The sequence below is a fragment of the Cyprinodon tularosa genome, unplaced genomic scaffold (assembly GCF_016077235.1).
Source record: "Cyprinodon tularosa strain WSP-4 unplaced genomic scaffold, ASM1607723v1 ctg703, whole genome shotgun sequence".
Classification (NCBI taxonomy): Eukaryota; Metazoa; Chordata; class Actinopteri; order Cyprinodontiformes; family Cyprinodontidae; genus Cyprinodon; species Cyprinodon tularosa.
In genome coordinates, this window is record NW_024039456.1 from 407,069 (window position 1) to 460,646 (window position 53,578).

General features: G+C 37.9%; 3 protein-coding genes and 7 non-coding genes across 10 annotated transcripts; 1 reads left to right on the forward strand and 9 right to left on the reverse strand.

Moving 5' to 3' along the window:
- The first annotated feature begins 1,095 nt into the window (after positions 1–1,095).
- LOC119772241 lies at positions 1,096–12,125 on the forward strand. The gene is made up of 3 exons (XM_038268594.1): positions 1,096–1,161; positions 4,201–5,621; positions 11,932–12,125. The coding sequence occupies exons 2-3, from the start codon at positions 4,209–4,211 to the stop codon at positions 12,076–12,078; spliced, it is 1,560 nt and encodes a 519-aa protein (XP_038124522.1). The 5' UTR covers positions 1,096–1,161; positions 4,201–4,208; the 3' UTR covers positions 12,079–12,125.
- Positions 12,126–12,441: 316 nt separating this feature from the next.
- On the reverse strand, positions 12,442–12,977 carry LOC119772227 (phosphatidylinositol N-acetylglucosaminyltransferase subunit Y-like). The gene has a single exon (XM_038268566.1). It carries the CDS (start codon positions 12,944–12,946, stop codon positions 12,734–12,736), a length of 213 nt encoding a protein of 70 aa, XP_038124494.1. The 5' UTR covers positions 12,947–12,977; the 3' UTR covers positions 12,442–12,733.
- Positions 12,978–13,006: 29 nt separating this feature from the next.
- On the reverse strand, positions 13,007–14,664 carry LOC119772226 (protein preY, mitochondrial-like). Its single transcript, XM_038268565.1, has 2 exons — positions 14,394–14,664; positions 13,007–13,177 (listed from the first exon to the last, which is right to left on the reverse strand). The coding sequence occupies exons 1-2, from the start codon at positions 14,594–14,596 to the stop codon at positions 13,036–13,038; spliced, it is 345 nt and encodes a 114-aa protein (XP_038124493.1). The 5' UTR covers positions 14,597–14,664; the 3' UTR covers positions 13,007–13,035.
- A 13,278-nt stretch (positions 14,665–27,942) lies between these two features.
- Positions 27,943–28,016, reverse strand: trnat-cgu. Its single transcript has one exon. It is a non-coding gene; the product is annotated as a tRNA-Thr (tRNA).
- A 1,151-nt stretch (positions 28,017–29,167) lies between these two features.
- trnat-cgu lies at positions 29,168–29,241 on the reverse strand. Its single transcript has one exon. It is a non-coding gene; the product is annotated as a tRNA-Thr (tRNA).
- A 120-nt stretch (positions 29,242–29,361) lies between these two features.
- Positions 29,362–29,435, reverse strand: trnat-agu. The gene has a single exon. It is a non-coding gene; the product is annotated as a tRNA-Thr (tRNA).
- A 1,803-nt stretch (positions 29,436–31,238) lies between these two features.
- On the reverse strand, positions 31,239–31,312 carry trnat-cgu. The gene has a single exon. It is a non-coding gene; the product is annotated as a tRNA-Thr (tRNA).
- Positions 31,313–31,432: 120 nt separating this feature from the next.
- trnat-agu lies at positions 31,433–31,506 on the reverse strand. The gene has a single exon. It is a non-coding gene; the product is annotated as a tRNA-Thr (tRNA).
- A 1,803-nt stretch (positions 31,507–33,309) lies between these two features.
- Positions 33,310–33,383, reverse strand: trnat-cgu. Its single transcript has one exon. It is a non-coding gene; the product is annotated as a tRNA-Thr (tRNA).
- Positions 33,384–33,503: 120 nt separating this feature from the next.
- trnat-agu lies at positions 33,504–33,577 on the reverse strand. The gene has a single exon. It is a non-coding gene; the product is annotated as a tRNA-Thr (tRNA).
- Positions 33,578–53,578: the final 20,001 nt, after the last annotated feature.

A 53,578-nucleotide genomic window follows, 5' to 3' on the forward strand; every position in this document is an offset into this window, starting at 1 on the left:
CGTATAGTTCTTGTGTTTAATTCCCAATGCACGTAATTGTGGTTTTGCTGCTAATACATATTTAATGAGACCTAAAAATAGTGCTTTTAACATTTTTGCCAGTCCATCCATGTAGGACTTGATGCATTAAAGTTTGCCAAGTAGAAGCAGGGTTAACTACAGAAGAGGATCACGGCCACTGAAAAAATACAAAAAAGTATTGTTGTTGAATTTTATTTCAGTATAATATGAGAAAAAAACTCAGAATTCTGACTTTTTTTTCTCACAATTCTTACTTTAATCTCAGAATTTTGACTCAATTCTGACAGCTAACAAACATGTTCGCATCAAGCTGTAGCCATGTCTGTTTTAGAGACTAAACTAGGTCTCTTGTTTTAATCACCTTCTACTCGTCCATTCATGAAATAGCATCATGGGCACGTAAAGAGTTGCCTTATCCAGTCATTTTCTGGTTTTTTGGGACGGATAAGTAGTGACAGTGTGCGTTACAACATTGAAGAGGCTTTAGAGCTGATTTTCTCAGATGTCTATCAAGACAACTCTGCTTCAGAAGAGGAAGTGGAGGATGTATCCGAAGACGAAGATGGGGAGTAATGCAACCCAGAGCATGTTGAATCATCTTCAGAAGAAGAAATACCCTAAAGCTGAAAGAGAAACTTCCCTTTCAAAAAAATGGCAAAACATGGTCGTTAACAGCATATGACCAACAATGCAGGCATGAAGAACATCATAAAGATGATCCCAGGACCCTCAATGTATGCCGTTTCTCATGCCCATGATATTGTCTCCACATTCCACCTGTTTATCACACCAGCAATAGAAACAATAATCCTGGGGATGACAAACCTGGAGGGTTTTCGTAAATATGGAGACAGCTGGAAAAAGATGGATGAGATTGCCCTGCAGGCCTACTTAGGGCTGCTAATCTTAGCAGGTGTATACAAGTCCCAAGTTGAGGCTGCATTTAGTCTATGGGATAAAGAGAGCGGAAGGTCAATTTTCCGCTACTATTTGATGACCGTAAGTCAAGACCAGCAAGATGTGTGACAGACAAACTTGCAGCCATAAGAGAGGTATGCAACAAGCGGGAGGAGCGGCTGCCCTACCTTTGCAATCCAGGACGTGACGTAACATTGGATGAGCAACTGGTTCCATTTAGAGGTAATCTGTTTTCATATTTGAAATAAAAGGGATTTTCACATTTGATTTCTTTGACTGTTTTCTGTAACAATGTTGCTAATCACTGATGCTTATGTGTTTTGTATTTTGTATTCCCTAATCGATTCTGTGAAACAATTCAATTCCTTATCGATTCTCTTATTGATTCCGTTGAATGAAAAAGCATTACTGTACAATTTTGGTAAATAAACTCATCTCCCCTGATTTAAATAAATGAGTGTCACCTTTCTCTTGTTCCCTGAACTGTGGAGCAACTCAGTAGCATGTTTTGTTACATCCATTGGAACAGCTAGAATCATGTAAGAATTTCAGCTTCCAGTAGTTCTAATGCTAGCTATGAAGCGCTGAATTAACAAGACTCACTCCCTTAATAATCCCAAAGAGAGGTAGAAAATAGGTTTATTTCCAGGAATGGCATATGATTTACTAGGAACCACATTAAGCACAGCCAGTGATATAAAACTAGCTACTAACCACCAGAGTTGCCTTCCATGCTGGTTGTAACTTTAGCTTCTGTCCGGAAGCATCAAAAACACGGCATTCGTTAAAATGTATGCCATGTCGTGTGTGTTTCTGCATGTTGGATGTATTTTCTCAAGCGGATGTAATTGCCACTTTGCAATGATTGCAAAGTGCCTTGTTGCCTTCTTTCTCTTCCTTAAAAGGAAGCCAAACTTTTGATTGATTTACCCGATGGACCGCCATTTTTTTAGCTCTGCTTTTCTAGACTTACGCCTGGTCACGTCGTACTTGCTTACTGAATGTAATGTGCGTAACTTGTGTAAAAAATGTGTTGTAAGTCGTGCTGCCCAGTTCTAGGCTCTGGTGCTGCCTGGATTTGTTATAAGAATCGTTAAGCGAGCTGCAAAATGATGCCATGGAATCATCATCCTAGAACGGAGGTCTTCTACAGAGGGTCCGTGACCCCTAGGGGGACCACGGAGGTACTACAAGGGGGTCTCAAAAGCTTTGGTTGATTAAACTTTTTTTTATATTCCCTGCTGCAATTTTTTCCACTAATTAAAATGTCTTTAAATCCACATTAACATGAATTTAACACACTGTAGTAAACGGATAAATGCTGCAGAAGAATGAATTCCCGCTGGCCGTTGGTCCTCTTCCACATCATCATTGATGCTTTGTCCTACAATGCCTTTGTGATTTGGAGAGAGATCAACCTGACCTGGATGTCTGGTAATCAGAACAAGAGGAGGGTGTTCCTAGAGCAGCTTGAAAAGGTCCCTGTATCTCCACTCATTGAAAGAAAGAAACATGTCCTCCGCAAAAAAGCCTCAGCAGCAGTTCTGAAAGCTATTCAGAGTGCAGGAGCTTCTGATCAACCTGAGTATCCATCTAACACAGCCACTTCCCTAGCTGGGGCAAGACGTCAGTTCTGCCCTCAAAAGAAGGACTGTAAAACACATTGTGTGTGCTGCAGGTGTAAGAAGTATATCTGCAAAGGCTGTTCACTTGCATACTGCTCTTCATGTGCTAATTAGTTAATTGGGTTATGTCTTAAATTGTTCATTATAAAAGAAAAAAAAGAAAGAAACCGAGTATTTCGGATTAGTAAAATGCACTAAGAACTCCTTTTTGCTATTTTTTTTCCCTAAGCTATAGAAATTCAAGTGAAGAGGGAAAGTATTCACTCATTTTGTGGCGAATGACAATATAAAAGATATAATTTGGTGTTAAAAGTTAAATTAAGCTGCTTAAATTTGGGGGATTAGTGAAGACGGGTCATTTTGAGCCAAAAGACACAGGGTGTCTACAGGAAATGAGGACAACAGGAGGGTTTTTAAGTAGCACACTCCAATATGGCTGCAAGGATTGAGAAAATATAAAAGATTGATTGGAGGATGCAACTAACAGCTGTCCATGATCAGAGCAATCAGTTTCTCAATGTCAGATTTGTCAAGTCTTGTAGATCTTTTTTTTCTCCAGATGGTCTAAAATAATATGTAAAATGGTTGCATGTATGTTGAGATTACTACCATTCAGAAAATGTTTTATTGTAATACTAAATTGCTACGCTCAATATCGACATCCAGGAAAATGTTTTACGCTCATTTTCTATACCACTGGGTTCCAAATGGCATAATTAAAGGCATGAAAAAAATAATTAACCTTGAAAAACTTACCTTTTTCAAACTCACCATGAAAAAATACTTGCTCAACAAAAGAAAAACCTAACCCAGTAATCTAAAATTCACATTTGCAAAAACAAATATGCAAACAAAACTCTTCTTTGATATGGAAACAAATCAATTTGGTGATATATCGTGATATTCAGAAGCCTGATATAATATAGATCAGCGGTCACCAACCTTTTTACAGTTAATTCAGGGGCACTGAGTCACAGGAAGGGCTACCAATACTGACCTATGAATTGCGAGGGTCAATGTTCACCTAAACTTCATACATCATAAACATATCTTTATCGTATCTTTAAATTTCTAATTTTCTTTTAGACATTTTCATTTTAAAATCTCTATAAATGCTTAAATGCCATATATGATTAAATGATTAAATGTTCTATAACCCAATTAAAAAAAGAAGAGCAACAGAATACAGTGAATTTCAAACGTAGCTCACTGCTGAGTTGTTCTATTTTCAGAAGACTCTAAGGGCACCCCTTGTGGTCCTTGAGGGCCCCTTGGTGCCCGCGGGCACCATGTTGGTGACCCCTGATATAGATCTTTCAGTTCCTAGGATTCAATTTTTTTAAAAACCAAAACAATTTTACATAAACCAAAGGGAAAATGGGCTATTTCTGCACCGCTACTCTGCCGGATAGCCCTTTTGCTGTGCAGCACAGCGCCATATTTGTAATTGAGGCGGTCACAGAGGAAGATGTAGACTTACTCAAGCTCCAAACAACATAGATACCTAATTAATTAAACGATCAATATCTTCTAATGAAGATTTACAGAACTTGCTTTTTTTATCTATACATTTAATTATGATATGAAGGAGAAGAATAGATCTATGACATAATAATGTGTCTTTGTTTTTGTTTAGGGCATGCCATGAGTGACCTTACGGATGCAGACTTCATCACTCAACTATGGATGTCACCTCCAAAAGGAAAACAACAGAAGAAGAAGAAAAAAAATGTCAAACATAAGAAGAGCAGACCCACGAAGACACATGAAAAGGTCCAGAAGGAAAATAAAAAGTCCAAATTTAAAGAAGCAATGATGGGAAAGACGGAAAATAAGAAAGAGAAGAGGAAGGAAAAGGACAGAGAAAAGAAAGGGAAGAAAAAAAAGAAAGACAATTTGGCTTTGAATCTTGATAATTCCAAATTTGTTGAGGGCAGCCAGAAGCTTGCAGTGGGCAACCAGTGCCTAAACGAGAAGCAAAGCTCTTCCACTGAAAAACCAGTGAAAAAGCTAAAGAATAAAAAGAGTAAAAAGATGGTGGCGTTTGGTTCGTTACCTTCCTACATACCTATCAAACGTCCCATTTTTGCATCTCCGGCACTGAAACGAACCGAAGCTGTGAGAGAGGAAGACAGCGGCTCCCTGGAGACGGGAAAAAGCCAGATTCCACCACAGGAAAATGACTCTCAGTATAACAGTGACGACATAAACAGCCAGGACCTGTTCATCACCCAGAAGAGGTTCAGAGCATCGCCTTCTGGAACTTCCAGCAGTGAAGCCAGCGACGCCAGAGTTATTTCTGAATCCCCTCATGTGTTCTCGCAGCGAGACAAGAAGCAGCCCCCCGCTGCGGGAGAGATAAAAAGACGCAACGAGACATCAGATAAAGGACGAGACAGGGGAATAAAAACAGAGAAGATGGGAGAAATTTGTGAGTTTCTAAAACCCTCAGGAGAAATATCCTTCCTGACAAACCAAGCAGAAACAAAAGTGTCTCAACATGAAAGGCCCCAACTGGGTGATCCTTTCTTGGATGACCCTTTGGTTATAAACCCCACCCCGGATGCTGTTTTATTCCAAGATGGCTCCTCATACCGTCCATACGCTCGGGAGCCAACCATGACCCCTGGTTTCGCAAGCACTTCCACTCAGACGGAAAACTTCTTCACCACAGAAATCTCCTCCTACCTTGGCTTCTGCCGGAAAAACAGAGCAGCTTTGCAATCCCCGGACTGGAAGCCTTTGGATCTGAGCTTGCCACATAGAGCGAGGAACAGCCTCTGTTTGTCAGGAGAAACACTCGATCCCGACATAAAGCTAGAAGAAGAAAAAGGCCACAAGCAGGAGTCATCATTCCAAAAGGGAGAAATAAGCTGTAACAGAAAGGAAAGCACGTCTGCCTCTCCAAAAACCAGACATGCAGAGAGGAAGATGGAAAGTCTGTGTCCTGGTGAAGAAACTCCAAGTCCTCAGTCAGAGGTGGAATCCAGGTCGGCCAACACCACCTCCAGCGAGGACGACCAGCACTGCCGCGCTGGGAAGCGAGACGCGAACCAGGTGACCCCACTTCAACCCATACTCAGGCATTAACAGCCAGAATGCTTTAAAAAATGTCTTTAGTTCAGGAACTCAAATAACTATAGATTAATTTTACACAGACAGATGTTTATAAAGCTTTAACATATCTGCTTATAAGTGAATAAAAAGCACTAATAATAAGCATATTACATCAAGGCGATTAAATAAATACAGAAATGTCGACATGATGAAAAGTTTATTTAATACCAGCTTAATTATTACGTTCAAACTGTATTTTTAATCTGACCTTTTAACCTCTCAACATCCACTGGCTGATATTGGTGCGTTTTTACGGCACATTTAGGCTCGGATTGGGAACGATTTTCGGCCATGGCATTTTTCCATCTACACCGCCCCATCATGCACCGCAACATAATTTTACAAAATATTCTAACATAAATTTGCCAAAAATAATAGGAACATTGTAGTTAAGTTTAAAGAAAGCACTTTAGTTTTATTATAATTTAGTTTGTTGCAAGCATTTTACAGGTTGAAGAAATAGAAAATTACACCATATGCCAACCGTCACAAGGATGTGCATGACAAGGAAGGGCTGTATATACTGCATGCATCATTTAGGTAGTTAACATTATATTACTTCTTGAGCTCCTTGAGTTATTAACTGACACAGGTAGGAGCTTCGGCCGGAGAGTAAGGCCCCGTCCACACGAAGTCAAACCCTGGCCTAAACGCACAAATTTTTCACCAAACCAGCCTCTCATCCATACGAAGCCGGCGTTTCGGGGGTCTGTAAACGATCTTTTTTTTATTCAGCCTTCAGAGTGGGAAGATTTTGAAACGCCGTTTTCGCGTTTCCATCTTTACGCTCTAACCGCATTTTTTTTTCTTACACGCATGCGTCATAGCGTCGCCTCTAAACACGCATGTGCGACACAGTATCACAACAACAATGGCGCCGTACTGTGTTGAATGGTTGCTGCTCATGCTACTCACCCTGCTGTCGGGCTTACAACAGAATCTTCTTCTTCTGGAATATCTCCAGGAAGAACAGAGCAATATCGACCACATAGTTCAGCACCTGAATTTGACTGAACCAGGAAAATAGACCCGCAGGGCAACCATGTATAAATATTAGTGCGCACGCCCAACATTTCGTCGCCTATTTTTGCTTTGGCACCACAGCGCCACTTACAGGCCTTGCATACATTTTGCAGCGTTTTCATGCATTCGTGTGGTCGATCACATTTATTTTACGTCTCCGTCTTTACGACAAATGTTCTGGAAAATATTAGCGTTTCGTGTTCGTTTTGACTTCGTGTGGACGGGGCCTAAGACTATGTTCACACAGCAGCCTGAAGTGACCCAAATCAGATTTTTTTGGACCATACACGACCTGGATCTGATCTTTTCATGGCTGTCTGAACAACACAGATCCGATTTTTCCACTGCGACCCAGGCCTCTTGGCTATGTGGTCCTGAATTCGATACGAATCTGATCTTTTCAAATGCGACCTGTGTCTGAACGGCCAGGTTGCATTCATCCGACCTGAACGCCATTAATAACCGACAAAGGTCACTATTCTGGGTCTTGCTATGAAGAAGCGGCAAGAAAAACAACAACCATGGCGGGCGATGATGTGGAGAGCGGTATTTATGTTTAACTATATTCAAAAGATTGTGTTTTTATGGTTGGGAAAGATCGCTAGATGCGCTCCGGCACTACCATCCATGTTTACTTCCGTAAACACAGAGCACGCTGGCCTGTGACGTCCTTGCATCCTCTACTGCGCATGCGGGACACTTGCATTGTATGACTGCAGTTCACACAGGAGATCACATACAAGTTGCATATATTTGGAAATGTGAACGGCAACGCAAAAAAAAAACGGATTTCACAAAAAAATCAGAATTGAGCATCGAGGCCTGCAGTGTGAACGTAGCCTAAGTGTTGGGGCCAGTATGATTTAAGGAGGGCCGGCCCACGCATGCTGAAATTAGGACCGGCCCACCAGGCAAATGTTCGGTATCACAGATTACTGGTCCGAGCCTGGTCACATTTTTTTCCGCAACAAATATCTCACTCATTTCAAAATGAAACCCAGCATATTAAACCTCTTTAGAATAAGGCAATCCTATGGAAAATAATCATAAATCCAATGTAAGGCAAGCATACACTGTGAATACCAATAACGAATAATTTGTCATCAACTTAGAATTCATAATTTTCAGATCCTACTTTGTTTTTTAGTGACCAATCAACCATTGAATGACATATTTTGTTATCCAATATGATAAGCTTTGCTATGACATTCCAGAAGTATAGGAGCAGGCTGAAAATATAGGGTTTATTTACCTGAATAAAGAGTGAGAGGAGAGGAGAACCTAGCGATTATGCACGTGGACTTTCACAAGTGGATTTTCATGTTTCAAAACTGGAAAAATAAAAATAAAAGTTCTTATATGAAAGTTTGTGTAACTCTTAACTAGGGCTGCAACAACGAATCGATAAAATCGATAAAAATCGACTTTTAAAAGCGTTGGCAACGAATTTCATCATCGATTAGTTGTGTCGCGCGATTAATGCGTCATCCGCCGCCGCCGTCATCACTGCCTCTTGACTGAAACGGGGAAGAAAAAAAAATTACGGCAGAGCGAGCCAGCGCTGCAGGTGCAGTGTTGCCAACTCAGCGACTTTGTCGCTATATTTAGCGACTTTTCAAAACCCTCCAGCGACTATTTAAAAAAAAAGCGACAAGCGACAAATCTGGCAACTTTTTACGGTGTTACTGGCGGCTTTTGGAGACTCTTACGTGAAAGCATGTATGGTTCCTACTCTGCCGTGGGGCGCCTCCCCCATCCCAACCCCGTTCTCCCGCAGGAGTCCCTCTCAGCGCTGCAGTCAGAGCCGCAGGATGTTTCAGCGTCCAGACTGCAAATGAAGCGCGCATGCGCCGGGATTTACGGCGCAAATTGATCACAATTATTATAATAGCCTTTATAAATAAATTAACTTGCAAATTATGAGGGCAAGGCTTTTAAAGTTTAAATCTTCTGGCAAAGATAAAGTAAAGAAGATCCTGTAATTTATGGAAGTAAAGCAGAATAAAATCCAGCAAGATCAGTAATATGTCCATTAATTATCTGCCACATTCCCATGTAAATATCTGTCTTTGGAGGATGTGTTTTTTAGCACCCCTAGTTCTCTCATTTTTATTCCAAATACAATTTATAATTAGAATCACAGGGCTATTTTTATCTCTATGGTTCAGTATTTTCTCAAGTAGCAACTTTAACTGCCATACTTTCCTGTCTTAAAAGGCAGAACTCTTCTAGTCTAAAAAACCTCATTTGTTGAAATGGGGGGGCCTATTGTTTGAACCCCTTAGGGGCTTTTAAAAACAAAAATGTCTTTTTTTGCACTTTATGAAACAAAGTAGCCTATATTTTGTGGATGTACAGCTACATTTCTCATGTAAGTTTGCGTAGTTTTAACACAAACATTTATTTTTCATATTGCACCAGGACAGTTAATGAGCAACCTGTACTTGTGTGCTTGTTTGTTCTGTCTAAAATGTTTATTTTGGAATAAAGAGGTTAATATAAAAAATATTTTTTGTCCGATTCATCGATTAATCGAAAAAATAATCGGCCGATTCATCGATTTTTAAAATAATCGTTAGTTGCACCCCTACTCTTAACATAGGTATGTTTTTTTTTTTAATCATCAAATTACTCATAAAATTCAAATAATCCACTTTGCAACATTTCTTCCAATTTCGGCACAATTGTGCTGAATGGACCTTTTACATACAAAAAAGGGGCATAGTTTCAGAATGCTCATGACTCTGAAATTTTACACAGTTGTAGCCGACAACATGAAGAACAAGTGTAGTAAGTGGGAGTGGTCAACCATGAATTATACAAAAGATATAACATAATAAAAATAGCATTTCTTTATTCGAGGGGATAAAAAAGTATTTTTTTGGACGTGTTGAAGTCACACAGCTCTGGCTGTTTAAAACCTTCAGAGTCTGTACACATATTTCATTATTTTACTGGCCAATGACAGTTATGTTTTGTAATACATTTGTGCACAAGCTATAAAAAGGTGGGAATTACGGGGTTAATCTAGATGCATTTTCTGAACAAATTGATTTATATTCATTTGGAAAATAATAACCAATAATTTTCAGTCTATAGAAACACTGATCTGACTTAATACACTGCACACATGCATGATGACAGTCCAGGTAGTAAATGACAATGCTATATCATTTTGCCGGTATTTTAATTATTTTTAGAATAATTTTAATAATATAGTTTCAGTGATCTGGTATGAATGGTACAAATGATTCCTGCATACATTTGAGGTCATTTAATGATTTGTTTATATTCGTCTCATTCATAAATCTCTGAGTAAGCCTCAAAAATTCTCATGACTTTGCCTCAAAGTAAAGAAGAAATTCAATTCAATTCAGTTTATTTATATAGCGCCAAATTCACAACACATGTCATCTCAAGGCACTTTACAGTTCAACCAGATCATACAGTCAAATTGATACAAAGTTTTCTATCTAAGGAAAACCAGTTGATTGCATTGACTCATTGACTCAAATACAATCCCTCACACTAAGCATGCTTGTAGCGACAGTGGAGAGGAAAAACTCCCTTTTAACAGGAAGAAACCTCCAGCAGAACCAGGCTCAGCGTGAGCGGCCATCTGCTGAGGCCGACTGGGGTTCAAGGAGACGGAAGCAGAGACACAAAAAGCAGCTGTAAAAGGCGGCCCCGTCCAGGAAACACACAGCCAGGCAGACGAGCTCCGAGTCAGCTGGCTCTTTTAACAGCTAATTTTCCCAGAGCAATAATCTCTCTTTTTTTGCTTCTTTCCAAATAATGAAAATCATTTTTTTTGGCTGTGTGTGGTCTTAGACTTTGTTCAGCCATTAGAACCGTGATACGGTGCTGTCACCCAGCAACAGTCTGGTCCTTTTTGTCCTTAGCTCTGGGATCCATTTCATGAAGCAGGTTTAGTGAAAATTCAAAGTTTTCTAAGTTTTCATTTGAGGAAGAGAGTTTCCTCAACCTCTGTTTATTCTCCTCAGAGCTAACCTGTTCAGGAGCAGGTTTTCTTCAGTAAACTCAGTCTCCTGTCCCCACTCTCCTTAGAGCCAATCACGCTGTTTTATTTCCTGGTTTAGTCAGATTTCTGTCATATTTTTGTGCATAAAAAATAAAAATCATTCCCTAGGTCCATCAGACACATTAGGTTTTAAATACAAACATTGCATGTCTGTTTGACAAGGATCTTATTAGAGACTGACCAGCATTTTTACATTTTTTTCAATATTTATAGGGAGAAGATTCTACAACTCAGTTGACAGGATATGAAATTTATTTGTCTTTGGTTTGTTTGATATGAGCAATATGCGGATCATTTTATTATTTATTTATTTTTACAGTACAAGCAGAACTACTGAAATTAGATGAATTATTTCCGTGGGGAATAGGAATTACTTTAGGGTTAGGATTAGGAATCACTGGGTGATAACAACCTACTGAGCCTACTGGCACAATAGGCTATCATTTGTAGTTTATATTAAGGCGTTAGTTTTTGCCTTTTAGAGGAGTTCTCAAATAAGAGTTGCGGTTTCTTTGTGGTAAAAGGTTCAACCTTGGACCTCTAGTCCATAGTGAACATGTTTTCCTTTTGATTTGCTTTTAAATAAGAAATCATCTCAGTAGCTGTTCTTATTTTTGGGGGCATTTTTTATGCTTAAGTTCTTTACAGATGGCACAGAATCTGTAGCAGAGGTTCTACCCATCAATCTCCATGGTTTCTAAGGTTCTTTCAAATTACACAGAAATTTACTGATATTAGTGAGGAAGTACTTAAATACTTTTAAAATGCATGTACTTTTGAATACCGAAGTATATTTAAAAGCGAGCACTTTAATACTTTAACTTGAGTAGATGTTTAACCAGGTAACTTTGACTTCTAGTTAAGTAAGATTTGACCGTAAGTATCAATACTTTCACTCAAGTATTACTGTTGAGTACTTCGTCCACCACTGCCAGTAGTACCTTTAGCTTTTCACTGGAAAATTGAAGTTGCTTTTTTACCACATTTAAATATGAACAGTTTATAGACTTTTACATTTAAGAGAGGAATAATTAAAGGTTTCTGTCGTTATCCAGACTAGAGAAAACAGAACAATCACAAAATAACTGCTTTTCTTCGTTAGATCTCATAATATTGATTTTATCACAGAAACAAAGCCGTTATGGTTGTATCACTGCTGAGTTTTTTTTTACCTCCTGATTTTAGGTGGGGGCAGTCCAGCTGAGGCTGAACAAACCCTTCTTCTTTAAGGCAAAAGGAGAGGGACAGTCTCCGCGTCCGGAGTCGCCGCTGATGAAACTCGCTCTGGGCCAAGAGGATAAAGCCAAGAAGTGTCGTTCAGGGAGAAGATGAATGTATTCCAACTTCAGTGTCTCATTTTTGAGTTTTGACACATAAGAAAGTAACTCAGTGCTTTTGTGGGATGCGCTGAGGAGCTACAGTTTTCTAAAGATGTTGATTGTTGAGCGTCTGCTATAGATTTGCTGTTCCAAACCTAAACTTTGTTGATTATTTCTTGTTACATTTCTTGGAATATGTTCTCTAAAGTACTCATTTTGAGGAAAATATTTCACCAAAATCCATTTTTATATATGACAAAACTATAAAATTGACATCAAACTGTTCATATATTTGTTATGTAACCAAGTGCATTTTACCAATTAAATTATTCTAAAGACCAGACTCTCTTTATTTTACAAAAGAAGAAGAAAGCAGTAAACTCATGTGCTGAAGTTTATTTCATCTTAATAAGCAGATAGATTTTTGGGGGAGATGTTTACATTGGATCCCATTTTACACCAATATATTTGACATATAAACTGGGATTGGTACCTATTGGTAAATATTTCTACCTCCAGTTAAAAGCAAACCAGCTCCATCTAACAATTCAGCATCTTTGTATGAAAAGATTTCAAAAAAACTTAAGCATCGAGAATCTAAGAAAGTGACAGAAATTTATCTGAAAATGTTGCATTTTTTCTGAATATGAATTTTCAGGATGAGCAGCTTAGTTGTGCCTGAAGAGCTTGATCCCCATCCAGCTCCAGAGGTGGAACAAGACGTAGACGGGGATGGTTACTGGCAGCAGCAGGCTGTAGAAACACAGACTGTTGCTGCTGGTGCAGCCCTGAGGGAAGTTCTCATCTACAGCAGCAGAGTAAAACAAACCGAACAGAGACACGATGGGAACCAGTCCCACCATCATGGACAGGGAGAACATTCTGGCTATTCAACAAATATCCTACTGCTGGATTCGCATCAGTCAGTGCATGAATGGATTTCACTTTGAATTTAAGACGTTCAAGAGTTCTACTCTGCAGGTTTGCTTGGAGATGGTTCTTCTTTCTGTAGCAGTCTGGCCTCCTGCGGGATCATGTTAGGAATGCCATCAACGATGGGATAAGCGATGCCGAGCTCCTCGTTGATCAGTTCATTGGTGTCAGCATCGTACCTGAAAATAGATAAACACCTTATCTTGCTGAGTTTACACCAGTGCGAATTTTACATTTCATCTTTTCTGCAAAAAACATGCAAACACTTTGGATTTCATTTCACAGCTTAATGACCAAAAAGCAATATAATCTCTTTCATGCCAAGTCAAAACGATTGTATATTGTGACAAATAATTATGGTCATGATTGAATTTTAAAAGGTTTGGAGTGTTGGACCCATGGATCCCTTAAAGATTTAAATGTCTCTTTTTTTTTTAGCAAACAAAAAAACTTTAAAAAAAATTCCTTAATGTGTGTCCTTAATGATAATTGATTAAGTCCTGTTTTAGACCTAAGGATTTAAATTTTGTTAAAGATTCATGGGAGAAGATAAAGAATAAAAGTTTTAATTTGACATTTATATGTGTATACAAGCTAAAACAAAGACAATCTATATATCTATATATAGATATCTATATATCTCTCTCTCTCTCTCTCTCTATATATATATATATATATATATATATATATATATATATATATATATAGATCTAAAGCCATATTTATCGGGCCAAATTAATTATTATATGATTTTTTTTATACATATTTCTTTTAGAACCTCATAATTCACTTTACAGTTCACCAGATCATCCAGTCAAACTGATTCAAAGTTTTCCGTCTAAGCAAAACTAGTTGATTGCATCGACTCATTGACTCTTCAGCAATCCCTCTCACTAAGCATGCTTGTAGCGACAGTGGAGAGGAAAAACTCCCTTTTAACAGGAAGAAACCTCTCAGTGTGAGCGGCTGTCTGCCGACTGCGGTTCATGGAGACAGAAGCAGAGATAGAAAAAGAAGCACGGATACATAAGGCAACTGTAAAAGGATGAAGAGAGCACATCCAGTCAGTCACAGTCAGAGAAACAGGACTACACTGAAAAACAGGCCGATCTCCAACATCTATAAACAAAGGTGTTGATGGGAGCAGCACAGCTGTTATTTCTCTCGACAATAAGCTTATAGATGTTGTTTAATATCTGTTTAGAGTAGAATATCAAAGTGTATGGTAGCAACCTGAGGTCAAGATAAACAACAAATGTACTATTTATTTTGAGATGTCACAAAAAAGGTTACACAAATAAAAAAGGAGTGTTTATCAAGTAAATTAAGAGGATTAGAAAATAAACGTCTGGATTCAAAATCCACTTAAGCCTTTAATCCCAGCCGTCCGTTTACCTCAGAGGCTTCTTGGACAGCGGGCAGACCAGTACTTCAAGCAGGGTGGAGTTGAACGGCGTCTGCACCTCGTCCTTCACCTCCGCAAAGTTCCTCACCGACCCACGGCAGGCTGTCAGCGTCAGTTTGAAAGGAGCGGGATTTACATGATGGTGAACACGAACCGATTCTGTCACCAACCTGCTCAGGACATTCCTCAACATGACCAAACGACAGCGATAAACGAGCTCCTCTCCTACAGGAAGTGCTGAGTTCGGTCCGACTGGGATATAAGTCCGGTCAGTAGACTGGAGTCTAAAAGATTCCGTGGCAGACCGTCTTAATAATTATATAAATAAATTGAGATTTGTTTAAATTGCTGTTCTACTCTAATTTTATCTGGGTTGTATTTTTAGAATTTAATTAAACTAAACTACCATTAATTTCGACCCTCTTGTATTTCATTTCAGTCGCTGTTACCACGTTTCACCACACGATGGCGATATTTTCCTTCATTTTAGCTGAACCCCTGTTTGACTGAAGGAGGATATGGGTGGTTCTGTAAAAAACATTTTTTTTTAACACAAATGACACATTTAACGAAGTTTACACTGCATATTCTAAATATATTTAATAACTTATAAGATATCTGTCGCTCAAACCTTCATTTAATTATTTTTTTCCTGACTTAATACCAGTAATAACCTTGGTTACATCTGTTGTAAGGAAGAAACTATTGTAGAAGTAAAGTTTGTGGACTTTTACAACAGCTGACATTTGTATTCTAGTTTTATTAAAGCCCCCTAGACCTTGTGAAATGACTTCCCAGAAAGTTAAATCAATATAATAATAAATATTGTCAGTGACTCTGCTGCCGACAGAGGCAGAATACGTTTTCCAATCCGTATGGTTGTAGATATTGCTCTGAGACCTTCCTGGAAAGGCTCCAAGTTGTTTTAAAAACTGCCTCCAGCTGTAATATATCCTGCCACCAGGTACATAACCAACCTACTAATACATTGTTTTTTCTTCTTCTTCTTCTTCCAGTCACCACAGGATGGTCTTGAGTCAAACAGCTCTACACCTTAATTCTCTCTTCTCTCTTTTTTTATTTTTTGCAGGGACCTGTTAATTCATGAGACATATCCATCAACTCTGACAGATCTGTGGAATGCTGGGCACACCACAAGCTTTCAATGTGGCTCTTGGTTTAAATGGTTTAGAGCTCCTTTGACTTTTTAATGAAATGAAACATTACAACCCCCCACAGCAAAAATTCTCAAAGCAATCTTACCTTAACTTTAAAAAAACCTAAGTATATTATTTCTGATTTACGATTTAGCTTTTGTTGCCAAGGTTTTTAGAGTTTCTAATAGTAGTTTTTTATGTTTGGATTAGGAATTTTAGTGTAAAACACCTGGAAAAATCCATCTATTAAAGTTTCTAAAGATATGCTGCAGATTTCAGAGGCAGGCTGATAGAATGTTGAAAGATTTCAAACAGCTTTACTCATCCAGGGGTTTAAACCTTTGCTCATTTTTCTCACAATCTCTTAAACTTGGCCAGATAACATAGAATGGGGCTGTGAACATTTCATCTCAGATATTCTTTACTTTTCTGTCAAGATACTAAAAGGTAAAATTTTGGTCTCATCTGACCAGAGCAACTTCTGGAACAGGTTTGGCCTATCCTCCGCTTGACTTCTGGGGTTACTTATATTTTTCATTTTAATTCAATTCGATTCAGTTTATTTATATAGCGACAATTCACAACACGTCATCTCAAGGCACTTTACAGTTCACCGGATCATACAGTCAAATTGATTCAAAGTTTTCTATCTAAGGAAAACAAGTTGACTGCATCAACTCATTGACTCTTCAGCAATCCCTCACACTAAGCATGTTTGTAGCGACAGTGGAGAGGAAAAACTCCCCTTTAACTGGAAGAAACCTCCAGCAGAACCAGGCTCAGTGTGAGCGGCCATCTGCCGAGGCCGACTGGCGTTCAAGGAGACAGAAGCAGAGACACAAAAAGCAACTATAAAAGGCGGCCCCGTCCAGGAAACACACAGCGAGGCAGACAAGCTCCGAGCCAGCTCCCATGTCAGAGGATGAAGAGAGCACATCCAGTTAGTCACAGTCAGCTACCATGAGAAAAAGCAGAGAGAGCAGAACGTTAGAGATTGAACTAACAGATTCTGCAGAGTGGGAGAATAGAGATAGAATGAAGCAGAATGATGAAAAAGGGGTCCCTATGTCCTCCAGCAGTCTAAGCCTATAGCAGCAGAACTATTGAGATAGCTCAGGATAACCTGAGCCACCCTAACTAGAAGCTTTATCAAAAAGGAAAGTTTTAAGCCTAGCCTTGAAAGTAGACAGGGTGTCTGCCTCACGGACTAAAACTGGTAGTTGGTTCCACAGGAGAGGAGCCTGAGAACTAAAAGATCTGCCTCCCATTCTACTTTTAGAAATTCTAGGACCTACTAGTAAACCTGCAGATTTTACAGTAGGTTGTTAATCTGCATTTAGTGGTGGATGACTAATTGAAGCTAATGATCTATGCAGCTCTTCCAAAGGTAGAATGGGAGTCTTAGGTTCTCATCTGATTGCTGCTCTCCATACCTGGCCTTTTAGATTAGGGGAGACAGCCGTGTCCTGGTAGATTTGCATGTGCTATACGTTTATGGAAAAATATAAACAAAATCTATAGGAAATAATCTCAAATTTGGGGATATAGTTGTATGACTGTTTGACTCTGTGGTTATCATATCCCCAAATTTATCATTGAAATTAAGCTTAAGTGTAAATTCAATCTGGAAGACTCTTACCGGCTTTGAACCACCTGCCACATCCCTCGTTTTGCTCCAGCCAATCTGCCCGGGGTTCCCACCTTCTCCGAAGCCAATCATCTTGCAAAGTCCCCTTTATTTAGCTGCAGGCCCAGCCTCTCTCACCCGAATGCAAGCTAACTTTCACCCACCTCCACCCCATCTCCTCCCTCATTCTCAGTCCCAGCTCATCCTCTTCCATCACCAGTGTTCAGGTCCTGGGGGCAGAATACTTTCTTGGTCACTAATCCAAGCGTATCCTGAGCACCAAAGAACTTCATTTGTTTACGTCTTCATCTGCTTCTGTCTCCTTGAACCCCAGTGGGCCTCAGCAGATGGCCGCTCACACTGAGCCTGGTTCTGCTGGAGGTTCCTTCCTGTTAAAAGGGAGTTTTTCCTCTCCACTGTCACTACATGCATGCTCAGTGTGAGGGATTTCAGAGAGTCAACGAGTCCTTGCAATCAGTTGTTTTTCCTTAGATAGAAATATAAATGTGTTATATGTATAGATACATTTAAGTTTCTTAACTCTTTGAGTTTATTTAGATTGAATTATCTGCAGTTCTGCTTCTCATCTGGAATAAACTCAGAGAATAGAACTGCAAAAAGTGCTGAAACCCTTTAAACCACACTTATTTGTTTAGTGTGGCCTTTGACTGTGCTATCTAAACATAATTACCGTAGTTGTTTGCAGTCCAATTGTCATTTTCTTATCAACCATTTCACACTATTTTTAATATAAATCTTATCATTTTAAGCATTCATATTTATTTTCTTTAATTATTTTAATGATTTAATACTTAATTACACTTATGCCAATGCAATGTACATTTTCTTTTTTGTTTTCTGATTCTATTTGTTTCGTTTTCATATGCAGCACTTTGAAAAGCGTTCCTACTCAAATGTCAAGCAAACTTCCTTTGATTTGTCTGAACAGCTGCTTTGATGCTGAGATAAAATGAATCACATTACTCCATTAAATTTGTTTTACTGTTTCTTTAATTCTTTTATCTCAGGGTATGAGAAAGGGGACTGCATGTATAGCACACTCATATAAATATTAAAGACCATATTTTATTTTAAGTTGAGTTAAAAAATCTGTAATAATTTCAGATCAACCATCACATTGATGGATGGGAAAAATTCAGGTCCTTGCCTGGTGATATTTGCTGCACTCCCATTTCCCATCAGTCTACTTTTGAATAAATGCTGTTAATTCCCCTCAAAAAGAGTACTGTGGAAAATAAATCTTTTTTTTCTTTGTAAACCTTTTTTAACAAACATGATAATAACAATAAAAACAATCAATCATGTTTTAGTTTCTTAGTCTATTATTTCATGTTGATGACAGGATCATTCTGAACTCTGTATTGCACATAGAGACATTATTGAATGATGTTGGTGTTGGGCTGTGCACTGGTTTCGGGGTTTTATACAGTTGTGCTGTATATAGGAATTATATAATATATAATCAAAGGAAATATAAGAAATCTGATCAGCAATAAGCCTTTGGACATGTCAACTTTAGAGACAGGTCCATATAAATATCATTTTTCGCAGCGGGATGCGGTTGGTAGTGTGTGTACGTGGGATTTGTACTGTGGGGTGAATGACTGCATGCCTGACACTTGCATCATGCATCATGACATGCATCACTGCAATCCTGACTGATCCCATGACATGAATGCCATGCATTCTGATATGATGCATCATGCATGCTACATGCATGACCCTATGCATGAATGAATACTGAATCGACTAAGTGATCATGACATGAATGCTGCATCCTGCACCACTGATATGCCTGAGATATCCTGACATGCATGCCAGCATCATGCCACTATGCACTGCATGCCAAAGCCATGACCATGCAACTGTCATGCCACCTGCACATGATGCATATGCATGAATACATCCACATGATGCCTGACATCATCATGCCATACCATCATGCCATGCCTGCACAGCACTGCCATGCCATGCATGCATGCCTGACATACCTCCATCCATCCATGCTCGAACTGAATCCTGACATGCTGAAACGCAAAGACATCATGCCTGAATGCCATCCATATGAATGACATGCATGCATGCATAATGATCCTGAATGACATGCTCATGCATAGAATGCACATGCATCAATGATCACCATGCATCCAATCCACTCCTCATGCATGCATCCATCCATCCATCCAACATGCATCATGCAATCACTGCACATCCTATGCTCCATGCATCATCTGAATGCATCCATGACTATCATCACACCATCCTCCATCCATGACATGCATATCATCCATGCCATCCATACATCAATCCATCCATCCTACCTCATACTGCATCCTGCATCCATCCATCCATCCATCCATCCATGCACATGCATCCATCCATCATGACATCCATTCCATGCCATATCACCATGCATCCTCCATCCATCATACATCCATCCATGCAATGCCATCCATCCCCATGCCTCATCCATCCATCCATCCATCCATCCATCCATCCATCCATCCATCCATCCATCCATCCATCCATCCATCCATCATCCATCCATCCATCCATCCATCCATCCATCCATCCATCCATCCATCCATCCATCCATCATCCATCCATCCATCAATCCATCATCCATCCATCCATCCACCATCCATCCATCCATCCATCCATCCATCCATCCATCCATCCATCCATCCATCCATCCATCATCCATCCATCCATCCATCCATCCATCCATCCATCCATCCGTCCGTCCGTCCGTCATCCATCCATCCATCCATCATCCATCAATCAATCAATCAATCCATCCATCCATCCATCCATCCATCCATCCATCCATCCATCCATCCATCCATCCATCCATCCATCCACCATCCATCCATCCATCCATCCATCCGTCCGTCCATCCATCATCCATCCATCCATCAATCCATCCATCCATCCATCCATCCATCCATCCATTCATCCATCCATCCATCCATCCATCCATCCATCCATCCATACATCCATACATCCATTAATCCATCTATCCGATCTTCCATCCATCCATCCATCCATCCATCCATCAATCCTTCCGTCTGTCCGTCAATCCATCCATCCATCCATCCATCCATCCATCCATCCATCCATTAATCAGTCCATCTGTTCGTCCATTAATCCGTCCGTCTGTCCTACCCTCTGTCTGTCCATCCATCCATCCATCCATCCATCCATCCATCCATCCATCCATCCATCCATCCATCCGTCCGTCAGTCCGTCCGTCCGTCCGTCCGTCCGTCAATCCATACATCCATCAATCAATCAATCAATCAATCTATCCATCCATCCATCCATCCATCCATCCATCCATCCATCCATCCATCCATCCATCCATCCATCCATCAATCAATCCGTCCGTCCGTCCGTCAATCCATACATCCATCCATCCATCCATCCATCCATCCATCCATCCATCCATGTATTAATCAGTCCATCTGTTCGTCCATTAATCCGTCCGTCTGTCCTACCCTCTGTCTGTCCATCCATCCATCCATCCATACATCCATACATCCATTAATCCATCTATCCGATCTTCCATCCATCCATCCATCCATCCATCAATCCTTCCGTCTGTCCGTCAATCCATCCATCCATCCATCCATCCATCCATCCATTAATCAGTCCATCTGTTCGTCCATTAATCCGTCCGTCTGTCCTACCCTCTGTCTGTCCATCCATCCATCCATCCATCCATCCATCCATCCATCCATCCATCCATCCATCCATCCATCCATCCATCCATCCATCCATCCATCCATCCATCCATCCATCCATCCATCCATTTTCTGTCACGCCTTATCCCTACTGGGGTCACTGGTGCCTATCTCCAGCTATCAATGGGAGAGAGGTGGGGTACACCTTGGACAGGTCGCAAGTACATATATTTTGATGGCAAAAATTAATGACAATGTAATAACAAAAAACACCAACTTACCCAAATATATTCAGAAAAATAACAAAAGTGTTTCTAGAAGAAATTTACGAAAAGGGTGAAAGAAACTAATTTTCTTTTTGGTACAACGTAACCTTAGAGGCATTAAAGCTGGTACTGGCACTTACATTTTCTTAGTTTATAAACCTAAATATAATTGTTAACTAGGCTTATTAACATTTTAAATTTTCAATTAGCTTTTTACCTTTTTTTTCTTGACTTTAATAGTAGTGACTTTTTTTTCCAACTTAATTTACAGTAGGTAATATATCATTCAAGGGCTCATCTAATTGGTCAAATGCCAAAATACGATGTACAGCTATGTAGCAGGATCTTTGCTGAATTGCCTGATATAAATCTTGTGCTTCTAGACCTCACTGAGTGACGGGGGGGATTCCATTTGTAAAGGTTATGCAAATGATAAAAAACGGTAACTTGCATTATAAAAGATTAACCTAACAGTCATGTTTTTGGACTGTGGGAGGAAGCCGGAGTACCTGGAGAGAACCCACGCAAGCACAGGGAAAACATGCAAACTCCATGCAGAAAGAACACAGACCGGGAATCAAACTCTGAACCTTTTTGCTGCAAGGCAGCTGTGCTACCCAGGGCAGTGCCTGCAGTGCAGCCCATAGAGTGCTAATAAAACATAAATGTGTGAGGCTAAAGGGGCTCTATGTGAAGCAAATGTGTTGAAATCACTCCTATAATCTCTCTGCTGCCAAGAAAGCAAACTTTCTCAAAACCTTTTAAAGTGATCTTAGTCAATAACCCTGTGGTCTAAAGCTTGTCCACAAAGGATGAACAGCAGCTGAAATATGTAAAAAAAAAACAAAAAACAAAGAGCTGAGAGATGCACCATCCTGGAGTTGGCCTTGAACATTTTAGCATCCTTTCACTCGTAGCTATAACCGCGTCACTGTGGGATATTTAGAAAGTCAACTAAAGAAAGAGCAACTTGTTCTATCTTCAGAAACTCAGTAATAAAGCTCCAGTTCCAAATAGGATCCGTTTGCTCACTCATTTGCCTGAAATGTGATGAAAACACTGATTTATCCCTGGAGCCAAGAGGCCTTTTAAAGGAGATTGCTGAGTAGGTCAGGTTTAGGCTGCTAAAACAAAAGCCATACCTCTGCGAATTTTAAGCTACAGATAAGAGAAAAAGCAAAATGTTCAAGAACAAACTTTGAAAGACCTTCACAAAACCTGGAAAATGAATTACTGAGATCAGTCTATAAAACATCACACTCCTTCTTAAAAGTAAAAGATGAGAGAGTTATCTCAAAACAGTATTAATGTATGAAAGGTACATTTTAAGTAAGTTTTTATAATATCTGCTGGCATGAGGACTAAAAGTTTGAATCAAACTATCTAGAAACATTAATAACAAATTAGAATAAATACATTATGGATAGCCTTTTCCCTTAAAATGTCTTGTTAGTGGTGCATTGCACAATTTAAAACGAATTAATTCTGATGAATTCAAAGCTCTATTTTAGGAAATTGTCTAAAAATGTGAATCTCATCTATTACATGCATGGAGTGCAATATTTTAGGCTATTATTTCTGTAAATTTTGACAGTTATGGTGTTTTAGCTAATGAAATAAACAAGGATGAGTTTCTCATAAACATTGACGTCCAGAAAAATAATGTAGCGAAAATATGTTTATATTGTGTTTTCTAAGAAGCAGCCTCTAAAATGATCAGCTGTAGTAAACATAGCTCTTTAGAATTCATTTATACGGGAAAGAAAAACGTAATTAAGGGATGTTGGTTTGTGCTATTTGTTGTACATTGGAGGAACATGTTAACTCTTAGTTTGCCTCTGCTTACTGCTAAAAAAACACTTCTTGATGGCAGAGAACATTTTCATAGTGGTGGACTATTGAGCACTGACAGGGGACTAAAACCTGCTAAGCACCAGAACCAGTTCAATTAAGTTAATTAAATTCCTAAAAACAGACCAAACCTTCATGATGTCCTTGCTAATAAATTTACACACATATTCAAACATCTATGTTTCCTTATGATCTATTAGATCACAATGAGTGGAGCACTTTGAAATCTGATAGGTCAGTGTTTCCCAACCTTTTTTAAAGGGTCTACCCTTTTGGGCATTTTGTCTTACCATTAGTAGCCCCTGAGCCAAAAGCATTGATGATTATCCAAAAGTAGAAAGTACCATCATGTTTTATAATATAAGGGGTATTTTTATTTTAATCTTTCAAACTTGCGCATTTAATTCTTTGGTATGTTTTTCTTTCCAGCTCATATAAAAAACCAACATAAATATGTTGCCCGGAAGCTAGTAAGGAATCATAAATACAAATAAAACCATACCATAAATCTGCTTTTATAAAACAGGAGCTCCTCTCTTTCCTGTAATCATAAATGAAATTGAAGAATTAGGAACAAAATACTGAACAAAAATTACAGTCAGACTGTAATAGACTCCATTTGTATTAGTTTGTTTTCAGCATTAATGACGCTGCTTCGATGAGCTCCGATGATTGGTGTGAAAAACATCTGATACCAGGCTGTTCTCTACATCCAGTCTGCTCCTCTGCTTGGTTTGGATGTGTGTCAAAGCTGAAGGTGAACTCAAGCATATAAGAAAAAAATAACTTTTTTATTGATAAAAGCTTGACTTATTTTTCAGGTGGGTCCTCACTAAAAAAAAAAAAAACCTGATCCCAGTCCTATTTTATTTTACTACCTTAGAAATAAAATATTTTCATGTACCCCCTTGCAATGCACTGACAGACCACTAGGGGTACAGTTGGGAAAGACTGTCATACTGTAGATGACAGAAAGACATAACTTTGCCTTCTATCTCATAACACATACAATCTGTTTATTCATTATTGTGTAATCATCATAATTAATTACTGTATTTTAGTGATCAGTTTAAGGTTAATATTTAACATTTCATATGAGTTAGCATAATTCATGTGTTTGTTCATCACCTGATGAAGTCCATAAGGCCCTCAGAATGGAGCAGAACAGTCCTGATTTCCTGTTCTGCCCTGGATAGTGTTCTTACAGTTGGCCCTGCAAAAGGTGAAGGATAGGAGCTGAATTGTATACTCCTTTTAGGTTAATATTTTATCATTCTGTAAACTATAGTGATTGATGTTTAGTGTCATTGCTGTTTTAAGAGGTCCATTTCCAGTTCAAATCAGTTAATTTTTATAGCAGCAATTCACATGTAATCTCTGATATCTTCACAGAGACAGTTCAATCACATCATCCTGACAGATTGGTTAAAGTAAACCAAGTTAATTGCATTGAGTCATTAACTTGCTCGATTCCCTTTACCGGATGATGCTCACATTCTATTTCCGGTTCTGCAGAAATACCTCTTTTTCTGTTTTCCTTTCGCTTTTTTTTTTTGTAAAGCTTTATGTTTTTTTTTTATTCTATTGTTTATATTTTGTTGTGCTCCAGAGCCCTGCACCCCATACATCCCGGTTGCTGACTTTACTTCCTGGCCTGATGGTGTCAGAGACGCACAGTTAATCTACTGAGTGTCATTTTTTCATTAGGTTTAATGTCTGAATGCACTTTTAAAACATTCAAGTTTGGAGTTTGATGAGGAAGAATAAAACTATCTTTAAGTCTCTGGGGTGACAGAGCAGCCCCTTCAGCAGCTTGGATCTGGCAGCAGAAAGCGTCTCCCACGCTGTTAAACACTAATAACTTAAGAGATTTGTGGCCCAGAGAACTTCTCTGAATTTCTCAGTTGTCTACAGAAAAAAAACATCACTTTACCAGAAACAGCGCTCTTATCTATTAGCATAAAGCCCCATGTCTTGGATTGCAAGAGCGTTTATGTGCTTCTGACGTGCATTAGATAACCAGACACATATAGACAATGCTTAGTTGGATGTGTGAGAGTGAGGAAGAGCAGCATGGGCGGCACACACAGCAGAGTGTCAGACAGCTACCAACCTGCAGGGTGTCTTTTGAAATCTTTCATCAAGTCAGACGCTGCTGACCTTTTGTGGGATCGCTCACAGGTGCGCTTGAGCCCTCGGTGACAGCTTTTTCCTCAGGTGCATTCTTCAGAGTCAAGTGGGGAAATCTCCTTGGCAGTGCTTTTCCCAGTCTGGTGGAGTTTGTCCAAAAAAATGTCCGTCTGTCGTTTTGTCCTCCATTAGACAGCTGTCAAAGTAAACACACACAAGCCTGCCTGCAGTTGATATCAGGGTGAATCTATCCAGGATGCTTTATGGGAGCTCTCATCGCCGCATGATAAGCTGCACTCATTAGTTTAATTAACCCTGACCTAAATACCGAGCGTTTGATGCAGCTAAATTACGTCTCTCAAGTCCTTGAATTATAATACAACATATATATTTTTTTAAATGTTATCTTTGCACAGGAGTCTATTTTTTTTTACCTGTGTTGCCATGGTGATGAAATCTGAAATTTACAATGTTCAAACCAAACAATGCGCCGGAGCCAATGTTTCTCTAAATCAGGGCTTCCTATGTTATCATACTGTAGCAGGGTTCAAGAGGAAAACCTCTAAAAAAAAAACATCTTAAAAGTTTAGGCAGAAGTAATGCAAACTGTTTCATTTTTTAAATGTTTTTGTCAAGTAATTTTCACCTCAATGAGAAAAATCTGGATTCTATGGTTACCATCTTCAGTTATCACCTAGTTTGCTACCCGGTGGAACAGAATGCTGTGTGGAGTTTTCTCTCTAAGGGTCAAACAAAAAGTTGTCTTCTGTTTTATGTAAATGAGAGAATCCCCCTATATTTGAAAATGCTACATGCTACAATATTAAACAGTGGTGTCAAAAGTACACACATTTGTTACTTAAGTAGAAGTATATATACTGCAGTTTAAAAACACTCTGGTAAAAGTTGCAGTGTCAACTTGACCTCTTTACTAAAGTAAAAGTGAAAAAGTATGTGCTCAAAAAACTATCTAAAATATAAAAGTATGAAGTAACCTTTAAAAAAAATAATAATATGATACCACTATATGAATTGACTATTTTTTAAAACTTCTCTGATAGGGCCAAGGATGATGGAGGTCTTTTGGTCTCTGTCTCCATCTCCTGATACCTTCCGCCTGTGTCTGACCTTTTAGACATTCCAACATCTTTTTCTGAATCCCACATTGTAGCATGGCATAGACAATTCACGTTTGCAGTCTGAAGAACACCTGCTTGCTTCTGATGATTTCCTTTAGCTAACCAATGAGTGTTTGCGTTATAGACTCATCCAATTACACTAGTTTCCACTAGATGTGGATGGAACCAATGATCTGCATTGGATGGAGCACATGACGGGAAATAAATATGAATAAACATAAAACCAAGGGTAACCAATTAAAAATCTGCAGGGTCCGAATAAAGAAAATCATCAACCAGTAAAGGTCCGGAGACATTTTTAATTATCTGCTACTTTAAACAGAATTTAACACTGAAATAAACTTAGGTGTTTATGCATTCATGTTATACATTGAATTTTTAAATAAAAAAAATATTATATAATATATATATAATTTTTCCATTTTAAAATGTGTTTTTTGAAGTAGAAAACAAAAAGCATTCAGTTTGGTATGTAGACAATTTCCTGATTCACATATTTCATAAAACACCTGAACTGACTGTTTGTAATTTTCTTTCTTTTTTCTGGCTTAATGAGAACATTGGGCTTTAGGCTTCCCTGCAAGGCTTTAAATCTGGGTTTGAATGGAGACAAAGCCATTCTCAAGTACATATAAAGGTGCTCATTTTGAGCCTGGATCCATATTTATTTTTGATGCTGTTCATGGTGAAGAATCCTGCTTCATAGCAGCAGGTTGAGCCAAACATACTCTAAATTTTTAGGCTTCACTCGGCTCTGGCCAGGTCAAGATCCGCTATTGCAATCGCACCATGAAAAAACATTATGTGGTCCCACAGCACAATGCACTTTGCACATGACATTTTGTGGCAGTTTCGCCGTTTGGGAAAAAGCAGGGCAAGGAAATGAGTGTTGATAAGTTTGAGTGTGCTGTTTACTAGACAGGCACTTTAAAGAAGTGTACTGTATTGATCCAGCCACAGCTAAGGTCTATGCCAAGCCAAAGCGTCACAAAGTTAGATGTCTTTAGTTGTTGACCTTTGAAAGGTTAGCCCAGCAATATTAGACACAAAAAATACATTGCTACAAACCATACCCAGCAGTTAGTTGAATCAATTTTCAAAGAATTTCATAAGGTATTCATCTTCAAAGAAATTGCAAAGCCAAAATCATTTTTTGGTAGTGTTTTTGCATGATCTGGGCCAGAAGGACGCTCAGGGTTAATAAGATTCTGCCACAACAGACTCGGTGTTGAAACAGACAGAGCACTTACATAAAAATGGATACAGAAGCACTGGTCCAGCACTACTTTGGAAATGAGAGAAAAGTTCAAGGTAAGTACCAATAGCAGCTGCTTTAAAGGTGTGATCCAGATAACAAGCACAGCTTAGCAGATGAGATATCAGCTACAATTCAAGTGTTTGAGGTATTAAAGTACAGTGCACTTTGCACGTGCCATTTTGTGGCTGTGTCGCCGTTTGGGAAAAAGCAGGGAAAGGAAATGAGTGTTGATAAGTTTAAGTGTGCCGCCATATGAAGAAACAGGTTCCTATTATTTAGTTGTAGATGGCTGAGAAGGACCAACTGAGAAATATGAAGGCTAGATGATATTTTTCCATGAGGTTCTTCAAGATGATTTACAAGAAGACTGGACATCATGACCACCAAAGTGTGAATGCTTAGTTAAAAGGAACTGCTGGGATTTGAACCCAGGATCTCCTGTTTACGAGACAGGCACTTTGACCAACTAAGCCACAGCGCCATCTGCATATACATTTTGAAATGATTTAGGATCAAATAAATCCTGACACCCCCCCAAAAAAGGATGGTAAATATTTGGTGCTAAATAAACTAGTCACGGAAGTTTGCATAACAACAGGTCAGGCACTGCTGGGATTTGAACCCAGGATCTACTGTTTACTAGACAGGCACTTTGACCAACTAAGCCACAGCACCTAAACTTTAAGGGAAAGTGCTGACCCCTCAAGAAATTCACACAAAACACTTTGAAACGTGTTGTACTCAAAAGCAAGAAATAGCAACAATGCTAATTCATTTTTCCAGCTACGAGGCACAGATTCATTCTTTAATAAAATCTCTTCCCTTTAACAGTCAGATGATTATACATCTTGACATAACTTTCTTATATAGTAATCATTTTGCCTTTTCATTCTTTTAAAGAAGTGTACTGTAATGATCCAGCCACAGCTCAGGTCTGTGCCGAGTCAAAGCATCATAACATTAGATGTCATTAGTGTTTAACCTTTGAAAAGTTAGTCCAGCAATATTAGACACAAAAAATACATTGCTACCAACCATACCCAGCAGTTAGTTGAATCAATTTTCAAAGAATTTCATAAGGTATTCATCTTCAAAGAAATTGCAAAGCCAAAATCATTTTTTGGTAGTGTTTTTGCATGATCTGGGCCAGAAGGACGCTCAGGGTTAATAAGATTCTGCCACGACAGACTCTGTGTTGAAACAGACAGAGCACTTACATAAAAATGGATACAGAAGCACTGGTCCAGCACTACTTTGGAAATGAGAGAAAAGTTCAAGGTAAGTACCAATAGCAGCTGCTTTAAAGGTGTGATCCAGATAACAAGCACAGCTTAGCAGATGAGATATCAGCTACAATTCAAGTGTTTGAGGTATTAAAGCACAGTGCACTTTGCACGTGCCATTTTGTGGCTGTGTCGCCGTTTGGGAAAAAGCAGGGAAAGGAAATGAGTGTTGATAAGTTTAAGTGTGCCGCCATATGAAGAAACAGGTTCCTATTATTTAGTTGTAGATGGCTGAGAAGGACCAACTGAGAAATATGAAGGCTAGATGATATTTTTCCATGAGGTTCTTCAAGATGATTTACAAGAAGACTGGACATCATGACCACCAAAGTGTGAATGCTTAGTTAAAAGGCACTGCTGGGATTTGAACCCAGGATCTCCTGTTTACGAGACAGGCACTTTGACCAACTAAGCCACAGCGCCATCTACATATACATTTTGAAATGATTTAGGATCAAATAAATCCTGACACCCCCCCAAAAAAGGATGGTAAATATTTGGTGCTAAATAAACTAGTCACGGAAGTTTGCATAACAACAGGTCAGGCACTGCTGGGATTTGAACCCAGGATCTCCTGTTTACTAGACAGGCACTTTGACCAACTAAGCCACAGCACCTAAACTTTAAGGGAAAGTGCTGACCCCTCAAGAAATTCACACAAAACACTTTGAAACGTGTTGTACTCAAAAGCAAGAAATAGCAACAATGCTAATTCATTTTTCCAGCTACGAGGCACAGATTCATTCTTTAATAAAATCTCTTCCCTTTAACAGTCAGATGATTATACATCTTGACATAACTTTCTTATATAGTAATCATTTTGCCTTTTCATTCTTTTAAAGAAGTGTACCGTAATGATCCAGCCACAGCTCAGGTCTGTGCCGAGTCAAAGCATCATAACATTAGATGTCATTAGTGTTTAACCTTTGAAAAGTTAGTCCAGCAATATTAGACACAAAAAATACATTGCTACAAACCATACCCAGCAGTTAGTTGAATCAATTTTCAAAGAATTTCATAAGGTATTCATCTTCAAAGAAATTGCAAAGCCAAAATCATTTTTTGGTAGTGTTTTTGCATGATCTGGGCCAGAAGGACGCTCAGGGTTAATAAGATTCTGCCACGACAGACTCTGTGTTGAAACAGACCAGTGACGTGCGGTCAGGGGAGGCAGGTGAGGCAGTGCCTCACCAGCCATCATGGAAAGAAAGAAAATATATAATCATTAAGTAATTTAAATTGTTATATTCATCCGGTGGTTTGTACTAAAAAATATTCATTTTTCATGTAGCTTCACCAATTTCGATTTTTATTTGTTCAAAATCGCTGAATTTTCTTATTTTCCCATTCAAATGCTTGGAAGCGATGCCGGTGAGGCAGCAGCGAGCTCTGCCTCACCTTGGATTGCGCAACCCCTGGCTCTGCGCTGGCTGCAAAGCGGAGAGAGCATGTTGCTGTACGGCGTCAATAAAATGGTTTAAACAAATGTAATATGTGAACTTATTTCTAATAATTTGGCTTATGTATATAATGTACAGAGCTTTTTGTCACCAACTGTGTTTGTGTAACGTGTTTCGTGTAATGAGCGATTATAAACGGCAGAGAACAAGTTCGAGGTGAGGCAGGCAGTTCTCTTGCCTCATGGCAGGGGGTGCTCAAGAGACTGAAAACATAAGGCAGGAACAGGACGGATCAAGGAAGGCTTTCTTCCCTGGCAGTGATCTCCATTGAGACAGAGAGACTTTTAAAACTGAAGGAAGATAAGGAGGACTTCTATTCATTTATAAGTAAAGGTAAGACAGTAATAACGTTTATTTTGTTTTGTTTTTTAAGGAAATGTGTGTTTTGTGAGCTACAGTTTGTATGTGTAAGGATGCAGAAGTGAAACATAACCTGTAAACTGCTGTCAATCTATGCATCTATTTGCAAATCTGATTCTGATGACGTCAGTGCCTCACCAGCTATGAACCTCACCGCACGTCACTGAAACAGACAGAGCACTTACATAAAAATGGATACAGAAGCACTGGTCCAGCACTACTTTGGAAATGAGAGAAAAGTTCAAGGTAAGTACCAATAGCAGCTGCTTTAAAGGTGTGATCCAGATAACAAGCACAGCTTAGCAGATGAGATATCAGCTACAATTCAAGTGTTTGAGGTATTAAAGCACAGTGCACTTTGCACGTGCCATTTTGTGGCTGTGTCGCCGTTTGGGAAAAAGCAGGGAAAGGAAATGAGTGTTGATAAGTTTAAGTGTGCAGCCATATGAAGAAACAGGTTCCTATTATTTAGTTGTAGATGGCTGAGAAGGACCAACTGAGAAATATGAAGGCTAGATGATATTTTTCCATGAGGTTCTTCAAGATGATTTACAAGAAGACTGGACATCATGACCACCAAAGTGTGAATGCTTAGTTAAAAGGAACTGCTGGGATTTGAACCCAGGATCTCCTGTTTACGAGACAGGCACTTTGACCAACTAAGCCACAGCGCCATCTGCATATACATTTTGAAATGATTTAGGATCAAATAAATCCTGACACCCCCCCAAAAAAGGATGGTAAATATTTGGTGCTAAATAAACTAGTCACGGAAGTTTGCATAACAACAGGTCAGGCACTGCTGGGATTTGAACCCAGGATCTCCTGTTTACTAGACAGGCACTTTGACCAACTAAGCCACAGCACCTAAACTTTAAGGGAAAGTGCTGACCCCTCAAGAAATTCACACAAAACACTTTGAAACGTGTTGTACTCAAAAGCAAGAAATAGCAACAATGCTAATTCATTTTTCCAGCTACGAGGCACAGATTCATTCTTTAATAAAATCTCTTCCCTTTAACAGTCAGATGATTATACATCTTGACATAACTTTCTTATATAGTAATCATTTTGCCTTTTCATTCTTTTAAAGAAGTGTACCGTAATGATCCAGCCACAGCTCAGGTCTGTGCCGAGTCAAAGCATCATAACATTAGATGTCATTAGTGTTTAACCTTTGAAAAGTTAGTCCAGCAATATTAGACACAAAAAATACATTGCTACAAACCATACCCAGCAGTTAGTTGAATCAATTTTCAAAGAATTTCATAAGGTATTCATCTTCAAAGAAATTGCAAAGCCAAAATCATTTTTTGGTAGTGTTTTTGCATGATCTGGGCCAGAAGGACGCTCAGGGTTAATAAGATTCTGCCACGACAGACTCTGTGTTGAAACAGACCAGTGACGTGCGGTCAGGGGAGGCAGGTGAGGCAGTGCCTCACCAGCCATCATGGAAAGAAAGAAAATATATAATCATTAAGTAATTTAAATTGTTATATTCATCCGGTGGTTTGTACTAAAAAATATTCATTTTTCATGTAGCTTCACCAATTTCGATTTTTATTTGTTCAAAATCGCTGAATTTTCTTATTTTCCCATTCAAATGCTTGGAAGCGATGCCGGTGAGGCAGCAGCGAGCTCTGCCTCACCTTGGATTGCGCAACCCCTGGCTCTGCGCTGGCTGCAAAGCGGAGAGAGCATGTTGCTGTACGGCGTCAATAAAATGGTTTAAACAAATGTAATATGTGAACTTATTTCTAATAATTTGGCTTATGTATATAATGTACAGAGCTTTTTGTCACCAACTGTGTTTGTGTAACGTGTTTCGTGTAATGAGCGATTATAAACGGCAGAGAACAAGTTCGAGGTGAGGCAGGCAGTTCTCTTGCCTCATGGCAGGGGGTGCTCAAGAGACTGAAAACATAAGGCAGGAACAGGACGGATCAAGGAAGGCTTTCTTCCCTGGCAGTGATCTCCATTGAGACAGAGAGACTTTTAAAACTGAAGGAAGATAAGGAGGACTTCTATTCATTTATAAGTAAAGGTAAGACAGTAATAACGTTTATTTTGTTTTGTTTTTTAAGGAAATGTGTGTTTTGTGAGCTACAGTTTGTATGTGTAAGGATGCAGAAGTGAAACATAACCTGTAAACTGCTGTCAATCTATGCATCTATTTGCAAATCTGATTCTGATGACGTCAGTGCCTCACCAGCTATGAACCTCACCGCACGTCACTGAAACAGACAGAGCACTTACATAAAAATGGATACAGAAGCACTGGTCCAGCACTACTTTGGAAATGAGAGAAAAGTTCAAGGTAAGTACCAATAGCAGCTGCTTTAAAGGTGTGATCCAGATAACAAGCACAGCTTAGCAGATGAGATATCAGCTACAATTCAAGTGTTTGAGGTATTAAAGCACAGTGCACTTTGCACGTGCCATTTTGTGGCTGTGTCGCCGTTTGGGAAAAAGCAGGGAAAGGAAATGAGTGTTGATAAGTTTAAGTGTGCAGCCATATGAAGAAACAGGTTCCTATTATTTAGTTGTAGATGGCTGAGAAGGACCAACTGAGAAATATGAAGGCTAGATGATATTTTTCCATGAGGTTCTTCAAGATGATTTACAAGAAGACTGGACATCATGACCACCAAAGTGTGAATGCTTAGTTAAAAGGAACTGCTGGGATTTGAACCCAGGATCTCCTGTTTACGAGACAGGCACTTTGACCAACTAAGCCACAGCGCCATCTGCATATACATTTTGAAATGATTTAGGATCAAATAAATCCTGACACCCCCCCAAAAAAGGATGGTAAATATTTGGTGCTAAATAAACTAGTCACGGAAGTTTGCATAACAACAGGTCAGGCACTGCTGGGATTTGAACCCAGGATCTCCTGTTTACTAGACAGGCACTTTGACCAACTAAGCCACAGCACCTAAACTTTAAGGGAAAGTGCTGACCCCTCAAGAAATTCACACAAAACACTTTGAAACGTCTTGTACTCAAAAGCAAGAAATAGCAACAATGCTAATTCATTTTTCCAGCTACGAGGCACAGATTCATTCTTTAATAAAATCTCTTCCCTTTAACAGTCAGATGCTTATACATCTTGACATAACTTTCTTATATAGTAATCATTTTGCCTTTTCATTCTTTTAAAGAAGTGTACTGTAATGATCCAGCCACAGCTCAGGTCTTTGCCGAGTCAAAGCATCATAACATTAGATGTCATTAGTGTTTAACCTTTGAAAAGTTAGTCCAGCAATATTAGACTAAAAATACATTGCTACCAACCATACCCAGCAGTTAGTTTCCGAAAGGTATTCATCTTTAAGAGCATTTAAGTTCAAAAGTAATTTTTTATTTTACTTCAAAAAAAGAAAATGATTTTACGTACAAGCAGTTTGAGATGAAGAGCCTCTGCTTTGTTAGGTTAGGTCAGAACATCTTAAGTCATTTGAGGCAAATCCTCTTAATGTTTGTTTTTTACACCTCAAATATGCAATTCCCTTGCGTGACATTATGGAATTATCAAACAAAGTGAGCCTAAGAGATCTAATTAATCTGTGGGTACAATTGCTAAATGATTGTCTGTCTCTTCTCAGGCTGCAACACATTAATTTTATGACTGATAAAATGATAGATTAAAAAGAAAGATTAAAATGTTTGGTCAGAGCGATCATGAACTCAAGAATACCATTCCAGCTGTGATTTAAAGGCTTTTGTTATACGATGAAGCAGTGCGCACAAGATAAATTGCATTATGAAGAAATATCTGGGGATATAGATGCATCATCTCAGCAGAGTGGCCACATTTTGGTTTTCAAAATGGACAATGACTCTTTGAGCCAAATTAATTCCAAAAGAAAAAGTCAATGATTTTGGATGTTAATCAGGAAGTCAGATGCCTTTACACTGTAAACCCCAACAGGTTCAATGAACTCAAAATATTTGATGAAACTGATTACCTCAAAATATTTAGCTATGTTAAAGAATATTTTAAGTAATTTCTACTTAAAATTAGACTTTTGTTAGTGCTCAAAATCTTTGAGGACAAGGATAAAATTAAAAAGAATAATATGAGAAAAAGATGTTTTAAGTAATTACTACATTAGTTAGACAAGCTCTTTACACTTAAAATCTTTGGTCAAATGAACAACATTAAAACAAATAATTTCAACAAACAAACATTTTAAGTAATCACTACTCTAAACTAGAAAAGTTATTCACACTCATTTATTTTGAGGAAGTTGATGAACTGAAACATAATAATTTCTCAAACTAACATTTTAATTAATCACTACTTAAATTTTGGATAAGTTTAATGAACCTGATCATTTTGAAACTAATGTTAAAACTAACAAAATTGACACTGGAAACGGAGTTGATTTTTTAAAGTTATCACCCCTAATAATATCTTCATGTTATCACCATGACTCATTCAGTTTCTCAGACCTAAACATTGTCAATTCAGCCTTTTATATTTTTAAGTTGACTTAACTGTATTTAAACACATTTTATTGCCTGTATATGTTAGCTATTTTTCTCAAAATCAAATATATTTTATTTGTATGAATCAAATAAAAACATATTCAAAAGACAATTTTACTGCAGATTCCATTTATTTATGAATTCCATTAGAATTCAGAACAATGTCCCCAGCAATGGGGTTAATACAGAAAATAAAATAAATAACAACCACATTTTCAATCAAAATGCTGAATAAATACGGTTTTATTTATTCAGCAAATAAAGCTGTAAAAGATCTTTTAGTTCCCAGTGACTTCAAGGCAGACCAAAGCATTTCCGTACGAAACTCTGGGACCTCAAGCCAAACACTGAAATGATCAAGTCAAAAACAATTACAAATCTGCAGGTCTGTTTAAAGCTGCCTTCTGAAACATCGGCTTCTCTGCATCCACAAAAAACAAAAAATTGGCCAACATAATAGGCCGATCCAAAAATAATAGGCCAACATAAATAAAAAAAGTGAAAACAAAAAACAAAGACAAAATGGTTGCTTGAGTATCACATGCTGGTAGTAACAACGACATCTTTTAAGCAGACTGCTTACTCGTCCATCATCAGATCACTTTTAAGGCTAAGCAGTCTCGGAGGTAACCGCTTCAGGTCATCCAAACCCATTACAACTTTCTGAATAAAATTTAATGTATATGTCAATTTCTTTGGATACTGTGGATGTAGTGCATAAATCAAGCCAAAAAGCAAAATGAATGTCTCTGTTAACTGTGCTATAGTATATCACATACCACAATCTCTCCCTCAAGAACTATAGAATGTATTGCAGGACCAAACTTCACAAGGGAGACTGTATCATTCGAGACAGTGAGAACAGCTACAGTTGTATCCGAGAGGTCTGGCAGGTCAATGTCTTCTGCCTAAAGAACATGACAGTAATTAGTTAATGAGTAGAGCAGTCAATGAAAAACACTACATGTGTATTTAATATGAAATACCAGTGAATGAAAAGTTCAGGTAAAATTCCCAAATATGACATTCTTGGAGAATTACTGTAGTACAGTATGATTTAATAGCTTTTCTGGTGGCTAGGAAGAGGGTTGTGGTTGTTGTCTTTTGGCAGTAACAGAGGGTTAAATAGAAAAAAATATATATTTATAGAGATACACAAACTAAGAAAAAGAAAGAGTAAAAGAGTACACACAGTTGAATCATAAACTTACATTCCAGGTCTTAAAAAATCCAGTAGCATCTTCACGCAGGAAGATGGGAAGTGCCTGCAGAGCAATTGTGCCGTCTGCTGTTAACATCAACGTCTTCCTAGAAGACAGAGGGGTTGTGGGTAACGGGAAGACAGAATTGCAGAATAAGCAGAATATTAATCATATCCATATATTAAATAATACTATAGTACAAATTGTCATGAGGTAGGAAATGTTACATACAAGGAGATCATAGGTCCTGAAGATGTTTCTTAGCAATTCAGAAGTTTTGCCAGTGCGGGCCGCTTTCTCACGGTACATCGTCATTAGCCGTGGCATGTACTTATCAAATGCAGAATAAAATGTACTCTTTAAATTTATATTTGTTATTCGATGGAATTCTGTACAAATCTGAAAATGCAAAAAGAAAATTGGTCATCACTACCCATAGGTCAAATTATGCTAAAATCGTTGCACTTCCTCACAACTGGATGTGTGTGTTAGACCACTTCCTGAGGGGTGGCTACACTGCTAAATATTATTGGCTGTAGAGCATGTCTGATTTTGATAACGGAAACTGCTACAGGTATCTTTAGTGAGGATAAGTCTGTTTCTTTAAAGCAACATTAAAGCACTTTTATTTGTTTATCCAGCACCTACTTTGCAAATAACAATGTCCACAGATAGCGTAGAGTATGTTACATGATTTTATGAAAGTATGATGTATCGCGACATCGAAGCAAATTATCAAATTAGTAGTTTCTTACGTCTGATGAGAGCCACTAAGATATTCTCATTAGAGAGCATTAGCCAAACTTAGATATTGTATTTTCATGGCCTAATTTACCAGACAGGATGTTTACATAAATCTGTTTTAAGGCTTATTTGCACAGATAAGATTTTTTAGGTATGGAGGAACGGCTCTCCCATGTATAAAAATAAATAAATACATGCTCAATAAATAAATAAGCATTCAATTAATTACCCCCCAAAATACAATGAATAAATATGTAGTTAGAAATTAAATTATACAGTGAGACATAAATGTATATATATCTCTTAATTAGCTTCTTTATTTTTTCACCTTCTTTTGTAAACAGTTTCATTTGTTACTTGAATCGACTGTTAATTGAGGTCTGAAGAAGTTTTCTCTAAGGGAGACCCTAAAGAAATAAGATGCCTTTTGTAGGGTTTTGTTTTCCCTAGAGATGTCCATTGAATGCAAACTCATAGCCATGTCTCCATGTGTAGAACACTACACAGTACCTTTCATTTGGTTCTAATAACAGCAGATTGTTTACTAGTTTGTCTATTAGTAAATACTTTAGTTTTTTTTTTTTATTATGCTGATCATAAAGCAATGTTTACACTGTGTTATGTCCTTGGCTGATCTTTAATACATATTTTAACCAGTGTATCAGACTCATTTTGAATTGACATTTGGTTGGTACAACGTTAAGTAGCTTATGATGTAGTTAAGCTACTTTTAACACATTAGTGTAACTTAGCTTGCTAGAATTCTTTAGGTGGTAGCTTTGGTGTAGTGAAGCTTAATTTATTGTTATTTTGAGCTTAGCTCACTACAATGGACAAGTAGCTAGCCCAACACTGCCTATCAGAATCAGACATTACAGTGATCATGCTAAGCTAGGCTATTGTCGGCAAGTTTGGATACGACTTGGCTTCCTATCATAGGATCAAGTTATGAAACATTGCTTCGGCGTCTGGCTGGCTATAATTTTCGCGGCCAAAGTAATAGGCTTAACACCAGAAACGGATGATAAAAGATATTTGGTAGTGCTAAAACCATACGGTTTGTCTGTACTGTTTTCCACTAAAGTAGCGCAAAAGGCTAGCTGGCTCACAGCTGAGACAACGAACTTTAGTTAACTCCCAAAAACATATCCCTAGTGATGTTATGAGATGAGCCGAGGCTTCGAGGCGTGTGTCGAGTAATGGAGGGGGCGTTTCCCCGAAACGCGTGTCGAGGCGTGATTCATTTAGAGGAGGGGCCAAAATTGATGACGTCCGAGGCCTCGCTACCGTGATACCATGTGACCGCTTCGGTATGTGGTTCGGGATGCGCAAGAACTTTGATAGGCATCTAAACAGCCTCAGTGTTAAGTCAAGATGTGGGAGTTTGGAGGAGAGCTGCTGTCAGCTGGATAAAGTTTGAATAGATTCTAAGAATAAATTGGTTGTTTTTCCAACCAATGTAGTTGCTTAAAGCTAATTTGGTTTGAATAAACAATGTAATGATCACAATTTGAGCAAACCACCAAACACAGTCAGTGTTAACACGTTAGTATTAAGTAGGATTTTCTCCTAGGTTAGGGTGACCAAACGTCCGTATTTCCCGGGACATATCCGTATTTCACGTCCTGTCCCGGGCGTCCCGGGTTTTTTTTAGAAAGTGAGGAAATGTCCTGATTTCACTGCGCACGACGCTCCGTGTGACGTAATCCCTGAGCCGCGTCAGTGCGGGCAGCCCTGTTCTTAATCAGAGGCTCTGTTCGAAAACCTGGGCTGCATCCTCCAAGGACGCGGTCTACCTAGACTGGATCCTTCGAAGTCCTTGAAAATAAGGAGGCCGGAAGAGTTTTGGCTGTAAATTCGAACAGGTCCTCCCTTCGGCGGGTTTTACCGCCGTATGCTCTGTTGCTTAGCAACCGTGAAAGTTGACACACAAAGCAGGAAAAGAATGAATACCGAGGTTTTCAAATATGTTTGTTTATTTATTTATTTTAAAAAAAGTTAAAGTGAACAAAGACTACACTCACAAGAATCCAGAGTGGAATAAAGGTTCCAACCACCGGGAGCAGGAACTAATAAAGTCAAATGTAATGATAGAAACCTTAGTCAGTTAAATAACCTGCTGCTGTCATTCTGCACATCTCTGATGTTGCTGCTATTTTCAAATATCCATCACTGTAAAAATGTCCATAGCAGCATATTGGTTATTTATTCTCCAGTTTTATATTGTTAAAACACTTTACAGAATTTTATTTTTTATATTTTAACTCTTCCCTATTATGTTATTCTTATACATTTTTCTAAGGTCCTCATTTGTGTGACCATTTTCAATAATCTTTCTGCTGCTGTAAATCTGCCCATTGTGGGACAATAAAGGGATTTTCTATTCTATTCTATAAAAGGGGTAGAAATATATAAGTAAATCTAAACAATGTATCTACAAAATATATCTGCAAAATCTCTAATATTCAACAACAAAACATACTTAGTTAAGCATATTGTGCAAAACAACCATAAAAAAATTTAACTCCTATCAGATTTATAGTCCCCACTCTGCAGATCTATTAGAATCTGTCCTTAAATTACAGCCAAACCCATTTCCACAGTAACAGATAAAAACCTTTAGATAAACCAAATATTACCGCCACATATCTGACTCTATAACCATTAAAACAACTAGTAACAAGTAACATTTCCTCTCATCACGGAGCAGATCCCGATGATGAGACATTTGTTATTTGTTCTTTCAATCAAATCAAATCATATCCTTATTCTCAAACATCAGTTTATCTGCATTAAAGTATAAATCAGCGTTTATGTTTCCTGCCGAGGCCTGAGCGCCAAAGTTCAAACTATTGTATCAATAAACTCTTCTAATTGCATCTTTCTCTCTCTGTGAGTTTTTCAGATTGAAATGAACCTATCCAATGAACTGGCACGTCATTATTACGTCAGACGTAAATTCAATCCACTCTTGAAAGGAATGAGTTTGGGGGTCAGTTCTACTCATATACAAAGACTTAATCTTGTCAAAATAATCAATAACTGGGTAACCAGTTGAGTGAACTTAAAACATTTGTGGTGCCTGAACAATATGGCAGCTTTGAGTACAGCTCTGCAATTTATTGAGTTTATAGCACTGTTGGGGAATACAGTGTATGCCTTAACAGAATAGAAGTTAACATAGCATTTGAATAAAATGTAAACATGAAAAGAAAAGTATACAAAAAAAATATTTTGAAGGATTTTATCTGTGTTGATTAATAAAATAGCAAAGATGACCATCATATTTCTATATCGAGTTTGACTGATTTTACAGAGGAGTGTGGGTTGTGGCTTTAAGTTGAATGAATTTAAGAATTAATTCAGCTTCTAATCTTTTTCCTGCTCAGCAAAGATTTTACCCAAAAAGATTAGGCCTTTTATTTTCTTTTATAATTTTGCTGATGTGGCAATTGTAGTTTAATCTGTTAATCAGTTCTCGGAGGACTTTTTTTTTTCTTTTTTCCTATGAATCCTCTCCTCCTGCTTATGTACTCCATTTTTTTTTTTCTCTGCTCCTCCTTCCCGTTCTCCTTGATCTTGGAGTCAGCACATCCCTTGCCAGCGCAGACAAAAAGCCTGGCTCATGCTAATGCACCTGATTGATGGAATGGCACAGGTCCAGTGAAGCGTTGGCCTTCAATTAAGCCCCTTGTGGTCACATGGCAACGCCGTTAACAAAGTGTACCCTTCAATTAAGTCTCAGTGGTTACTCAGCAGAAGCCTCAGCCAATGAGGCGTGAGAGAAGGTTGGCGTTGTGTTGTTAACGCTCCCTTCAAGGCCTCAGACTGCTGCACTGGCTTTAATCACTCAGCCGCCCTTTACTGCTACCAGTCTGTGCGTGATGATCACTGTGCTCACTGGCTCATTGGAGGGACTGGGTTACAATGCCTTTGATGTTAGTAGATGCTCTGAAGCTTGTTTATGAGATGTTCAGGGTAACTCCCTCGAAAAACATGAGCGACGAGATTCAGAGTTTATGAAAAAATTATCCAAGATGTTTTACTGTTTACTGTTTTGATGGCTGAGCATTACCGTAGCTCTTTAAGAAGCCACTGTGTTAAAGGATAGGTCGCTCTTAAGCGAAGATGCATTTTCTGCTTAATGGCAGCTATTAAAAGAGAAGAGATGGCAGCAGGAGGAAAATGGAATTAAAGAGCTAGAAGGCAGGAGGAAGATGGAGAGGAAGAAAAGAGGAGAGCAAAAAGAAAAAAAGGAAGGCTGAGTGAGCGACAGAGCTGGTCCAGCCAGATTTTCAGCAACCTAACGAGAGAGTAGGAGGCCGCCTGAGGGTGATAATTAGAACGTCCTCTCAGCCTGAAGAGGCCCACACTTCTGCCCTTGGTAAATCTGCACTGCAGAGCACAGACTGCCCCAGTGAAGCTTTATTATGCTTGCTATGGTCTCAAGTTTCTTTCTTTAAAATCATGAGACCACCAGAAATAGCTGAGAAATGAAAAATAAATATATAGCAACCAAAAAGAAGATGATCTTCTTGTTCTCCTTCTTGTTCATCCCACTGGTCAATTCTGAAGTAACACATTAACCACATTCTTTGAAAAACTCTGTAAGGCAATTCCAGGCCTGATACCTCCCAAACCAGTAAAATCCTAAAATGACTTAAGTAGAATTTGTCAAACGAGACATATATCAACAAATGGAACATGCATGCCCATATTTAAAGAAGTTCTGCTGTTAAGAAAACATTTCCTTACATAATCCTACAAAGGATTATAAAGCTTACCCCTAATTTACACTGCATCTCTGCCCAGCCACGCAATGCGCAGCAAATACGCAACAATTTTAAACTATGAGAGCATTTACAGTGTTTCCTTACAGCAGCATAGTGGTTGGAGTCTGTTGTAAATATTCAGAAATCTGATTACTCACAAGAAACTGAATGATCCCAGCATATGAGTTTATAGAATAGTTTACAGCTCTTAAATGTTTGCTACTCTTCAATGACCTTTAAGATGGTTAGATCTGTGTAAAAAGATGGCTGCGTTAGGGCGTTTCCAAGTTTATTCATATACATTTGTGTGTTTATATTAACTGGGCACATTAGATCAGTTACTTGGCTGCATATATTAATATAGGTAATCAAAAACGTTAGATGCAAAAAATATACTATAGCTTCTCTGCCCCCAGTGTGCTCATCCGTTGTAGAATCCTGAAACTCCTGAAAACATCCAGATGCTTAAAAACAGAAAGTGAAATACTTTTAACCATTTTAAAATCCATGGGAGGAGTTGTTGTGGTCTGAATTCTGTGTATTGCAAAGGCCTTTATGCTCAATCTGAACAAGTTCTTTGAAGCTCCAGTGGGCAGACACAATGTAAATTAGTAGGGCAGAGAATAACCTCCAATGCAGATTGGAGGTTATTCTAAGGCTTTAGCACTCAGGTGACACAGTTAGAGTAATTATCAACAAATGTACAAAACATGTATTCATCTATTGGTCTGTTAGAAGCTGGCCTAACAAAATTAAGTCAAAAGTACAAATACCAGGAATTTAAAAGAGAATATAAATACATGTAAAGTACTTCCGCCATTGTTCTTAGCTACATATGATCAAGGCTTATTATTCATCAAAAGGCTGGGAAGAAAAGGCATCTGTCCAAAAGAAAAGCAAAGGTCTGTTTGAAATGTAAAACACGTCTTGATAATCCCCAAAACTTTTGGGAAAATTATATTGTGGACTGGTAGGTCAAAAGGGCATCGATTCATATTAGGACAAAACACCCTAAAGAAACACAGTGGTGGTATTGTGATGCTGAGGGGCAGGTTTGCTGCTAGGGGACATAGAAACTGTGACCTTTTACCAAAGATTTCTTAAGCAGAACATCTGGATTAAACCCATTAGCTAGAAACTAACATGGGTTACAGACAGCATCAGTAATTGAATCTCTTAATACTTCAAAACAAAAATGTTAAGGTTTAGCACAACATTTTGGCATGACATTATACAGCTTATGCCCAAAAAACACTAATTTATCCAAACTAAGACCAAAACTCCTTAGGATCAATGAAAAACACTCTGGTAGCACCAAGTATGGTTTAGTTTTGATCCATTTGTCAAAATTTGGTTGATTATTTGCAACAAATAATCATAAAAATGCTCAAGCACACACAACTCACTTTTAACTCCAAAATATTGAGTAGAACACAACCACAACTATGAAATACCAAAACTACGTACTAATTTGGGAAACCTCCAGGAAGCCTGGAAAACCAAATATAAACACAGGAAAATTCCGGTTTTTAACACTTTAAGCCCATTTTCTGTAGTGTCCAGGATGCATTCGAATGATCGACACCAAAATTTTGACAATTGCTCCTGTCTCTGCTATTTGGCTCATGCAGAATCCCCCCCTGGCTGCTTCAGAATGGCTGCCATAGAGCATGTCCGATAATGTCCTTAAAACAACCTTAAACGTTCTTTTTTTTAAATATGCTACTCACCGGGTCGTCAGCGCTGTTCAATGACGTTCCAAAAAAAGTTTCATGAAGAAAAACCGTTCCTGTCTTGTTTTATTTAGCATTTTGTAAATCCCAGAACTATTTTTTCCGATACATCACAACCGCTTATAAACTTCCGCTTCCCGTTCGAATCTGAAGCGTTGCACACCTCAGACCACTAGTTGGCGACAATGTCTCTATATACTCCTCCTCAGTATATTCCGGTTCAAAACGGTTTCCTCTACCGTCAAACTGAAAGTCCAATATGTCCTCCTCAAGAATCCACCTTTCGTAATCAATTTTCAGAGTTTTTTAAAGTGTTTAACAGAGACGTTAGCACCTCGGAGTACACAGAGTGAAGCGAAAAGACTACAACTAAGTGTAAACAGGCCCCATTTCCGTTTCCGGTGGCGGAGGGATATTGACTATTCCAACAGAACTCAATGGGATTTACAAAATGCTAAATAAAACACTACAGGAACGTTTTTTCTTTACGAAACTTTTTTTGGAACGTCATTGAACAGCGCTGACGACCCGGTGAGTAGCATATTTAAAAAAAAGAACGTTTAAGGTTGTTTTAAGGACATTATCGGACATGCACAATGGAAGCCATTCTGAAGCAGCCAGGGGGGGATTCTGCATGAGCCAAATAGCAGAGACAGGACCAATTGTCAAAATTTTGGTGTCGATCATTCGATTTCATCCTGGACACTACAGAAAATGGGCTAAAAGTGTTAAAAACCGGAATTTTCCTTTAAAGGATTATAATGAAGTTTTTCTGTTTTGGCAAAAATCGTAACTAAAATTGTGAATTTTCCTTTATGTAGACCTTTGTAGCAAAAGTGTTTATTTGCAGTGATATAATGCAATAACCTAATTTTCTTTTTTTTTTTCTCTGCATCATGTCAGCCTTTCCTTACAGAATCTTGATAGGTTAACAGTTTAAACCAAGAATATAACAAAAATCTTTGTTTTCATATTTATTTTACTGAACAGAGACATTGAATATTCAGATAACGAAAGTCAGGTAGAATTTAGTTTCTAAATTACCTTCAAAAACTCTGTCTTAGTTTTCCTGTCATTAAAAAGGTGAGGAATAAAAATATGAAAACTTCCACAATTAAGTTCTGAAATCAGGATGGGATTTAAAAAGGTTTAGAGTGGTGATCAATCTGACCTTGCCTCTGAAAAGTTCCTTTTAATAGATCATTGTAACAACTTTGAGTTGACTGTGTTTGTTTCCCATCCACAGATAGAAGAGTTTTTGGCTCCAATTGATCCACCAGAACAGATGGATTTTTTCTATTTGTGGTAAAAACAGAGGAGCATTGAAATGTTAAACAGCCACATATTTTTTTTTCTCAGGTGCTGGTTGTAACCCAAACCGGATTATAAGATATGTCTGTTAGAAATCTCGATTTAATACTTCTGTGCACCAGCTGGATATAGAAGCCAGGAGCTTGCACACTCATCTTATTGGGGCCTGACTTCATTTTCACAGCAATTCTTGGTGACTGCAGCAGTATCATGACTTGCTCCCCCAGCTACCCCCAACAAAAACACTGGATTAAAAAATGTTTAATGTTATAAATTAAACTCAACATTGATAATGTATTTCGGAAAAGTATACACAAATATATACAGTTAGTATAAATACGATTTTTTTTCTTTTTTATTCTTTTTTTTGTATTTCAGTAGCACTTGATCCACAGAAATAGAGTTTTGTTTGTTGACTGTTTACAACAAAGAGTCGTGAATCCTTCTTGATGGTTCCTTTATTGGCCGGATTGTATTAACTCAGAATGGAGGTCCCAGAATTCAGGCAAGACAGTTTATTAAAACTAAACAGGTCTGCTGTCATGATCTTGGCACTGATGGCTGGCTTAATTACTCATTCCATTCACCTATCTAACTCTGCCCGGTTTCTAATCACTGCTCATCTGATCCACCTGCTGCTGCCTCTATTTAAGGTTCTTTTATCCAGTGGTGAGAGCGTTTTTAGAGTTTCTTGGTGTTTCTGATTTGACTTGTTCTGCTTTTCAACCACTGAACGTGCCTGTTCCTGTCTGATTTCAGTGGAAAGAGGGCTTTTAGCGTACCCGTTTCTGATTACCTGATCCTTATCTGTTCTGCCTCTCAACCACTGAGCCTGCCTGTTCCAATTTAAACGGTTTGCCTGAACTGTTTTTGGACTCCTGGATCTCTGAGCCTGCCTTTTGCTGTTCAGATATGTTTACCTGACCTGGCTTCAGACTCCTGGACCTCTGAGCTTGCCGATTCCTGTTCTGATCTATTTGCCTGACCTGGCTTCAGACTCCTGCATGTTTTTCCAGGCTGCAGCATCTGGAACACTTTGGGTCGCTGTTTTTGCAGATGTCGTGATTCAGAACATAAGGACCTAGTACTCAGGCAAGAAAGACAGCGTGATAACCTCAAAAATGTTTTTATTACACGGAATGCGGATCTGCAGTAATAACAGCTCAATGGAATGAGTAATTAAGCCTGTCATCAGTGCCAAGATCACGACACAGATGGCTGTTTACCATCCACTGCTCTGCTCCACTCTGTAAATTACAGTGAGCAGATGTACCTGCCTCTATTCTTATCGCCCTCATTCCAAATACAGATGTTATTTAGTCTATTAATACCTCCTTCTCTCTGAGAGTCTTCACCAGATTGTTGTTTTCTTTCCTGTGAAGTGTCAGTATGCACCTTCACTGTTACTTTGTCCCTGTGCTCAGCCTGTCCTCATTGGACTCCCTTCAGTTCTGACTCTAGTCATGTTCTGGACTGTTTCTGCTTGCCACCAATGAGTTCAGCCTGCCTCTATTCTGCTCAAAGCCAGTTATCAGCCTGGTTTCACCTGCTAGTAGCCTATCACCAGCCTGCATCAGCTTGCCACCAGCAGTTTCTGTCTCATCAAGCCTGCTACTTGCCAGCCCAGCTTATCAGCAGCTGGTTCCATTGTCATTTGCCTGTTAAAGCCACTGACAGAGAAAACTGAAGTCACCTGCCGCCATCTTGGTACTCCCCACTTTCATAGATTCAAGCCACAAAAATGCCTGTAATGTAATGCAATTACACTTCCAATGTAATCATTACTTTTATATTACATTTAAATTATCAATTTAGCACTTTTGCACATTGTCAGATTGTGTGTGTATGTGTGTGTGTGGACCTGTCTAGCCATTTATCCAATTTCACCATCAGATTTAGCAACAGTTGTTGCAAAGTGAGGACATTTTGTTGGTCCTCACAAGCTATTTTGCTAATGGTTAGGTTTAGGGTTAGTTTGTTTGGATTTGTATATGTTATATTACATGATGTATAGACATCATGAACGTCATACAAACTATGCAATGTGATGTGTCTATTTTTTAAATCATAAATGAAGGTAATCTACTCATGCTATGAAACAGTAAGTGTGTGTCAAAGTGATTGCTTTATCATTTTTTCTTACAAGTCTTAAACTCTCCTGAAAATGAAAACATCATTGTGGTTTGATGCTGCAGCGCACATATTGTTTACATTCTGACTGGTCTAACAAGGGAGTACCAATATGGTGGCTGGTGTCTTTACAGCACCACATACTACCAACAGCCTATCAGCAATCCAGGGCACAAACAGAGATCAGTGGTTCAAGCTCTCTACCAGTCGGCCTGACTGCATTCCTGATTTTATTATCGCAAACTTTAAATAAACCTTTTAGTGTGTCTAGCTAATTTTGGAGTCTCCGAGGGTTTTAATTTATGGCTTCTGTTTTTTTTTCTCAAGAACACTAAATGCTCCTCCAGGACTGACCAGGAAGTCTCCAATGTCTGATAATGCTACCATGACAAGAAAAACCTGGAATGAACTAATACCACAACTATATTATAAAACTATATTCTGATTTTAAAGTTATCAAAATAAGTTTATAAATAAGTGATTAAATAATTACATTAGTTTAATAAATCAATAACGGACAGGATTATTAATTCTCACTTGAGAAAATCATGTTTTGCTCTGATAATTTTGACTGAGTGTTTGTATGAAGATGGCTTAATTAATTCAGAGACAATTCAGTATGGAGGCAAAAATCAAGCTGGGAAACGTTGACATCATAATTCTTTTTATTGTTGGTACTTATAAATATTCAGTTTCAATACACTAATAAAATAGCTTGGACAATTTGCATGACTTGATATAATAAAAGCTTCCCAAAAATTGAGATACTTCCAAAAATTCAGGATCTACAAACCTGAGCCACGACAAAAGAAACTGATAGGATTTGGTAAGAGATGCTACACAGTAGCCAACACACACAGTTCCAGTTTTTAACAAGGTGAAGCACTGTTTTCCCACCATCTGACAAATGATTGACATTGAAAAGTTTTCAAAACACAACTGACACATAAATAATTTAAACTCATGTAGCTTTTAGGATGAATAATTCAAAGAGGTTGCAAAAGGCTGGGTTCTTAAATAATTGAGAGATTGATTGTAAATCTGTTATGGCAGTGTTTAACTTTCGGAGAGCTGCAAACAGAGAAAAAGAAAACAAGCAGCAAATGTACAATTAGCAAAACATAAAACTACATTTGGAAATATAGAATACAAGGTAATTTGCAGAATATTCATATTGTACGTCTAATCTAACCTCACCAAAATAAAAATGAACGCGATATTTCAATATGTAAACCTGTCTTTAAATATTTCTTTACAAAGGTTACTTGTTGAAATATTCCCCATCGGGTGTTCAGAAGGAAAAAAAAAACAAAAAACAACTTGCAGGTCTTGAGATGTTTGGTTGACATCTGAATCCACAGTATAAGAAGGTCAGGCTGATATTTACTTCTCTGTATTGATATCTTGCTTAATTATTGGTTTTGAAACATTTTGAGAGTTTTACATCATGAAAACTAGTCCTTAAAATGCTTTCATGTTATGGAGCTGTTGGACAATTCAATGAAAACATTGATCTTAAGAGAGAAAATATTTGTAAGCTTTACATTTTTAAATATTTAGTTTTTTTTGTTGGTAAGAACATTTTTGGGTGTTTATTTTCTCCTTACAGATGCAGTTTTGAAATACTAATTGTTCCAGCAAGATTGAACCCTGGGGCCTGCTTCAGTGTTTACTGAAAAGTTTTTACACCTGAAATCAGGGAAATGGGGTTTTCCATTTCACAAAGAGAGTTTATACAACCTCTGTTTCTGTTACCATAGTAACTCTCTCCCTAGAGCTAACCGAGTCAAGGTTTATCTAAAAAAAACTGTCCTCTGTCTCCACCTTCCCTACAGTAAAGCCAGACATGTTGTTTTATTTCCTGATTTAATCAGCAGAGTTCTGTCGTAGTTTTGTGTGAAGAAAAAAAATAAAATTATTTACCAGGTCTGTTTGACACAATAGGTAAAAAAAAAAGCAAAAGCACAAACACAGCATGTCCATTTGATAAAGATCCAATTAATGTTTAAGCAGCATTAATTCAGAGAATTAAATGTTTATAGGGAGAGGATTCTCTGACCACTTATAGATGTTCTTCATATTCAGAAAGTTATCTTTATGCGCGCTACCTCACAATCCAACGCATACATCCAGACCTTATTCGTCCTCACATTAGCAGCTTTACTGATTTATTTAAAAGGTTTTTAACAGAACTTGATATCACTGAAAGAACAATGATGTGCTTTAACAGCTTTATAGAAAACAACTGCACTGTCAAACAGCCACTTATTATTTACTGTGTAATGTAAGACAGAATCAAAATGAGGAGGAACCCCACGAGATGACGCTCAGGTCTTGTTAGAACAACTTATTTTGGCCAGAAAAATTCAAAGTTGAGGATTTGAGTCTGAGTTTAAAGTTAAACCTGCTTTATGAAACAAGCCTCTGCAACACAGACCTTTAAAGGTTAGTAGAAGCAGCAGACGTGCTTTCTTACATCAGTGTCTGAGTAGTTCAGCTATTCAAGAGGCAAGATTTCACCAAGAAAATCTCTCCTGTCAGACAACACTAAAAGGAACATATTCATTTTTCTTTTTGGGGCTTTTTATAAATTAATGTGACGCATTATTCTTCCAAGGTGGAATTTGGCTACTATAAAATAAATACCTCCAATGGCTTTTTTAATATATTTATTCTTCATCTTGAACCTCTTGAACCATATTTATGTAAAGTTCCATTCAGATATTTATCATATCATTACTGCCTCCAAAGCATTTGCTCTGAACTTCATATTTTTTTCTTCCAAAACTGCCAGATGTACTGCTTCCTTACTTAAATAGGATGGATCAAATACATTCTACACCTGTTATCCATTATGTAACCTTTTGTAAATGCACATGTCTTTTTTTCTTTTTTGCACAAGCGATTAACCAGTGCTGTTTTGGGATCTTTGAAGATCAGTCCTTTATTGAAGTGCATTCATGAACTAAACTTCAGCTCCATTTAATGTGTATGGATTATGTATGTAAGGGAACTCTGTACCATGAAACCAACTGATTTAAACAAGCAACATATTTTCTTTAGAAGAAGGAGTATGGAATATTAATCCTGAAACTTGTAAATATTTCTTTATAGCTCCTCTATGGCAGCATAAAGCACGTTTGAAATGAGGCAAATACTTTTTAACAGCACTGTATTTCAGACTTTATATATGATTTTGAAAATGTGCAGTTGGGAGAAATCTATGTTAAATTATTTCTGAATGCAGATTTTGTTGTTTTAAAACCGTGATGTTTTTGTTTGTACCATAGTTCCACCAATAAAACAACAATTCAAATGCATTAGTAAAAGCACAGGAAATAATAAATACATGGCTGTAATGAATGTCTCAAAAACATTTCTTATAATACCAGGACCTTATGCAATGTATCTTTTCAGTAGAAGCATTTTGAGTAAAGGCGTCCTGCACTCGGTACTTTATAACGAGGCACAGAGAAGCGATTTCGCTCTACAGCGTTTGAACTGCTTACTGTCTTGCGTTTCTTTCATGTCTGAGTTACCCTCTAGAGCTTTTCTGCAACATTTTGTGATGGAAATCTGACAGAGTCACAGTGGTCTTATTTGCTGCAGTCTCATTACTGGACAGAGACAAAGTGGCGGGTGGTTAATCCGTCCACTAACAGATTGCAGATTTACTCCTACACAGATTTACAAAAGTTAATTAGCAGCAAAACATTATTCATTAATTATTGTGCCTAGGCCAAATGAAAGAACATTTTTCCTTTAGTGTTGGAGCAACAGTAAAAATGTTGCTTAAGGTTAGAAGATTACTTCTTTGTTTTTATGGCAAACAATAGATTGTCGGCCAACAATCCTCATTTTTTAATTAATCTGTATATTAAACCAATACCTGCATACAGGCTTATTGATTGAATCTGTAATTCTTGTTGCAAAAACCCCCAAACCAATCTTGAGAGTATTAACAAAAACAAAACAAAACTGAGCTTTCCACTGTTTTTGAAGGTAGGCATATAAAAAAAAGTAAATTAAAAATGTTAGAGTCTTTATGTATGCTTTTGATCAGCAAATTCTGAATAACAATATATGGCATAGAGAGGCATATACTGTCCCATAAGAAACAACCTCTGTGTCACATGGGACAGCAGGAAGGCAGGGCCCATTCTAGTTGATCAACAAAAATCTTAATAGAGTGGTTGCTTATAGGAGATTTAAAGGTACATAGCAACATTATTTGCCTTTTCCTTATTTACCTGTAGCTCGCTTCAGTTGCATATAAAGATGACTATATAAAGATAGATTATCCTATACTGCTAGCAGCATACCATTTGTTATTTTGTGTTTTCTGTCATTTTGTGCTATATTTGTTATCAAATAAAGCCCCTTGTATATATTTAAAATAACTATTTTGATACTATTAATGTCATTATTAGTTTCAGTGAGAGCTGAGCAATTAATTACATTTGCAATATAATCCCAATTTAACAAAATGCTATTTAAACTACATAAGAGTAAGGAGCTACATTTCCCACCCCAGGCCTTTAGGTGGCGGTGATATGCTGAAAGAGGGTTTGCACCTAAAAAGAAAGGTTCAGCTAATGTGCAGAGCATGGGCGGTTCTAGATAGGGGCCAACACAGGCCAGCGCCCCTGTAGATCATGTCCTGGCCCCTGTTGTGGCCCTTGTACTAAAGACATAATGCTAAGAGAAATCTAATGATGATAGATGATATGCGCTGGAGCAGACATGGTTTCTGATAGGTCCTCTGGATCTATTTAATTTTTTTTCTTTAAAAAATTCAGTTTTACTAATTATTTAAAAACAATAAGGTGATAGCTTCAATGATATTAAGATAGGATCCCAGTTTTAATCTGTTGTTTAAAAAAAAACAAAAAAACAAAAAAATACTAAATTTATCAGTTTTTCTTGAGTTCTAATTCTGATTTTATAGAAAACTATAATTTTAACTTAAATTAAGTTAAAAATATATAAAATTCCTAAATGTTGAATGTATATTGACTTAATATTCCAAATAACAGCTTTATTTGATCTTTTTTTTATATATTTATATAGCTACAATTTCTTGAGTTGCATTTTTGCTATGCTAAGGGATTTTTATTTTGATTTTAACGATAATCCAAACGCACATTTTTGAGCCAAAAATAAAAATGTTCAGTTAGAAGAATTAAAATTAAGATTTATAATCAAACCTGATTGAAGAAATTTCACTTCATGCAGTACTTTTAATATATTTGAATACCTTGCCAGTTTTTTTTTTTTGCTCCATGCTTTTCTTTGCCCTCATGAAACCACTCTGGCCCCTCCCGGCCCCCTGGAACATTTGGTCTAGAACCGCCACTGGTGCAGATCCATACATGCAATTAGAAGTAAGCACTTTTTTCACTAGGATACATTTCACAAAGGATACAGTAAAATCCTACAGCAATGGACTCTGGACAATCAAGCTTTTAAAGTTATGAAAAAAACTGAATCTTTGGAGAAAAACATCTACATGCTTGTGGTTAATGCAAAGAATAATTGAAATGGAATCACTATTGCAATATTGGTTAAAAAAATAACTGAAATTTTGATTTTTTGCATAATTGTTCAGCCAAATAGATACATTGATTGATTGGTTCATACCTTGATCTTATTTATCATGATAGAATGTTTTATGGTCATTTTATTATAGGCATATAATGTTGCTATGTACCTTTAAACTAGAAAAGATAAAAAGGCAGGTGGTAACAGTTTGTTTACCAATCTGTAACTGCCTCTTATCCAGCCATTCAGCTTCTCCTTCAAAATAAACTGTCTGTAATTTTTCAAGCTTTATTATCTGGAGCAAGAATGGTCCATAATAAAAAGAAAAAACACAAAGAAATAACACTTAATTAAATGTTTCTGCTGGATTCAATTCACCTCTCCGTAGCAAGGGGAGGAAGTATTTGTCGGGGGGGGGGTTTGAATTACTATGGTACTATGGTCATAACTGATAACTTTGACCCTAACAATAAAAGGAAAAACCTAAAAAATAATGAGCATAAACAAAACAACAACAAAAAAGTTTGTTTCCTTATTATCACTTGGAAAATAATGTATTATATAAGCTCAATTTGGGCATAAGATGTCACAAATTCTATGTATTTTCCTTTATGTTGTTCCATCGATGATGTTTCTCCTCAGCAACCTTTGGCTGACTTTTAAACTTATGTTTTTCTTTATTGTTTTTTCCCACTACTTTAGAAATATAAATATATTACAGCTCAGAAAGGCTCTTTTTGAGTAAAAATCTAAAAATAAACCCTAACATGTGTTATCAGAACACAGTAGATGCACAAGCATCTCTCACAAGGATATATATGTAGGGGGAAATGGATTTGTTATACGGACAGAGAAAAAAAGGTTATTTTAAAGATGTTCATCAAACTGGTCAAGAGAGAGGGGCTAATGTTCTGTTCCATGTTTGTTTCATCTTTACTGACTTTGGTCACACAGCTCTGAGGAGAAGTAAAAGAAAATCTTTAGAATTTATCAAACATCAGCTCACCCTTGCA

Excerpts from the sequence above, each read along its gene's own strand:
- LOC119772227 (XM_038268566.1), bottom strand. The coding sequence starts at position 12,946 with ATGTTCTCCCTGTCCATGATGGTGGGACTGGTTCCCATCGTGTCTCTG.
- LOC119772226 (XM_038268565.1), bottom strand. The coding sequence starts at position 14,596 with ATGTTGAGGAATGTCCTGAGCAGGTTGGTGACAGAATCGGTTCGTGTT. Across the intron at positions 13,178-14,393 it reads CTGTCCAAGAAGCCTCTGAG|GTACGATGCTGACACCAATG; the intron begins GTAAACGGACGG and ends ATCTATTTTCAG.
- LOC119772241 (XM_038268594.1), top strand. The coding sequence starts at position 4,209 with ATGAGTGACCTTACGGATGCAGACTTCATCACTCAACTATGGATGTCA. Across the intron at positions 5,622-11,931 it reads GGAAGCGAGACGCGAACCAG|GTGGGGGCAGTCCAGCTGAG; the intron begins GTGACCCCACTT and ends TCCTGATTTTAG.